At 37.2% G+C, this 72,089-nt stretch overlaps 2 protein-coding genes across 2 annotated transcripts; both read left to right on the top strand.

Moving 5' to 3' along the window:
- Positions 1-15,446: 15,446 nt before the first annotated feature.
- LOC127578553 (ankyrin repeat, SAM and basic leucine zipper domain-containing protein 1-like) lies at positions 15,447-41,022 on the top strand. Its single transcript, XM_052030703.1, has 4 exons — positions 15,447-15,549; positions 26,208-26,349; positions 30,645-30,767; positions 40,892-41,022. Exons 1-4 carry the CDS (start codon positions 15,451-15,453, stop codon positions 41,020-41,022), a joined length of 495 nt encoding a protein of 164 aa, XP_051886663.1. The 5' UTR covers positions 15,447-15,450.
- A 1,869-nt stretch (positions 41,023-42,891) lies between these two features.
- asz1 (ankyrin repeat, SAM and basic leucine zipper domain containing 1) lies at positions 42,892-70,564 on the top strand. The gene is made up of 9 exons (XM_052030610.1): positions 42,892-43,000; positions 43,365-43,499; positions 44,303-44,430; positions 45,344-45,419; positions 46,235-46,291; positions 54,205-54,317; positions 65,971-66,073; positions 67,137-67,250; positions 70,374-70,564. The coding sequence occupies exons 1-9, from the start codon at positions 42,896-42,898 to the stop codon at positions 70,521-70,523; spliced, it is 981 nt and encodes a 326-aa protein (XP_051886570.1). The 5' UTR covers positions 42,892-42,895; the 3' UTR covers positions 70,524-70,564.
- The last annotated feature ends 1,525 nt before the right edge of the window (positions 70,565-72,089 follow it).

Here is a 72,089-nt window from a genome sequence, read left to right as displayed (position 1 = left end):
TGGTGGGTCATTATCCCATGAGCCTCAGGTTTTAGTGGCCATTTGCTTTCTTTTCTTTTTCAATCTTTTTATTAGTTTTCAAATGAATACAGATTAATATATCAATGTTTATACATGTAATACAAAGAGATCAGGAGAACAGGCTGTTTGCTTTCAATGGTGAAACAATTTCCCTAGGTTTTAAAATAATCAGCAGCTGAAGGGAAGCAAGAAGTATGAAGAGAATTCATCCTGGCCACAAAACGAATCCCCAACGAACCCCATCCTTCCCTGATGTGATTCACCTTGTAACCTGATGGCAACCATCACCATCTACTTGGTAGCCACCAGTCACTTGAATTGACGTGCTGCTGGGTGGGAGACAGAGAAAGTAACTTACCAATATTCTCTGCTTTTCCAGAAAACTCACTCCTGGACTCTCTGTACAACCCTATGACAAGATTTTTTTAATGAATTCTAAAGACATTGTGCAGCACAGAAATGGGCCCTCCAGCCCACCACATGCATGCCAACCTTTTCCCCATCTACACTAATCAGATTTATTGGTATTGGTATTGGTTTATTATTGTCACTTGTACCGAGGTACAGTGAAAAACTTGTCTTGTATACTGATCGTATAGGTCAATTCATTACACAGTGCGGTCACATTGGGTTAGTACAGAGTGCATTGATGTAGTACAGGTAAAAACAACAACAATACAGAGTAAACTGTCACAGCTACAGAGAAAGTGCAGTGCAGTAAGGTGCAAGGTCACAACAAGGTAGATTGTGAGGTCAAGAGTCCATCTCATCATATAAGGGAACCGTTCAATAGTCTTATCACAGTGGGATAGAAGCTGTCCTTAAGTCTAGTGGTACGTGCCCTCAGGCTACTGTATCTTCTACTTGATGGAAGACGAGAGAAGAGAGAATGATTTGGGTGGGTGGGGTCTTTGATTATGCTGGCTGATTTTACCTGCATTAGGTCCCTATCCTACTATGCCTTACCTCTTCAAGTGCTTGTCTAAAAGCCTCTTAAATGTAGTGATTATAACAGATTCCACCACCTTCTCTGGCAATGAGTTCCAGATATCAACCACTCTCTGTGTACAAGACTTTCCCTTCAGATCCCTTCTAAAATTCTTTCCTCTCACCTTAAACTTATGCTTTCTAGTTTTTGATACATTTACTGTGTCATCAGATTATATTCTGGTGGTGGTGTTTCCTTGCAGCTGCTTCCCTTTTCCTTCATAGTGGCGGAGCTCTTGGGTTTGGGAGGTGCTGTTGGAGTAGATTGGGTCAGTCAACTGAAGTGCATTTTGTAGATGATACACACTGCAGCCACTGTGTGCCATAGTAGGGAGAATGAATGTTAAGGTGGGAGCTCAGGTGCCAGTCAACCAAGCCACTTTGTCAAGTTTCCTGTGAGTCATTAGCTCTGTACTCAAGAGGACAGTGGAGAAGATTCCATCACATTCATGACTTTTATACTGTAGGTAGTGGAAAGGCCACAGTAAGTCAGGAGATGAGTCAATGGCTCCACGATTCCCAGTATCTCATTTGCTCTTGTAGCCACAGTATTTATGTGGCTGGTTCAGTTGAGTTTCTGGTCAAAGGTGATCCCTAGGATAGTCATGGTTGGGGGACTTATTACAACACAGAAGAAGGCTAATCAGCCCATCAGATCCATACTAAACAGCTGGCTGCAGTGATGGTAATTATTATGTAGGTGTAGAGAGACCATATTTGCCATTTGTATTTTTATTTTATCTATCCTTCAATTTGGGATTCCAACATGTACGTCAGAAATTGTAAGATTCATCACAGTTACGATGGAGAATTTGTTAAATTATTCAGCACCAGATTTGGCACAGGGAGTTCTTTTCCATTAATTTTTGTTGAGAATGGCTGCAAGGGACTAAGAAAAGATGTTTATAGATGTTTAAATATTATTAATGTGTTTTATGTGTTTTTGAGTGTTATAAGCTTTTGTCTATCTTACTTATGCAAATGATTTTTAAAACGTTTAAGAAGTTTCAATAGTTTCCACCATTTTAATAGATTTTGATTGTTTTTGGATGTTAGAAACATTAAATGGTTTTGATTGCTTTATTAACTAGCTAAGCTGGGTGGCATGGCTTAGCTGGCAGTCAGGAGTTTTTCAGCTATTTTAAAGGTGGACCTTATTCTGGAGGCTGACAGCAAAATTAAATCTTCTTGGGATTCTGCAGGAAACTGACTCCATTGATTTCAATGGGAATTGTAGGGCAATGGATAGATAATAAAGCTAAGGAGAAGGTAATTCTTGTATTTTGTTTCATTTTAAAGTTTTTAAATATTGTGTTCTTGTTTTTATGTTTTTTAATGTTCAACATTTTTAAAAATTATTTGCTCCATTTATAAAGCTTTGGATATTTCTAGATATCAAAGGGATTTAAGGTCCTTCATTGCTTTCACAACAGGGCTTCACCAGCAGCCAAAGGTTTCGTGGTGTTTTGGGATCTGCCATATTCATGTCCCACTGATCCTTTCCGCCATTCAGCTACCTCTCCACTGTTCAGGGTTCTTCAGAGCCGCAGGCTGATCCCTCCAAATCCGAATCTGGTAGGTACAGTCAAAGTCAAGGTTGAGTTTATTGTCAAATGCACAAGTACATGTATGCACAGGTGCAATGAAAAACTTGCAGCAGTATCACCAGCACCTAACATTATATAAGCAGCATTCACAAGAAAAACATAAATTAAACAAAAATTGCAGTATTTTTTTACAAGAAAGAACACAATTAGGAAAAAAAATCCATTTTAGTGCAAAATGCTCAAAGTAATCATAGTGTTGCTAAACTGTATTGATTAGGGTTTTACCAGTTGGCTCTGGGTGATAGGCTGAAGCCAATAAGATTTGCCGCACAGTTTTATATTGTCAGCCAAATAAACTTTTTTAGGTATTGTAATTCCACTATGAATTTGTGTTCCTGCCATTGGAGGCAGCTTATTCAATAAGTCAGTGCCAGAAAGAAGACAGGTGCCATATCGAGTAAGTCAGCATATAATGAGAGATCATTAAACTGATGTTCAAGTTAGTATCATTCCCAGGTCAAGCTACATGGGCAGAAATAATTAAATGTTATTACAAGGTCAGCCAAGTTAAGATTCCAGAAACTACCCTGGAATAACTATAGTTTCCCCTTAGCACTTCCTTCCTCCCTACTTCAGAAGACTGTCGCAATCACAAAGGGACATTTCACTAGAACTTCCTTTATTAAACTTGTAAATTCAATACCTTCTGCTATTTTAAAAACAGCACAAACAATGCTTTAGCTTTGGCTTTTAATTAATATTGCTACTTCAATATTTTAGTGCAACATGTTCAGTATCTTGCATTCAGATTCTGCTGTTTTCTCTTATCATGAGCTGCTAACCTGTCTCATGCATGTTCAAAGCTCTTTCACAATACTCATATTAGTCTACCCCTATACTTATTGCAGGATGTGTCTGTGCACAATAGAAGACTGGAAGAATACAAGTCTGGGAGAACTGAGGCAAGTAGAGCACCATTACAAACTCTCACATCACTCTTGTTAATGCCACTGCCAAAGTGAGGACAAGCAGAATTGGAGATGGTGAGACTGGAGATCACACACAGCAGAATGTTTTGCCACTTTCTAAAACTTCGTCTTTGAGTTTTATGTTAGTAGACAAAAGTTGTTGAACATTTGAGTCCTACACTGAAAGATATGAATGAAGCTTTCTACAAAGCTCATATAAAGGCAACAAGTTTACTTTTGTAAAAGTAGATGGTCGTTAAGATGAAGAATATTTACAATTGATAGTTCTGCTTGCGTGTGGAATAAAACTTGAAGACTGTGGGGAGACTCGTTGAACCTGAAATCGGGATTGGAGAAGATGTTGGTTCATTCTCCATTTTGTACGATTGAGCTTTGGAACATTTCCCTACATTTAAGTTGCTAAATAAATGTATCATTATATTTTTATCGATGCTGATGCATTCCACCCCTTAGAATCTACAAAACTATTACTATGGTAGTAACCATTATAGATTAGAATGTTTGTTTTAACATATAACATGATATTGGTGTCTTGTTTAGAAGAAACAAATAGAAGAAATTATATTTGATATAAGCATTCTCCAAATGTAATTTCTGACAAAAATGCAAACACACGCCAACACACACAGCGTGAAACAGGAAGTCATGGGTTTGAAAAAATAATGGTCAAGCTGAAATGAAACAATGAGTTGATGAATAGTGTCAGAGGGTCAAGTGGAACAGAATCTCTCAGTGTCTAAGAACTGACTTCCACAAAATGTGCTCAAAGACCACTGAATTCACTTGTAGTTTGGTGGTTCCTAATATAACTAGCTTTTTTCCTAAATGGATTCAAACTGTTGAATAAAGACTTTACCTTTAATGAACTGAATATTGATTCAATTTTGCAAGAAACTGGAACCTGCTCGGGCTGTCAGCCAGAGGTAAGTGAAATATTTTTGTCCTTTAAAATGTTTTGTTCCCAAGCACCAAATAGAATTGTGGAAGGAACACAGCACTTTTTCTTCCAAAGGATGTACCTGCATTTCTGCTTTAATATATAGACATCAGCCATGTAAATGTACTCATCCACATCAACTCAAAAATATTTCTCTAGAACCTGGTCAGGATGTTGAAGAAGGTTCTGACAATATTAGATGGAATCAAAAAAGCTTTCATAGTTACATTGCAAAGGATAATTGAAATCTTTATGCCCTGCTAAACTTCACAGAGGGTATCCAAAAAGAAAAGTATTAGGGATTGAAAGAGAAGATATGGAAAAATTAAAATTTAACATGGGCAGATGCAAGATAATTATCACAACATTCTCCAAAGTGGGTGAAAGTTCCCTCAATCTTTTACTGCATTAACACACAAGCTTCTAATTAAGAAAAAAAAGTATTGCTGCCAACATCACAATAAAAAAAGGTGCAGATAGGCTGGCATCATTCTTAAAAGTTCAGCATACCTTCCCTGCTTTCATATTATATGAATGTATACATTTTTTATTTTATACATTTCTTCACTGGAAGTCATCCCCAATTGCTGTTGATAATTTAGTGGTGAGATTCCTTCTTGGATTTCTGCAGTGTTTTTAGAAGGGGAGTCCCAGGACTTTGATCGAGCAATGATGAAGTAATGGGAATATATTTCTGAAGTCAAAGTCAAAGTTGAGTTGTTGTCATGTGCACGAGTACATGTATGCACAGGGGCAATGAAAAACTTACTTGCAGCAGCATCACAGGAACACAACATCAGATAAGCAGCATTCACAAGAAAAACATAAATTATATACAACTTTTACTAGAAAAAAACACAATTAGAACAAAATGAAACAAAGTCCAATTTTGTGCAAAGTGGTCATAGTGTTGCTAAACTGTAGTGATTAGGGTTGTACCAGTTTGTTCAAGAACCGAATGTTTGAAGGGAAGTAGCTGTTCTTGAACCCGGTGGTGTAGGACTTCAGGCTTCTGTACGTCCTGCCTTATGGTAGCTGTAAGGAGATGGCATGGCCCAGATGGTGGGGATCTTTGATGATAGATGTTGCCTTCTTGAAACAGCACCTCATGTAGATACTACTGATGGTGGGAAGGGATGCGCCCGTGATGTATTGGGCTGAGGTAGTTTCTTACGTTCCATCCAGATTGTATGTGAGAAGAACTTAGAGGCAGTGGTGTTCCCATGTGCATATTATCTTCGTCCTTCTAGGAGGTTCAGGTCATAAGATCTGGAGATGCTGTTGAAAAAACGTTAAATCCAAGAATATAAAGCCAGGAACTCCAATTAATCCTCTTTATTATTTTATCAATTAGCTCAACCAAATTTGGCAGACAAGATTTGTTTTTGAGGGCTCCTTGTTGGCAATCGTTTATTAATCCTTGCCTTTCCAAATGACAATTAATTTCATGCCAGATTATTGTCTGCAGTAAATAAAACAGAACGTGTATCAAAACATGTTTCCTAACTCTGCCTTGTTCTGATAAAATGGCATTGACCTGAAAGATTAACTCTGTTTCTCTCCACTGATGCTACCTGACCTACTCATTATTTCCAGTATCAATTTTTATTTTAGATTTCCAGCATCTGCAGTTTTCACCCCATATTAATGCTAGTAATAAGAGTAAATGAATGTTTAACATTTTTGAGTGGCACTTCACTTTCAGAGGGGTGAATTTATGCAGATCATTATCTGATTCAGCTCTTCCAAAAAAAGTGGTTGTCCATGAAAGTGAGAAAGGTGCAAGTTGTGAGAACTGTGTTTGGAAGCCAAAAAATATACAATGATACACAGCAATTGCAGGAGAGTAGAATGAAGTCATAGAATCATCAATCGTATCATTATGACGAAGAAGTAGGCAAAGGAAGGGGCTGTGGATGACACCACCACTCAGGTAACTCTCATCCAGGTTGCATACAATAATACAGCACAAAGGGAGCCATCTGGTACATCATGCCTATATTAGCACTTTGGGAGAATTATCTAATTAAAGGCACTCCTCTGTTCTTTCCAGAGTTATTTAAATGTTTACCAGTCAAGTACATAGGATGGCACAATGGCACAGCTAGTGGAGCCACTGCCTTTTAGTGCCAGAGACCCAGACTTAACCTTGACCTCGGATGCTATATGTGTGGAATTTGTACATTCTCCCTGATGCAAGGGCTTGACATGAAATGTCAGCTTACAACCTTTGCCTCCTTTGCTTTGACCTGCTGAGTTCTTCCAAAATTCTGTTTTTTTGATCTGAGGAGTTAGTGGACTCCTGTAACTTCCCTGGTCTTGATTTGGATAACGGCCAAGTTGGTGGAGTGGTTTGCCAATCACTGAGCCAGTCACCTTCCGAACAATCGTTCGCCAACAAAGCAGATAGTCTGCCATACTGACGGGAATAGACACTCTGGGACTTTGTATCAGCAGGTGGCCACTGACATTTATCGACTCAAATTCGGCTAGGTGGCAGAATGGCAAGAGGCCTCAAGCTGTGTGAGATCTTACTCTTCCCAGGGTCTCTGGTTCAGTTTGGGACTCTGTGGTGGGTTGGGGAAGAAGGATGAATTTGATTTACTTTGCCTTTGTAATTGTTTGTCCAAAATAGCAGCTAACAAGGCAGAGATATTTTGAGTAAACAATAAAGGCAAATGTGGCTCTAATTTTTGAATTTTTCATACACATGCTTCCTCCAAGATAACTGACAGAAAGACCAAAGAACATCACCAAGGGTTTTCTATGTCAATCACCTGTGAAACATATGACATCATCACAAGGGAGAGCTAGTCACATGACTTCCTTCATGCACTAATGAACTCCTGAACTCCAAGTGGCATGGATTGCACCGTGGGATCAGGCAGGCAACTTCAATCTGGCATTCAACATACTCATCAAAGAACACTGAACAACATGCATTGTAGCTGTAACTTACTGGTAAGTGAGGGAGAGACAGGAGGTTGAATGGTCCAGTTCAATACTCCTGATGAGGTCTAACCAATATTAATGGCTTAGCTCCTTTGCTTTACAATTTATCCTGCCACCTTTTAAAGCTTTGGATCTGTATATTCTTGTATCTTTCTGTTCCTGTAGCTCCCTTTAACATTACATCAGTTAGCTTATATCTCCTTTCTTCATTCTTCCTACCAAAATATATCACTGCATCAATTTGTATTTCAAATTTCATCTACTGCCTGCCAGACCATGTTATCAGGATAGGTAATCTCATGACCGTTCCCTACATTTTTGAGTCTGGTACAATTACAAACTTTGATATTATACCCTTTCCATCAGTTTGGGTGATTATATATATTTATAATATAGCTTAAAATGATATCAATAATGTTCCATTATACTGATGTTTGTCTGTGATAAGCATTTTTATTTGAACCTTAGCGGATGGTTGAACATTTTTCACAAGAACACAGTGATAAAATTACTATTTTTAACAATAATCAGTAGAAGGCTATTTTTCTCCATAATTGACTAACTGAAATTGGCAAAGCATGTAAATTTGAAATTAATAGTTTTGAAGAATGCAATATTGTTAACATGTCATTTATCAAGACAATAAGAATACTATTCTTTCTTAAGCAAGAATTTTACCCTATAAATTCATCATGAAGAATTCAAGTTTGTACTGCACGTGCCTGTAATATATGCCATTTTCTTCTGCTACTAGCTTGAATGAAGTGAAAAAGCTTGTTGCATAGGTGAAATGGCTTACATGCAATTGTAAGGGGAGTGAAAGTCAAGTCTGGATCAACTGCCTTAAGTTTTGTGTCAATATGGCGAAACGTCTTCACATTTTTGCAATGTCACAGTGGCCAATGCATTGCAGGTTATAAACAGCTTCTTTCCATCTTGAAAACTAGTTACAGTAAATGAGCACCTAAAGTGACCACATAACCACCCTTAGAATGCTAAATGCTTGCTGAGTTTTGGATCTCAACTAAAAAATGGACCTCAATGACATGGAAAGGCACAGGGCAGCGATCAGGTGCCTTCATGCAACTACACAAAAGATACAGTAGTGCAAACCAAGTGCTCAATTTGAAAGACCTTAATTTGAGCCTTGCCATTAGGCCACCTGCTTTTCAGGTGGGAACGGCAGATGGAGGTAGAAAATTCAAACAACGTTTGGAAAGCATACAAACTTATTCACCCATTACAATGTACTGATTAGAACAACCCCAAACCAATTGCACCTGCCAATGAGCCTTGTATACCATCTCGCCTTTCTTCACTTCTGAATTGAGTGTCAAGCTTGACAGTGTATGAGCTGGAAATTTAAAAAATAAATAGTCTTAATAAATTTCTAATATTATACTTGCAAGACTTCTCCTGGTGCATAAACATGAAGTTCCTATCCTATGGCTATGATTTGCAGAGCCTCCATCTCTGTGATCTTTGGTTGGGCTTAATAATTAATTGTGTGCAAGTAGGGGCATGATCTAATAGCATAATGTCAGTTCTAGCTGCCAGTAGTCCAGGCACCAGAATTGTTTTCAAAATTGTTGATAAGAATCACGTACTTACATAAGAATCCAAAATCACTCCCCTTGGGGTATGCATTTCTCAACAATGTAGAGCTATAAGATGATAGAATCTGCAATAAGAGCTTGGCTCAGAATACCTATTAGGGGTTATATGTCACTTTATACCAAGTATTATTCCTTTCTTCTGAAAATTCCATTCTAAAAGCCTCCAATAATCAATGATTAAATGAAAATACATTTCCTCACAACTCCAGGAGACCAGTATTATGAAATCTACTGCTCTTGTTTAGAATGCGGATAGCAAAGTGTAAGCTCAATATCTTGTATCTGTTAACCCAGTTATTTTTAAATATTTTCAGACATGAGGTACAAAGATTCCTTTAAAGTTTCATTAATAACCCTAAAGGATAGAGGTTAGGTCATTTTTTTAAAACCTCATCAATGCTTTTTTAACATTCAGACCAAAATCTAAACAATAATACAACGTTGCTCCTTTTCTTTTCATCATGACAATTTTTCTTAATTATTTTATTTTTCATATTTTTGACTATGTTCATTCTAAGAGTTGGCATTATGTGATTTTAAATCAATGGGAATTGTCTACTGTTTTACATCGCTTGGGGTGACCTATCTGCCTCCGTCCCACCACAGTTGTTTGCCAGGGGATCTTACCATTCTTTGGCCAATATCCCATACTTTCCATTCTTCCCTGTAAATAAGCATGTATTCCTTCTCTGAGCCCATTGTTCATTTCCACACTGTTCTCATTATCACCTCCTTTTATCTTGAACCTGTAACCCTATCAAAGACCAACCTTAGCCCCATTCCATAGCCCCATTGTGATTTAAAAGCTCTCCATTTCTGACAAATTCTAGTTCTGATTTAGACATTAACCTGAAATTATTTTTATCCCTATTCCAATGCAGAATGAAATGTCATGATCTGAATCATTAACTCTTTTTCTCTCTTCACAGGTACTCTCTTACCTGCTGTGTATTTTCAAGTTCACTTGTTCTTAATTCGGATTTTCAGAATTTTGGTCTGAAATATTCACTATGTTCCTGTCTCCACAGATCCTGTTTGGCATACTGGGTGTTTTTATTAAATTTACAATCAACATTCTAATCAGCTTAAAAATGTTTTCAATTAATCAGCATTAAATGAACTGGATGTTAAATGAATATGAAGCGCATCAGCAAAATGATAATTCAATAATAAAAGCTTACTGATGAGAATGCATTTAATGAATTTGAATCTGAGGCATCAAGGAATTGAAAGCCAATGTAGATAAGCAAGGATGATAAATGACTGAGGATTGGTGCAGGACAAGATATAGTGACGAGAGTTTTGGTTAAGATGAATCTTAGAGAATATGGAAGATAGAAAACTGGCCAGTTAGTGGTAGTCTAGTCTGGAGGTGACAAATGTGGGTGAAAATTATGACAGCAGTGATGTTGAGGAAGGGCATTGTAGGGCACAGAAAAAGACATATGCCTTTATAGTGGTGAGAACATGAAATTAAAATTCTTATCTGGAGTTGAATGGAGTTCTGAAGTTGTGAACAGTCTGGTTCAAGCTGGGACAGTAGCCAAAGAGGAGAAAGGACTTATTGGCAAAGGCAGAGTTTGTGGTAGGTCCAGTGGCAAAATAAATGGCTACATTACTTCCAAGTTGCTATTCATTACTTCAATTATGCTTTTCCTAACTTCTAAATCACGTGAAAAGTTAAAATAATAAATGAAAGAAAGAAATCTATTGAAGTCTTTGACACCAAGTGTTGCTTTATATAAACGTATGTTGACAAAATCTAAGCAAATCTAAGCCATTCCCTTTATCAATCTTTTATTGCTCCACATTGGTTAGAAAAATGTACTTACGTCTTAGGTTAAAATATAACAGAACTTTGGGACAACTGACCTATTTACACTGAATTATGACTGGAGGTTCTGGTCAAGCATATGTCATGAGCCAGCTGTTCCTTTGAAGAGAAAACAAAAACATACACAGCACGCCTTGCTGTGTGGGTCGAAGAAAAAATATGTTCATCAGAGGACCAACAGACATTTTATTTACATTACAATTTAAACTACTATATAAAAAATGTTCTGATGAATTATACATTTATACTAATGATGAAACATCAAATTGATTGCTCAGTATTATTAAAAAAATCCAAAAAAATTAGCATATAGATCATCTTTATGTAATATATAATGTTTATTTGTAATGAATCCTTGATGTTGAATTGAGCCTCCTTCAGCGGGATGGTTCCAGATTTAATGTCTTTTCTGCACAGAGCCAGATGATGCCTTATGGATGATTACTGCCACACCCCTACCAAACAATGTTATGGATGACCATATGCCAAAACATAACAAGGACCTTCTCAAAATGCACATTGAAGTCCATAAAAATTACAACAAAAGTTTTAGGGGTTAACTTATTTGGCTGTGCGACTAATTTCCTAAAGAAATCCCATTAAAATCATTCACTCGCCACAATCTCTAAAACTAATATATTTCACTTCACCTTCATACCTGAGCATTGCTGCAAGCTTCACAAGCATATTCACATCTTAAATGAAACTCAATGGCACAATTATCCTTCTCTTGCATGAACAATACTAGCAGAAACTAACACAGGGGTTCAGATGTGTATCCATAGTCTTATTTCAATGAAAGAACAAGCTTGTGTGATTATAGCCACAACCACTCTTAAAGTTTCATCCAGCAGGGATAAAAATTTAGGTGAAGATGGTATTCTCATACCTAATCCTCCTTCCCATATCTCAAGTCTCCCTCACCCTACACTTATAAGCTGAAGATGATGTCAGTATGTGGCTTTCTCTTCTGCCTGGCTCTCCCCTTATCAAAACCAAACTCTGACACCTTTCATTTTTCAGATAGCCAAGAACTGCAACTTGTGCAGGCTCTGGGGAGAGTGCCTGAAGGCAATGGAAAAAAAATACCTTAATTCACTTTAACATTCTCACCCGCCAGTTTAGAACATGACACTGCAGATATTTTACGGGATAGTTTACAGAGAGAGTCTGCACATGGTGAGTCACTGGACATGGATGGCCCACAGCCAGGATGGTGAAAGGATAATGCTGGTGCCAGCTCCTAGTACCATGCATCAAATTTTGCTGCCTAGGAGTCAGAGGTGCATACTGATTGAACTGGATACAGAACATTGATGGGTATATGCAGTAATGCATAGGCAGACTTGATAGAAAGCTGTGTTCAATATCAAGCAGAATGGAAGAGCCTTATATTAACTTGGCATCCGTTTTGTACCGAGTTTGTAGCCAATCCATTTCAGCTTCAACATTTTGAGCAACTTCATCAAGCAGAAATTGACTCAACCTTGATGCAGGTTCTGACAGCTGGCACACAACTTTCAAAGAGCCGTATGCTACTGGTATGTGCTACAGGGAACCTCAGCTTGCTTCCAAGTGAGCTCAGACTGTCGCCTTCATGGCAAAAAGATTGCAGGCTGTCACAAAAACTTAGTAGACTTACCTAAAACAGATTACAGGATGGAGCCCTGTGGAAATGGTAGTTACTCCTCTCTCAAAATGCCAGCAGTTGTCCTTCCTCCAGTACAAATCCACCAGTATTATTGTGGAACAACAATCTGCTGGAGGAACTCAGTGAGTCAAGCAGCAGGTGTAGGGGGAAAAGAATTGGCGACCAGCTATCCATCAGATTGTTTGCTGCTCCAGGTTCTAGCATCTGCAGTCTCTTGTGATTTCATTATTCTTGCAGAATCCTGTCAGCCAACCAAGTGAGATTGCTGCTGTCTATTTCAAAGTTGCAGTCTACCAGTGCCTTGAGATGACTGTTGTAAGTAATCCAGGTCTCAGAAGCATATAGGAGGGTAGGCCCTACTGCCATTTTGACGAATAAGTTGGGTTTTGCACTTCCCAGCCTTAAGAAAGGCTGACAAGATTTATAATATATTTCAAGCCTTTATAAGGCCAACAATAGCCTTCTAACCTTCTGTTGCCAAGAAGAAACATCCCTTTGAATGTGAGTTGCTGGTCTGATCTGGCACCTTCCCCATTAGGCTATCTTCCATTGCATGTCCATAGCTGCACCATACAATTTATTAAAATGTGCAGACCATGAAAATTTTCTGCATAGTGAACTCTTGGCCTGCTTTACACTAACAACTTGCAGTATTTTTGTACACTTTGAAATGATTGCAAAATTGACCCCAGCATACTGCAACATATCGCAGATTTTTATGACATTCACTTTTCTTTCTCATAAGTGTATTAATATTAGCATCTAAGAAATATACTGTGATTCAGTAGGTAATTATAACTTAATTTATAATTTAATATTCTACAATTAAGATAAGATAATATATCTTTATTAGTCACATGTACATCAAAACACAGAGTGAAATACATCTTTTGCGTAGAGTGTTCTGGGGGCAGCCTGCAAGTGTCACTATGCTTCCGGCGCCAACATGGCATGCCTACAACTTCCTAACTCGTACATCTTTGGAATGTGGGAGGAAACCAGTACCCGGAGGAAACCCATGCAGACACGGGGAGAACGTACAAACTCCTTACGGACAGCGGTGGGAATTGAACCTTCTGTCACTGGCGCTGTAATAGTGTTATTTTAACCACCACACTCCTGTGCCTGCCCCAATTACAATTAATTTAATACTATACATTTCTAGCATCTGGTTAATGATTCAGATATATTGGGCATTCTTAAGGGCCTTACTTAAATAACAATATTGCAGAAATAGCAGATTCTGCCATAAAAAGTGTCCATTTCAATGGGCAGGATCATGCAAAATGTTCTCCAGAAACTCCACAACAGTCTCTATCTCCATCTCAGCCCCTCCCAGAATCTCTGACTGTTTTAGCCACTCACAAGGCTTACCATCTTTATACTCAAACCCAAATCCCCAACACAACAGACTCTGGCAACCAAACTAATCATACCTCTAGATCGGCCCAATGAACTGCAGTACACCAAGGGATGTATTGAATAAAAGAATATAGTTTTTAAGTTAAAACAATCCAGACATGATTTAATTATCTTAAGAATTATAGTGTTTGTGTAGTTTAAGCAAAAGAGAATGCACATGTTGAAATTTATTAATTCCTGCATTGAAGAAAATTATTACTTTTCCACGTCTTTATCTGTCGTGTCCACCATAGTTTTTTGAAGTTCACCCAAAAATTTATGTGGGGCTTTTAAAATATGTTGCTAAATGAAATGGTTGAAAGGAAGGCACCCTATCAACTGAGAACAGAAATTTATTTTGTTTAATTGTAATTGGCAACTGGATACAATATCTCCAAGAAAAGCTGGAAAAACTGCACGCTTTTAAGGAATGTGCCAAGACTTTATTTAAATACTCACTAGGTCAAGTGTCCAAGAATCAACTTATGGTTATTGACTTGTTCCATATTAATTGGCATCTTTCATTGAACTTCACAGCTTCTTCATTGTTGTTCATGCATAGCTATACCTCAGAACGACACACATTATCAATAGCCTTGTCACACTTTTCCAAAACATGTTTCCTTCAATAGTAGTAACACTGCTCATCTGTAACATCATATATTGACGTAAAGGGTGTGCATTTTGGCACCAGGGAAGGATATGAAGGTGAGCCTGGAGGGAGCTTATAAAACTAGGCCCATGGAAAAGGGGCAAGAAACTGTCCCAGAGGAAGGGACTCAAAAGTGGGAATGGGATAAGGGGAGGGGTCTAGGTCCAGATAGGAGAGAAGTTTATGGTTTTAGTGGGTGGGCCAGAAACGCGGCTGATGGTAAAATCTGGCTGAGGAACTGACGGTGAGTCCATTGAGCACAAGAGCAGGAGGGGAGGTTGTAGGGCAGGGTCTGCCGGATGAGGATGAGTAGCCTAAGGATGGACCTGTAAGGAGAAGGAGCCCAAGGGTGGTCTGGCATAAGGAGGAGGGATATAGGCCTGAGGGTGGTTTTGCACAAAGCAGCAGGAGCCTGAGAGAGGTCTGCCTACAGGAGGATAGAAAGGGGAGGGAAAAGGGCCTGAGAACAGGCCTGGCTGGAGGAGGAGGAACCTGAGGGCAGGTCTGCACAAAGGAGGAGGTGCCTGAGGGCAGGGCTGGCTGGAGGAGGAGGAGGAGCCTGAGGGCAGCCCTGCTTGAGGAGAAGGAGGAGGAGGAACCTGAGGGCAGGGCCGGCTGGAGGAGGAGGAGCCTGAGGGTGGGCAGGGCTGGAGGAGGAGGAGCCTGGGGTCGGGCCGGGCTGGAGGAGGAGGAGCCTGGGGGCGGGCCGGGCTGGAGGACGAGGAGGAGGAGGAGCCTGAGGGCGGGCCGGGCTGGAGGACGAGGAGGAGGAGGAGCCTGAGGGCGGGCCGGGCTGGAGGACGAGGAGGAGGAGGAGCCTGAGGGCGGGCTGGGCTGGAGGAGGAGGCGTTGTCGGAGCCGAGATGGCGGTGGTGGAATGTGTGGCTGCCGGTGCCGAGCTGGAGGATTCGGACGACGACTGGTACCTGGGCTGTGACGGCCTTGAGGACATGAATATAACGGTGAGGTTACAGCAGGGAGGGACCCCCAACTCCCGGAGGAGAGGGAGAAGCCGCCACCTCGGTGGGAGAGAGTGAGAGACCCCACCCACCACTGACGGGGGAGGTGGGACCACCCCAGAGGCGAGGGAATACCCACTTCCCGGGAGAAATTAGAGACCCCACCCCTGGGGGACGGTGAGAGAAGTGAGGGACTCCACCTCCCTCCCTCCACACACACACACACACACACACACACACAAAACCCTAGGGGGTTAGAAAGACAGACCCCCCCACCACCTCTCTTGGGGAGGGGAGGACAGATGGATGCCCCCTTACCTGCATCCTTGGAAAGAGGAAGAGACCCCAGAGGGATGTGTGAAAGGAGGCTTCAATTCTAGGCATAGGGATAATCCAAATTGAGCAAAGAGCTTGTGCATCCAAGGGACACTGCAGAGTATTAATATCTTAACTAGTCAAAGTTATTTCTCGATAGTGACTGGGTTTTGAGGTGGGAGAAATGTAAATGTTCTGATCAACCTTTCCCTTGCCCAACTAAAAGATTATAAAAAAAATGAAATTGTTCAACACCCTCCTCCTCAATGTGCAACAATACGTAGAAACAAAGTAAAGTTTCATATTTGTGTACACAGTGAGAATAATAACATATGAAGACCTCTCACAAATTTCTGACAATGTAAATAAAATAGCACATACCGTAGTAAAACAAAACAGTAAAACTCCAACAATTTGGCACTTTTGGAACTCTGGTGGTGCCTGACTAATAGACTTTCCGAGCAATTGGATATTACTCATATTATCACAAAACACTTTTATTTCACTTATTTTTTTTACAATGTTACACAGTAGTATAATAACTTTATCAGTGAAACCAGTAAATTTAAAGGAGTGAGAAACTGAGCCCTTGGAGTTTAAAGCGAGTGTGGGATATAGATCCTGGTGAGTTTCAGCTTGTAAGTTCCAGTTTACATTTTTCAGCTTGTCAAACAAGATGAAACATACAACCATTTCTGACCTTGGCCCGCACTCCAGATCCCGGGTCCAGCTGCATACCTATCTTACATTATAGGGCTCAGCTCAGGCCGCAAACCTATCCACACTCCTAGCTTCGGCTCCACACTCCAAGCAAAACGAGGCTGACCTCATTCCGTCAATGATATTCCAGGCATGTGTAAGCTATTGACTGCAAGCTTTACCTTGTAACTTGAATTTTGTGATCAGTACCCTGACATTGTAATCTTATGGCTGGGTCAAATGTTCTCTAACTGACTATCAGAGACCAAGGCAATAGTACACATTCTCAGTGAAGAATCTATTCTTGACTGCATTGCATCCTTCCCAGTATTTGTCTGGATGTCGCCAGCTGCTGAAACATTTGGTCATAATGTTGTCACCTTTAAATTTAATTTCTCCTGTGTTTCTTTGTTGGCTTCTATCCTGTTCTTAAGATTAAACGTGGGTAATGTATCTGCATATGTAATATGAAACAGGTCTGGAAGTGGAATTCATTTCTGGTAGACTGTTTCAGCAGGTGGCAGTGATGTACAGAAAAGATGACTAATGTTCATGTGTGAGTGTGAAATAGTTTGTTTTTGTTATTTATTAAAGCTCTACAGAATATGGTTTATATCCTACAAATGGCAAGATTATTGCCACAAATTAAATATACATAATATATTTCTGTAAAGTAGTCATGAAATGCCCTTGGGGATGATACAAAAAGTAAAAGTGAAAGACATGGGTGCAGAATCATAGTATTGTTATGGAACAGGCAAAGGCCAATTGGCCTATCAAGTCTGTGTCCTGGGATTTCCCTTTAACATGAAAATTATTTTCTGTCAGTTGCCTATCCATTTTTCTTTTGAATTCCTTAACTGGGTCAAAACAGCCTCAAAATGAATATCAGAGATCACCATCATTCATAGCCTCAACATAAAATCCACTGCTGACATTGCCTGCTGCTGAAACTTTTGTTCATGATTTTGACATAATTAAATGTAATTTCTTCTGTTTCTGAAAACCTTCAAGCATTGAATTCCAAATCATAACTACTCTCTCCATTTTCCTCACATCCTCCTTGCATGCTTTGAATTAAACATTAGATTTATGTCCCCTGCAGTATGGAGAAACCTGGAAACTACAGGCTAGTGAGCCTTACAACAGTGGAAGGAAGTTGTTGGAGAAGATTCTGAGGGATAGGATTTATATTTGCTTGGAAAAGCAGGGACTGATTAGGAGGAGTCAGTATGGCTTTGTGCAGGGGGATCATGTCTCCCAAATCTGACTGAGTTTTTTGAGAAGGTAGCAAAGAAAATTGTTGAAGGCAGAGTAGTAGATGTGGTTTTCATGGACTTTAGTAAGGCTTTTGAGAAGGTCCTGCATGGTAGACTGGTCCAGAAAGTTAAGGCATAAGCTACCTGGGGCATGTTAGCAAACTGGATCCAAAATTGGCTCGGTGATGGGAGGCAGAGGGTAGTGGTGGATTGGTGGAAATCTGTAACAACTGGTGTACCACAGGGATCAGCACTGGGACCTTTGTAAATTATATAAATGACCTGAATGAGAAGGTAGGTGATTTGATCAGTAAGTTTGTAGTCAACACAAAAATTGGTGGAGTTGTATTTAGTAAAGAAGGTTGTCAAAGATACTGCAGGACATGGATCAGTTGGTAAGTAGGGCAGAGTGGTGGCATATGGAATTTATATGGTCAAGTTATGGTAGGACCGATAGAGTGAATGACAGGGACCTTAGGAGCATTAATGTACAGAAAGACCTTGGAGTGCAAGTCCACCACTCCCTGAAAGTGGCAACATAGGTGGATAGAGTAGTGAAAAAGGCATTTGGCGTGCTTGCCTTCATAGGTGGAGGCATTGAGTATTAGAGTTGGGACATCATGTTGCAGTTGCACAAAACATTAGTGAGACTGCACTTGGAGTATTGTATACAGTTCTGGTCGCCACACTACAGGAATGAAGTGCTAGCAACAGAGAGAATGCAGAAGAGATTCACCAGGAATGCAGGGCTATAGTTATAAGAAAAGATTGGTTAGGCTGGGTTTATTCTCACTGGAATGTGGGAGGCTGAGGAGTGACCTTATAGGATATATAAAATTGAGGGGCATAAATAGGATAGATAGTCAAAATCTTTATTCCAGGGCAGGGGAGTCTAGAGTGAGAGGGCACAGGTTCAAGGTGAGGGGGAGAAATAAATTTTTCAGAGTGGTGAATATCTGGAATGAGCTGCCAGAGGTGGTGGTGAAGGCAGATACATTTACAACATTGAATAGGGATTTGGACAGGTACTTCGTGAGGACAGGCATAATGTGGGCAAATGTGATTAGCATAGACAGGCATCACAGTTGGCATTGGCGAGGTGGGGTGAAAGAGCTCATTTCTATGCTGTACATTTTTTTCTAGTTTTTGAACCACCTGCTAATGGGGACAGCTTCCTCTATTTACCCTTGAACCAGCCATAATCTTGTGCATCTTCCTTCAACCTAATTCTTTCTGTCATTCCTGTTCAGGCCCTCTAGTCAATATCTTTGGGCACTCTTTATGCTATTTAGCTGAAAATGTACTTACTGACGAGTTAATATTTTTCTGTTTTGAAGGAAGCTCCTATGAGATATATTTTATGCTTGTGTTAATAAAACACAAAGCCATTGGTTACTTTAAGTCAGTGGCAAGAGATCAATGAATCAACAGTGATAGCATGTGGTTGCTGTGTATGTAACCAATTTTCAAATGAAGAAATAATATTTATGTGCTGACATTTACTTGACTAATAAAATTCCATTGAAATTGCATAGATATTGGAGATCTGGTTTTTACTATCCAAGGATATTTAACTTCTGCTTGAATTGATGTATATGATGTACATTCTTAAGGTTCATGCTTATTTAATTTCATATGTATGTAAATGAGTATTTTTTTAATTAGCATTGCCAGCTATCTATTGAGCTTAGTATTATTTCTGCCAAACTTTACTGCTTTAATAATTCTCTGGCTCTTAATCTGTTTCTGGATGAAATAATTGACATGTTCAAGATAGCAAAAACTGTTACTGCCATTCTGTTGGCAGTATTACCATACTGCCAACTGTTACTCCTCTCCAATTCTAGGAGAGCAGTATCAAATATTTATCAGTTCTGGAAATGGGCATCTCGTAATTTTGTGAAATTTGTTGCAGCTCTAGTTCATCCAGTCTGCAATTGAGAATCATTTATCTGATTAAAGTCTATGTAAATTTAACTGCAGTACAAACAACTTGCTGCAGATCAAGATGTATTGTAAGAGAACTACATGTTTTGCAGCCCAACATTTTGTTGTACACTCATTTTTGATGGCTCCTATATTCATAATCTAACTCAGTTTAAAAGCTATATATGCAATACTCTTTTTGAAATGTGAAAGTTCACCCCAATCCATGTGCAGCTCCTTGAATTGCAATAATCCTCTATTGATTAGTGGACAGTTGATACTTAAGTGTACTGATGTATAATAAGCAACTTTATTGCCTTTTTGAACTTCTGCAAGCAATCAATTGGTGGCTGAGAAATAGCTGCTTCAGATTTCAAGTTTGATTTTGCTTTGGTTAGTTAACTGAATGAGTAATCCAGACTAACAATCTCTGTCATGAGTTCAAATCCCACCATCGTGATATCTAGGGAATTTAAATTTAGTTATTAAAAATATATGATAAAAGTGACCAGAAAATTGCCATATTGTCATTAAAACACATTGGGTTCACTTTATGAATATAAATATGCTGTGCTCATCAAGTCTGCCTTATTTATGGCTTCACGCCAATATAGGTGAATTTTAACTGCCTTGGAAATAGCCCAACAAGTCATACAATGATTACGTACCATAAAAATGACTGTGTATCATACATGGCTGTGCACCATAATGACAGCAGTGGTTGAAGAAGGCAGCTTCTTTTCACTGGCAAATTGGGGATGGGCAATAAATGGTGGCCACATCGCATAGATGTATAACATAAAATGTTGTGCACCATCAGTGTGAAGAAATAGTCAATGTTAAGTGGACAGTTTTTAAATATTATGTAATGGTAGTGCTAAATTTATCCAATTCTCTCATCTCATCAAGGAGAGTTAAAATCATGATAACATGAATTTTTCATCCAAAGTTATGCCAAAGCTGTTTGGATCTTTTCAGTGGCTTGTAAATCTATCTGATCATCATTTAATTACTCAAAGAGCAGAGATTCTATGACATTTATATTGCTAAATACGAGGAAAGCACTCTTTTTTCCCCGACAACTGATAGCTCATTTATAGCTGTAGACTTAGGAGATTTTTAACTGTAGAATGTGAAGTATGTGAGGTTTTGAAATGGGGTTGAATTATATTAGTAGGCTCTCAAATAACTTAATCTTCTAACCTCATTTCTCTTGAATATTCCACTTGACCTTGAATTCTTCATTGTGGCATCTTTCCCAATCCAGCACAATTATGGAAAAGATTCTTAATTTTATAAAATTTAAGATTGAATTATATATAAACATGCATATGAATTAAGAGCAGGAGTAGGCAACTTGCTCCTCCTCGAAGGTCTTCAATATTTTTTTGAAATTCATTGTTTTTAAAATTCAGTGCTCTGGCATTCAATAAGATCATGGCTGATCTGATTGTAATCTCAACTCCACATTCCCACCAAACCCTGGTAACTTTTCACTGCTTACTTATCAAGAATCTTTCTACCCCAGCTTTAAAAATGTTCAGACTCTGCTTCCAGCACCCTTTGAGGAAGAGTGTTCCAAAGACACTCAATCCTCTGAGAGGAAAAAAAGATTGCCTCAATTTCATCTTAAATGGGTAGTGCCTTATTTTTAAATAGTGACCCCCTAGTTCTATATTCTCTCACAAGAGGAAACGTCCTCATTACATCCATCCTGTTAAGTCCTCTATTCCATACTTATCCAAACTTTCCTCGTAAGACAATCTAACTTTTCCAGGTATCAGTATAGCAAATGAAAATTTAAAAAAAGCTGCAGATGCTGGAAATCTGAAATAAAAGCTGGAAATGCTGGAAATATTCAGCAGATAGATCTCTTTCCACAGATGCTGAGTGTTTCCAGCATTTTCTGTTTTTATATTAGTCTGAGAAACCTTCTCTGAACTGTTTCCAAAATATTTGAATTCTTCCTTAAATAGACCAGTACTGTACAGAATATTCCACATGTGGTCTCATCAAAGCCAGGTGTATTTGAAACATAATCTTCCAACTTTTATATTCCATACCTTGCTGCCTTCATCCAAGTATTTTGTATAAATTGTAAAAATTTGATACCCCGCGCCAATCCCTGTGGCACATCACTTGTCAACCCAAAAAAGACAAATTTATGCCTATTTCTATTTCCCATTAACCAGCCATTCTCTTCTGCCAATATGTTACCTCCTGCACCGTAGGTTTTCATTTTCCACAATAACTTTTGACATGGCACCTTAATAAATCTCTTCTAGAAAGCTAAGTACAGTACATCAGCCAGTTTCCCTTTGTCCACGACACATTTAACTTCTTCAAGATCTCCAATAAATTGGTCAGACATAATTTCCTTTCACAAAACCATGTCAACTTTGCCTGATTACTTTCAACTTTTTGAAGTGCCCTGCTATGACGTCTTTATTAATAGTTTCTAACATGTTCTCTGTGACAGATGTTAAGCTAACTGGCCTGTTGTTTCCTGCTTTCCATCTCCTTCCCATTTTGAATAAAGAAGTTACTTTTGCTACTTTCCAATCTAATGGAACCTTCCTCTAATCTAGGAATTAAGGAAAGAATCCTAATTAACTGTTCAACCACATAAATGTAAAACACACAACTCATGAACGTGTTTTACATTCCATGTGGTTGAACATGGAACCACATGTGGCGGAATGTAACACATATTCCAGCCACATGGAATATAATGTGGTTACATTCCATGTTAATATAACCACAACAATGGATATTTTATTATATTCACATGGACTAGTTCATGTGATTTTAGTCCATGTGAATAAAATTATGTGGAATTAAATTGCAATTGACAAAACAAGTTGCAGCTTCTTTAAAACTGAATTTCAATGAAAACCAGCAGAATACTATTCAATCTGTGCAATCAGAACTGACCAAAAATATTACATTGATTTAATTGTTCTTTGGCCATTGATGGATCAGAACAACAGCAGTGTATGCAATTACCTTAACTTGCAATCAGGCCTCTACATATGTTATTTGAAGGCATTGTATAAGTGTGTTCCAAGGTCAGATTATTCTTTGCCCTTTTCAAAAGGGGTGTCCATTTATCTGTATTTTTTTTAAACATCCTGGATAAAGTAGGGACATTAGAACAGAAATGTGAAGAATGAATTTGTTTTGTTATTTCTTTGTTACATTTGTTGGCATTCCTGTGCATTTCTCAACTTAAAGTTTTTCTTCCTTCTTTTCCCCTCGCTATTGCTTTCTCCTAAAAAGGAGTTGGGGTGGGGGGGCAGTTGGTAAAGGAAGGGAGGGAAACTCTACTTTTGCTCAATTTGAGGAAAGAATAAGAAGATTGGTGATCTGGTGAAATGTAAAATTGAATGCAAGGATAGGCTTAGTATATCAAAGTCAGTTTTTATTGTTCTGCATCAGAGCTACTGATGCAAGATCAGAAGAATTATTCAGAGCAATATTAAATAAGCAGAAGGAATATTCTATTTACTTGTATACCCTCCTCAGGCTTACACCTCAAGTAGTGTCGTACTTCACCATAATGTGGCTACCTTGTCTTGATGTCAAGACTTTGTTATTTATTTTAATTATGTGGTAGGACCGAAAACATATGTGCATTTTACATATGTTATTAACTTATTTTGGTTTAATTGAAGTCAATTTAGGCAACTCGTCAACAAAGAATAAAGATGGCAGCACAGCACAAATTCTATAGTCAAAAAACCTATTATCTCTCATATTTGTAAAGTAAAATAATAGACAATTTATTTAAAAATTTCAAAAATTTCTCTGGTTTGGATAGCTAAGCCAACAATTAACTGAACTAATAAGCTGGAAGGGAGATGTTTGATCTTCATGTGTTCTGAAGAAGGCCATTCCAATCAACTACGTTTAGATCAGCGAGAAGTTAAATCAGCTGGTTTCTTGCTGGGAAATGCACAAGTGAAGAGTAATTGCCTGTTAGTCTATTGACACTTACTACTTCAGTATACCTGAAAACTCTCTTTAGACAAGAGCCTTGTAGTGTCTGCCACTGTAACCATGTGTTAGCAAGAACCATAGTTTTAAGAGAGAACAGAGCTAATGGTAAAAAATAAAAAATGGAAAATATTGAAGTGATGAAAAAATTGTCATTTCAGTGTTTCAATTGGGGCTGTGGAGGCTGCCAGTTATTCGAGGCTAACCTTGTATTTATTTCATTAGCTGCCATAATAAATCACCACTCTGGAATGTGCTGCTTGCTGTTTGCTAAGTATACTGCTTTATTAGTGGAGTGCTAAAATTTATAGGCTGAATAGATGTGAACCAATGAAGATCACATCTTTCTTCCCTCCAACAAAGATTATGCTTATTGTTCTGAAAAGTACTATTGGTTCAAAGATCTGAATTGCTAATATTTCATCTCTGGTCCATGAATTGATTTCATCCATCAGGCCATCCTTAAATGACCATTTACTTCAGATTACAGATCTATAGAACTGGTAAACCAGCTTCTTGTGTCATGCTAAGTCTAACTTTCTAAGTTTGGAACAGACTTTTTAGCTCTTAAGGGAATTAATATTCTTCAATATTCCCCTACCAGAATAAGGGAGCTAGGGATTGTAACTGTAAACTTATCAGGTTTTAATTTTACGTTTATTTAAGATTCTATCTTATTGTAAAATCAAGCTTTGTTACTTGTTCAAACCCTAGTTTATTTTTGTTGGTAATGATACATCAGTGCTAGAAAATATTGAAGCAGGAAAGTTCCAGGTGGGAATGAGGTTTATAAAGTGTATTCCAAACCTTCATTTATTATGCATACACCCATGTTTCAACCTTCAGAGCTCTAAGGGAAATATTTATATACACAGTAGTACATGCAGTTCACTTACTCCTATTCAGTGAACTGGCATATTATACTACCATCAGTACTGGATTTATGTTTGCTTTATTTCTTACAGGTGCATGTTTCACCTCATTCTTGTACACAAGAGTTAAGATCAAAGTAGACAGCTAATGCTGTCTTTCCAGTTTCTGGTGTTTAATGCCAAACTGCAGAGGATCAGCTCTCTTCCATTAGCAATTTTATAAAGAGCACTCCTATTTATCATCTCTGTGCACAAATGTGATCACAGTGTTCATAAGCATATAAAGTGCCAAGTATTAGCAAAACTTATGAATAATTGATTGTACATTTTGTTTTTGAATTATAGCTCATATACAGTTGATAACATCCAAACTTTTATTTTACTTATTCTAGATTTTAGTTTTCCTTTGGTTTACTTGTTCCATATATGTACTCATGCCAAATATTATAGAAGGAAAAAAACAAAAGTTTTATTAATTTGTGTTGGTGTAATTATTTTAAAAAAGTGATTACAATGGTCTTGTGATCTTTCAGCTAAAGATGTGGTTGGTATAACATAGCAAGTAGTACAACATTGGTTGAATTTGCCAATCATGTGCCCTGGCATGATTTTGGCATTTGGCCATGTGTTATAAAACAAAAAACTAAATCATTTCATGGAGTTTTGTTTGACAGTATGTTGCATGGTAGCCATTTTACATCAAGCTTTCAAGCTTTGCCTAACTTTCCAATTAAGCAAATGCTTACTCCCCCTCAAATTTCCTACAGCACAGGCATTCACGAAGCATTAAAATTACATTGCCAAGTTTTTTTTCTGCAAGCCATAACTTTAACTTTAACTTATGCTTGGCATTGCAGAGCAACATTTCTGGGAGCAGTGGGAGGGTATTTTACAATACTGGTGGGGCTGGCATGTCTCCAGTTTTATGTGAATTAGGTCAAATCTGTAAAACTAAATCTGAAGGTATTGCAAGCAATCTTAGGTCATCATGATCATTCAAGATGAAATTCCTAGGCTTTGAAGGAAACCTTTGTCTCAAGTTAGCTTGTAAAACTATATTTCTAATTTGTAATCTGGTAAGTTCTTTGCTAATATTAAAGATTCTGAAAAAATTAAGGTAGAAATTGGTTAGCAGAATAAATGGGCATTGTACTTTTTTCTGTGATTCACATAGAAGTTGGCAGAATGATAATAAATGAAGGCATTTATAAATGTCAGCAAGTGAGAAATTCATTGGACCATTGTTATCTAAGAATGAAGAATAAAGGTCAATACCTTCAGTTTGAAGATTCGGAAATGTGGATCTTAACTTGTAAATTAGGTCTATAAAAACACTTTTTCATTTCTATATCTACTGTATAACTTTAATGTCACTGTTACACTAATAAATTTACAGGATCCAAAAGTAACATACTTGGTGAGTCAAATTCTCCCTCTCTCTCCCCCATTCCCCTTTCCAGTACTCCATTTACTCCCACTTACACGTTAAACAAGGCAATGATTTTTAAATATATAAATGAGCAATATTGTTGACTCCTTAATACTGCTTTCTTCTACAATCTATTCAATAGTTTTAATTTGCTTTTTTTTCCAGCCGGTGAAGGCATATGAAATGAAAAATAGCTCAAGGGACAAGTTGTTAGTGTTTGAACCAAAAAACAATAAAGAGGCAAGCACATTGAAAGAAGCTTTATCATCACAAGATACATGTTTGGTTGAACAAATTCTGAACTCTGGTAAGGAAAATGCCATGTATTTTGGATTCATTTGTTTTCCATGCTCTTTTCCCCTCCTCTGCATGCAAGCCTTTTTGACTGAGTCCTGGATATTAATGTTATTAGTTTACTCTTGCAAAACTGACGTAGCATTATTGAATTAGTGCTAAGTAAGAACACAAAAATTTATTCTAGAGCTAATAATCAAGAAAAATATGAATTGCATTTAAAGAGCATCTTCTACATCCCTTTAGTATATCCTGAAGTACTTAACTAATTATGTTATTTTGAACTGTGATCATTGTAGTATAGCAAATGTGAAAACCAATTTGAGTGCAGTAAGCTCCCAAAATAGCAAAATGTTAATGCCCAGATAACCTGTTTATAGGGGTAAATGATGGCCAGGTCATAGAGGATAATTCATTTGCACTTCAAAATAGTCCCATAGGATTTTGTATATCTATTTGAGAGGGCAGACAAGACTATGGTTTAATATTTTATCCAAAAAAAAAGTGTAGCTGACAGTATAACAGTCCATCAGTACCGCACTGGAGTGCCATACTTGATCAACCACACGGGTTCAGGACAGCCTTAACTCAGACTGCTCTTTTCAATCATTCCTCCCACGTAATCTGTAATAGGCCTTTATAAGTGCAGTATTGTAGATGAGAGTCCATTTTGCCCTAGACTTGATGAGGGCATGAAATTAAGTGGGAAAGTAAGAGGTCATGAGGATGCAAAGTGGGTTTAAGGGGATATGAACAAGCTAAGTGAGTGGACAGCAAACAGCAGATTGAATACAATATGGAAAAATGTCAGGTCATCCACTTCAGTGGAAGAAACAGAAATGCTGAGTATTTTTAAATGGTAAGGGATTTGCTTCTCAAAAGGAAAAGTGGAACTTCAGAGTTAAAGAACTGTTAGTGTTGACATTTTTAATATTCCAGTTAATTACAGTTTGACTGAGGCGCAATGGTGTAGAGCAAGAAATAAGTTATATTATTGAGAATTAGTATAATGACTTAGTTTTCTATGTATTTTTACATAAAGTAAAAGTTGCATTTATGTTTGTTTTTCTTGTGAATGCTGCTTGTGATGCTATGTGCCTGTGATGCTGCTGCAAGTGAGTTTTTCATTGCACTTGTACATACATGTACTTGCATATGTGACAATAAACTCAACTTTGACCTAAACAACTACAGCTATTTGGCATTTGTATAAAGACTACTTTTACTGATGATCTGCATCGAAAAAAAAAGTAATTCAAAGAAATTACTTGAGAAGCGTTTAAAAAAAGAGCAGGAACAGGCCATTCAGCCCCTTGAACCCATTCTGCCATTCAACAAACTTCATCTACCTCAAACACCATTTTTATGCCATATCTCCATGTCTCTTGATTCCTTTAATGTCAAGAAATCTTTTGACTTCTGTTTTGAATGACTCTGCTTCCACAACCCTCCGGGATGAAGAATTCCAAAGGGTCACTACCCTCTGAGTGAAGAAATTCCTCCTTGTTTTAGTCCTAAATAACCAACTCTATTATGAGACTGTGACCCCTAGTTCTAGATTCCAGGAGAAACTTCCAAACCTGTGTCTACCCTGGTGAGTTCTCTAGGAATTCTGTATTTTTCAATTAGATCACCTCTCATTCTTCTAAACTTGTAGGAATAAAAGCCTGCCTACCAGTCTCTTCTTGTGAGATACCTGCCTTCCCTGAAAACAGTCTAACGAATCTTCACCTCAATCTCTCAATAGCAAGTATATCCCTTTTTTTGGTAAGACCAAAATTCTACGCAGTATTCCAGCTGTGATCTCACCAACATCTTGTGCATCATTTCTCTTGTACTCAAAGACAGCAATAAAGAATTTTTTGCCTTCCTGACTGCCTGCTGCATCTGCATGTAACTTTCAGTGACTTGTGTACAGGAATACCCCGGTCCCTTTGAACATCAACATTTCCCATTCTTTCACCATTTAAAAATACTCAGCATTTCATTTTCTTTCACTGAAGTGAATCACCTCACATTTTTCCATATTGTAAGAGGTGATGAGGATGCAAAGGGGACATGAACAAGCTAAGTGAGTACTGTTTCTTGTCCACTCACTTAGCTTGTTCATGTCCCCTTTAAGGCACTTTGCAACCTCATCACCTCTTGCATTCTTTCATACCATCAACAGACTTGGAAATATTACGTTATCACCTCAGCTGCATTGGTGGTGATTGTGAACAACTGGGGCCAAATACTGATCCCTGCTGTATCCCACTAGTTGCAGCCTGCCAATCCAAGAAAGACTTGTTTATTCCTACTCTTAAATTTTCTACCTGTTAACCCAACTCTCTATCCGTGCTATATATCACCCCAATTTCATGCACTCTAACCTTGTTCACCAACTTCCTGTGTGGGACCTTAGTTGCATGAGATGTCCTTTGTAACTTTGAGAACTGTTGTGGTAAGAGGAGAAATATGATTGGATGTGTTCAACCATGGAATTCTGAGAGGACTGTAACACAGTATTCTATATTCTGTTATCGTTTTCCTTTTGTCCTGCCTCGATGTACTTGTGTATGGAATGATCTCTCTGGATGGCATGCAAACAAAAGCTTTTCACTGTATCTTGGTAATGTGACCAGTTAGATTTGGGAGGGGACAAATGTACAAGAAATTTTATAGAGGAATCATTGCAAAATATTTGTTAAATTTAAATGTATGTGATTTACACCCAAAACTGCTTGTTTTCTGTGCTTTCTTTTACATTAGTTCAAAATTCACTACATCCAAGCGATGCTTTGCCATTAACTGCGTTTGGGTTGTGTCATCCATTCTCTCAGGCATACAGTTTAGAAGTTTTTCAACATCTAAATCAAATATTTAATATGTGAATAAATTAGTTCAGTATTTTTTTAGTTGTCACTAATTTGTAATCAAGTAACTCACAGGTGCAGGACTGGATACTGCTATTAATGCTTATTTTTGATGGTAAACTCACTTTGGTGGCATTTTCTGCTGTATTAATAAAACTGCATGAGGGTGTCACATAAAATTTTCAAAGAATACTTCTGAACGTCAAAAATTAGAAATCTGAAATGAAAACAAAACGCTAGAGGTACTCAGGTCAGGCAGCATCTGTGGGGGAAAAAAGAGACCGTTACCATTTCAGGTTGATCAGAAATTCAGAGAAAATTTTAAACCCAGAAAGCATCTTAGAACTTGATCAGAAGTGGAAAAGTAAGTAAGCATACAAAGAAGAGGCAGGAGTAGAGAGAACAGCAGTGATGTGATAGAATGGGGACCAAGAGAATACAAATGATACACATGCTGTTGATGCCACCTAAGAGGGCGAATGAAGGAGGTGTCGGTAGAGAGAAATGAGTGAGGAGCAAGTACAGGAAAAAAGAAACAATGCTGGATCTGAGATGCAGAATGAAGCAGATGCTGGAAATACTATTCAAGGAAGAATCAAAGGGCCGTCAGGCCTTCCTGGCACAGAGGTGAAAAAGGGATTGGATGTCCATGGTAAAGATGAGTTGACTGGGGTCAGGAAACTGCAATGTTAACACAGAACATCTGAGGTGTCATGGATGTAACTGTGTATGGAATGGATGATGGGAGAAAGAATAGAATCAAGATGAGAAGATGCAAGTTTTGTAGGACAAAGTTGGGTGCCTAGGCCTTGAAAGAAGTAATTGAGAGCTTCTCCCTCCAAAATGCCCTCAACACGTTTGACAGCTAGCAACTCCCAGCACCCAATTTTTCCAGCTGTTGATGCTTTCTAGGTTTAAAATATTTCTGAATTTCTCTGATGTTCAGAAAATCTAAAAGTGGAATAAGTTAAATGTTCCTGAGCTATTTTAAATCAACAAAAAGCTGCTTTCAAATTATTACAGAATGTTAAAACAATTTCTAAATCTACCCTTACTGGTTTTCCCAACAATTCCCATTGATATCAGTGGGATTTCAGATTCTTTGACAACTCTAATCTAGCATAATATCCAAGAGGGGATTTCCCAGTGCAAATACTAAGGGATCTTGGTTAGATGGAGCTCAGCCACTAGTCTCAATGGAGAGTAGGACAGTGGAGTGTATTAAAATCGTACAGTGCCAAGTAAGGTTAGTGCTTCAGAACTGTTGATTTGACTAAACATGGACAGACATCCAAAGCTGCTGCTGTTTAGATGCTAGCAGTTCCATTTGGCATTTGCCATCACCATCAAGACCATTGGCTTTGCAGGGTAATAAAATTATTTTGAGCTTATTTTGCATTATAATCCAACCCATTCTTAAACATGATGCCCCAACCTGCATCTTTTACTACAGGTGTTGACGTGGAGACACGTTTTAGTTTTGGATGGACTCCTTTGATGTATGCTGCAAGCATTGCTAACTTTGAAATTTGTCGCTGCCTTCTCGATAGAGGTGCTAATGCAAGTTTTGTGAAAGGTGAGGTGTTTTGTTCTGGATTTTAGATTGTACAAGTAATCAATTAATTTGTCCAAAATAATTATTTGCAGTTTAAATGTATATAATAGTAGATGCCCATATGCAGAAAATAGAACTAACTTTTCAGCTCAATATCAACTGTTTTTGTGTGTGAGGGGTAAGTTGCTAATATCATGGCATCGTTGTGTATGAAGCACAGTCGGGCAAAATCCAAAAAGTTGAATTTCTGAGCATATACTTGTGTTATGATAGTGTGTATCGACCAAGACGTTGATACAGAAATACAAGTGATCAGTGAAATAATGCTCTCTTCAAACAAACCATGAAAGAAACAGACTTTTGTAATTTTGTCATTGCCATTGAAAGTACGCTGATGTACATTTGGTTGTGCTGGTAACATTAGATTAAATCAAAAACTGTTAAGATCCTATGAGGTTATGTTAAAGGCTACGCAGGGAAATGGAAAGGGGTTGACTGAGAGGAAAATGGGAAAATGCTTTTCTTTTGGGATCCTGCTTCAAACAAAAGCCAATGTTAACTTTTTATGCAATAAAACTTGCCTATATTGAATAGAAGAATTATCAGTGGTTCATTTATGAAAAATAAATTGACTACAATCAGGTTATAGACCTAATCTCCTTTCTCGATCATGTCCTGTTTTAGTATTATCAGATACTTGGTAATATACAAGAAGGAAGAGAAAGCCTCAGATCATTAAGTTAAATAATGTAGAACAATTTAAGAGAAACTGCTTAATTCTGTTCTATTCTGACAGCTTCAGGAACCTGACAGGTGCAGAGATAGAATAAATTCATAGAAAAAAAAGAAATTGCAAACGAGCAATAATTGGATATTGTGAAGGCAGAGGGAAAAAGAATTTATGGGGTGAGGAGTTGTAGTCAATTAGAAATCTAAGGCCTTTGTTACAAAAATATAATGGGATTGTATTAAGATTGACTTCAGTCCTTTGGATCATAAAACTTTGAACAAGTGCAGTGTGTCATCCATTTTTCCTGCAGCTGGAATTAACATACACAGAAAAACACTGAAAATAAAGCAATAAGGTTGATAGAAGCAGTCCAACTGAGGTACAAAATATAGTAGAGCATACATGTAGTGAATTGTCTTTGAAAGATTTCTTGCAAAGGAACAGCTCAGTCCTTTATCTGGAGCCTAAGAAATTTGTCCTTTCTTTTTCAATCTTTTTATTAGTTTTCAAATTAATACAGATTAATATATAACATCAATGTTTGTACATGTAATACAAAGAGATCAGGAGAACAATCATGGCATGAATAATCATAAAGAACAATAAAGTATTAAAAAAATCTGTAGATCCAACGATCTCTTAGTAAATGAATATAATATAAAAGAAAGGAAAGAAAAAGATTCGTTATATAAATATAAAAGAAAGAAAAAAATACCCAAATCAATAAGAAAAACTATAAACAATATATCAAACTAAACTAAGCTAAACAAAAAAAAATTTCAAAAAAAAACAAACGAAAAAAAAAATGGATTAAAGTTTCTCAGTCGAAACAGAGCAATATTATGTCGTCAACTCCATTCCTCTAAGTTGAAAGGTTATTACAAGGGGATCTATATCATGTGACAATATTGAATAAATGGACTCCAAATATCTTCAAATTTAAGCGAAGGATCAACAGTACCACTCCTAATTTTTTCCAAGTTTAAACATGATATAGTTTGAGAGAACCATTGAAAAGTAGTAGGGGGTATTGGATCCTTCCATTTAAGCAAAATGGATCGTTTGGCCATTAATGTAACAAAGGCAATCATACGGTTAGCAGAAGCAGATAGATGGCCAGACTCTATTGTTACGGACTCAGTGAATGTCCCTTTTAGATAGAGTGTGTGGGTGTGTGTGGCGTGCTTACGTCAACAGAAGATAAAGGACGTAATGACGTTGTTGAAGAGGTCAGAAGAAGGGGGAGGGAGAGAGAGAGAGAAGGGAGAGAGACACCAGCCTGCTAGTGTTCTCTATCGATGGATGAGAAACGATAACTGTGTCTGCCACAGAAATCCATGTATGGAAATTGGAAGTAATCCGGTGGAGTTCACTTTGTTGCTGACCTGTAGAAGGAAACAGGTATTTGTGTGTGGACGACCACGATCCGGATGCTTTTCGGGGTGAGGAAGTCACTACCGAGTAAACACTTAAGTGTCGTTTGGGTTCCATCGTGGAACATTTGGATTTCGTATTTACTCTCTCTATGTTTCTCTACGTCTACGTCTTATCTTCAGACAACGGTGGTTGTTGAAGAAGCCCTTGCTCATGTTTCACCTTATGGCTTGCGGAACTGAACTTTAAGAACCATTCCTGAACTTGGAGTTTGGGACTTTGTCACACACACACAAAGAGTTTAGTTTTGGGGTTAACGTTCAGGGTTTAACATTTTTGAATTCTAACATACTAACATTTTTACTTTTATTTTACGTATGGTCATAAGTAGTGATTAATAAAATAGTTTTTAACACTGAATCATGCTCAGTGTGTTTCTTTTGTTGCTGGTTCGTGACACTATCCTTGGTAATCCAAAAATTGCAGTGATAGGGTGAGGTTGTAAATCAATCTTCAATACATTTGAAATAATGTTAAAAATATTTTTCCAATATTTTTCCAAAAGAGGACAGGACCAAAACATGTGTCAAAGAAGCCACATTTGATTTACATCTATCACATAAAGGATCTATATATTGATAAAAACGAGCTAGCTTATCTTTTGACATATGGGTCCTGTGAACTACCTTAAACTGTATCAAAGAGTGCCTGGCACACATTGAAGATGCATTAACTAAATGAAGAACTTTCTTCCAAGTTTCTGTAGGTATAGATGTCTGGAGTTCGCTTTCCCATTCATTCTTAATTTTGTCCAGTGGTTCTGGACATATTTTCATAATTAGATCATAGATTATTGCTGTCAAGCCCTTCTGTCAAGGATTAAAACCTAAAATTTTTTCCGTAATTTCAGTTTTGTAAGGTGTCGGAAAAGAGGGTATAGTAGCTTTTAAAAAAATTTCTAATCTGCAAATATCAAAAAAAGTATAATCTAGGCAAATTGTGTTTGTTAGACAATTGTTCAAAAGATGAAAAACTGTTATCAATGAATAAATCACAAAAACATACTATTCCCTTCCTTTTCCATATGGAAAAAGCTGAGTCAACTCTGGATGGATGAAAGAAAAAATTAGATTGAATGGGACTTGACAGATTAAATTTATTCAGTCCAAAAAATTTACGAAATTGAAACCATATTCGTATTGTATGTTTAATAATTGGGTTAATCATATGTTTACTTAATTTGGTAAGTGCAAAAGGGAGTGAAGCTCCTAAAATAGTAACTAATGAAAATTCAGGTACTGATTGGAACTCAAGGTGCACCCATTTGGGGCATTGAATTACATCTGAATCTTGTATCCAAAAAATTAAATATCTAATATTGATTGCCCAATAATATAATCTAAAGTTAGGCAAGGCCATACCACCATCCTGAAATTTGTGAAATGAATTTGATTTCTGGGTGTTTTGGTGACATTGAATATTAAGTTAATGTCATGGCAAAGCAATGTGAGAAAATCTTAGAAATCTAAGTATTATACTATCACCACACTGTCCAGCTTTTCAAGCCATTTCTGAAAGTTCTTGAAATTGTGCCTAAGAGATCATCAGCACCCTTTCTTTAAAATGTCCTCACGCCCCAAGGCCAATGTGGTATTTTTCATTTCACACAACTATGGTTCCTTTGGGCTCCCTTGTTCATCATTTTAGACCCAAGTTTTTCCACCACAGATACTGGGGAAACAGGATCAAAATTACCTGAAAAATATAAAGTAGCTTGAAGCACCTGGTTGCCCACTCCTGCTACTATATTCTTGTGTATGCTGTTGGTCTTGATTAGGTTTTTACTTCAGATTCCAGGATTGTAAAAATCACTTGGTAGTATCGGAGCAAATATTTCTGATTGGATTCCGCTGTTCTGCTAGGAACTGCCAGTGTTCCTGTATTTAAGCTTTAACTCTCAGACTTTCAGTCCATGCCCTGTCAAATGCGGTAGTCAAAGACTTATAACAAGGTGGATCAACATTTGTCACTATTGCAAAGCCCCACTATGAAAGGAAATTTCTAAAATTATTTTAGCTTAATATCTTTAATTATTTCTAAGTTTTGAATTAATTTAATGTTTGACCTTTTAAATGTGTAACTTATTTGTTGTAGTACTCAATTGCAGTAATGTTTAAGTCTGAATGTCAGACACCTTTTAAAAACTATCAGGCTGGTTCATGGCTTTGACAGAGGTCAAAGCCTGCCAGGTGCACTCTGTGGTTAGGACCTCTGCATTGCAGAGATCTAAGGTCTAGCCACTGTCTGGACCTTGAGGGCTGCCATACGGGCATGGAAGGCCAGTGAGAATGTCCCTCCCAGTCCAGCCTGGGTAAGCGCGTGTGTGCAGGAGCCATTGACAGCAGTTGTAGGCAGAGAGCCAAGTCAGCATGATCCAGGCCAACCTCTTTCAAGGTAATGTGATTGCTACCAAATCTACAAAGCATTAGTTTATTGTCAAGCCGTGCATTTAATTTCCCCCAGAATGACTATTCATTTCAAAATGGGAAAAAGTGAATGCAGATGACAACAAATGTGGGGATAATCACTCCAATGGTCTTCATGGTTCATTTGTTTTTTTTTGTGGTTTGAAATGATGTTATAAGCAATGGAACAGACGTCATTCAAGTATATTAGAAACAGCTGTGTAAACTAAGCAAGCAAATGACATCTGAGAAGAAACTTTGAAGGAAATAATTCATGGACGTTTATTTTTGCATATTAATAGCCATACCAAACAGAACCTCAGGAGCATCCCCACTGTACAGAAACCAGGAATTCAAGAAGGCAGCTCACCACCACCTACTCCAGGGCACTTAGGAATGCCCAATGTTTTGTTTGTTCTTCCCAATGCTGTCCTGTTTAATGCCAATTTTCCTTTCAATGTGTGTACACTTTCTTCAGGTTTTGTTCAGAATAAAGTTTGGATTTAAATACTGCTCAGGGATGTTGCCTTTGACAACAATTGGCCAGTAGGCATGCACTGTTCAGTGCTGGCACTTGTCCTTCATGAGGAAGGATGCAACTCTTGTGTTCAAACCTCATCATTCAAGTTGCTTTTCCAAGTTTTAACTACTGAAGAGCCTATAGCTTGTGATATCCTATTGCCTTACAACAGATATTCCATCATTCTCTCTCCAATACCTACTCTAATTGAAAATCTAGCGTCTTCTATCTTTGATTTTCACCTGTCTTGATAGCTCTTCTCCTGTTGGCCAATGCCCAAAATTACTCAACATCTCATATTCTTGGTATACCATTTAAGATCTTCATGTACCTGTCCACGACTGTCTCACTTTGCAGTTTTGGCTTGACAATTTAATCACTACTGAGGTATCCTTTTTCCCTAACGAACCACTTCTTCAAACCTGTTACAGTCATAGAGTTGTAGAGCACGGAAACAGGCCCTTTGGCCCAACTGATCCGTGCCAACCAAGATGTCCATCCAAGCTAGTCCCATTTGCCAACATTTGGCCCATAACCTTCTAATCCTTTCCTATCCAAGTACCTGTCTAACTGTCTTTTAAAAGTTGTTATTGTTCCTGCCTTAACCACTTCTTCTGGCAGCTCATTCCACATATGCACCACCCTCTGTTTAAAAAAAAAGTTGCCCCTCAAGTTTCTATTAAGTCATTCCCCTCTCACCTTGAAACTATGCCTTCAAGTTCTTGATTCCTCAACCTTGGGGGAAAAAAACTGAGTGCATTCACCCTGTCTATGCCCCTCATGATTTTATACACCTCTATAAGATCACCTCTCAGTCTCCTACACTCCAAAGAAAAAAGTCCCAGCTTGTCCAGTCTCCCCCTATAACTCTGCCCCTCGAGTCCTGGCAACATCCTTGTAAATCTTTTCTGCACTCTTTCCAGTTTAATAACATCTTTCCTACAGCAAGGTGACAAAACTGAACACAATACTCCAAGTGTGGCCTCAACAGCATCTTGTACAACATTACGACCTCCTATACTCAAATGCCCTGACTGATGAAGGCCAGTGTGCCAAAAGTCTTCTTCACCAACCAGTCTACTTGTGACTCCACTTTCAAGGAACCATGTACCTGAACTCCAAGATCCCTCTGTTCTACAACACTCTCCAGGGCCCAGCCATTCACTGCGTAAGTCCTACCTGGATTTGACTTTTCAAAATGCAAAACCTCGCACTTAACTGAATTAAACTCCATTCCTCGGCCCACTTACTCAGCTGATCAAGATCCCCCTGTAATTTTTGATATTTTTTTCACTGTCCATTGTACCACCTGTTCTGATGTCATATGCAAACCTGCTAATCATGCCTTGTACATTCTCCTCCAAATCATTGATACAGATGACAAACAACAATGGGCCCAGCACCGACCCCTAAGGCACACCACTGGTCATGGGCCTCTAGTCTGAGAAACAACCTTACACTGTTACCCTCTACTTCCTACTATTAAGCCAATTGTGTATCCAGTTAGCCAGCTCTCCCTGGATTCCATGCAATCTAACCTTCTAGATCTGTCTACCATGTGGAACTTTATCAAAAGCCATACATCTTCTGCCCTGTCCTCATCAACCTTCTTGGTCACTTTGTCAAAAAACTCAATCAAGTTCATAAGACATGATCTCCCACGTGTAAGGCTGTGCTGACTATGCCTAATGAACCCCTGTCTTTCCAGATGCATGTATATTTATCCCTCAGAATCCTCTCCAGTAACTTACCTACCACGGATGTTAGACTTACTGGTCGATAGTTCCCTGGTCTTACTGGTCAATACTTCTGTTCCTTCACACAAGCTCCAGTTTCACATCCACCAAATTTGCACAGCTGAATCAGGTGGTGGAACCTGCTCATTCTAAGACATAGCTTCAATTTCTACCTGCTGATCCTCATTAAGAATGCTTAGCTTCACCTTTTCAACATTGTCATCTGTGGCCTGCACTTCCATTCCTGCTGCTGCTTACTCCAGGCTTGATTATTTTCAGCATTTCATTTGTTGGTTTTATTTTTCACTCTGGATAAGCTCCCCAGGACCCAGATGTTTCCATTGCCCCACATGCACTTAATTTACCATCCTCATTGACTTCTTCCATAGCCTTGCTACTTCACCAGTTTCCTTCAGCCGTAAATACTCTGCTGCATTATGGTCAGTTCTAATCCCTGCATGTCCTATTCCCTTTACACAGTTTCTATGCATACAAACCTTTCTTGAAGTTAAGCACATATGTGAGTTTTATGTACAGCCTTTCAGCATAAAAAACAACCCAAGTTACTTACAAAAAGAAAACAGATGAGCAAACAAACAAATGAGGCAGGCTACTTAAGAGCTATACAAATATTCCTGCATTCAAATTGATACATAATGGAAATCTAGTGTAAATTTGAGAACATTGTGTTTTTGCGAGGAAAGGTGACTGTTAATACAGACTATATAATCTAAGATATGTCTTTGTGAACCTTCCTCCTTCTACGTTTTAAGCAGTTCCTCAGGTCTGAGGATGATTTGCTTCCATTCATGTTTTGTGTGTCTAAATTGACTGATGAGGCCAATCTGGGAACCACGGAATCTTCCATAGGTAAGGAAGAAGGTGCCTGACAGGATGAGTGGATGGGTAGTTTGTGAGGTAGTGTGCTCCTTACACAGGGCTTCTGTGTGCTTCCAATACATGAACTCAATACTATTCCAAATGTTGTTTCTCTACTTTGAATGGTCATAGGGCAGGGATCCCCAAGTGTCAGGAGGGATGTTGCATTTCTTCAAGGAATCTTTAAGCATATCCTCGAATCTTTTCAGTCTGATAGTCTCTTCCTATGACAGAGCTCAGAATGGATACCTGTTTCAAGGGTCTGTTGTTAGACTTGTGAATGATGTGGCCTGCTTAACGTAGCCAACTGAATGTAATTAACGACTCGATGTTGAGCATTGATTTGCTTGTCCTTCCAGTGAAATTGGAGGATTTTGCAGAGAAAGCATTGGTGGTATCTTTCCAATCATCTGAGGTGCCTGCAATACAGCATGAGTTATGTGCTTAGTCAGGCACCCTTTTCCCCAGTCAGCTGTAAACAGTACTGGCACATTGAAGGTCATGATGAATTTCATCATCGTTGTCTGCTTTTGCCAGGAAATGGCTACTGGGATATGGAAAGTAGTCTACCTTGTTCACGAGCCTTTATTTTCAGACAGCAGTGTTATGCAGCAAAGGATGGAGGTCTTGCAAATGTTGAGACTAAGGCTCATCCTCGCGTGTGCTTCAGTGAAGAATCAGCTTTGGCTTGGAGTTCAGCCTCTGTGCATGGGCAAACACAAACATTATCTGCACACTGCAGCTCAACCATTGAGGTTTGGGTGACATTGCTTCTGATGTGCAATCATCATAGAATTGAACAGACCCCCCCATTAGTTCTAAAGATTGGCTTCAGTCCAGCAGGATCATGGTCCTCTCTCTGAAAAGTAGTTGTAACCTACATGAAGGATCTTATCAATGTTGAACTTGGCTCTTTCAGACCATGAACTTAAACTTCATTTGGGTGTAAGATATGTTTCAGTTGGTGGGAAACTTATTATTCATCTAGTAAACAATTATTCTCTACTCTCTTATGGAGGTCTCAATGCATATAATAGCTTCTGTTTCTGTAAGCTTGTCATCTCCCAGTGGATTGTGTGTATGACAAAGAATTGTGGACTCAGTTCTGCTTATAGCCTTGTCTTATTATTCCATCTGTTGCCCTGGGAGAAAGGAGAATTCCTGTCTTTCTTACTACATACAGTTGTTCAGATTTATCATTTGGATGAAACTATTTTACAATGTCATCCATTACTGAAAATTTACTTAATGGCCAGCTAGTAATTTTTAAAAATTCGATTTTTAATTATTTAAAGATGAAAATCTGTTAGAAATCTGGATATTTAAAACTATTGCAAGATCTCAAAGTTAATTATATTTCAGTGCTTTGGTTATTGGTAGTCATGAAATGTGATGATAATGATGATTGGAAGAATTGGACCCCCATTTCTCATTTCTTTTTTCCCTTTTCTTTGGAGCAGACTTGATGGGCCGAATGGCCTACTTCTGCTCCCTTGTCTTGTGATCTTCTGACAAGATTTCCTTAAGTAGAAAAGAAAAACAAACAGAGTTAGAAACAGACCTTGACCAAGGGTCCACGAAACTTTTACCTATTTAATTTCTGAATGGGCGTGACGTAGGTTGATGTAAAATCTCTGATCTACTTTGTTCCATTGTATATGTTTTTACTTGTAAATCCTACTTTTTAAATTAGCCACATCTTTGAACACAAGTGGACTGAGCTAAGATATTCATTCATATTGCTTTCAGTTACAGAACAGATGGTTAAGAGTATGCTTAGAGGGTAATTTATGCTTGAGGCTTCAAAAGGAAGCAATTAACATGCATGAGTCAAAATTCTAACTTGGATATTTTATAAAATAAATTGTGCATTTATTGAGATTAATGGAGTGTTTATCTTGTATAGCAGAAAACTCAAAGTAGATGTTTTACACAGTGAAACAACACATTCAACCTTAAATGACAACCTGTTGTGTAATTTTGCACTTTTTTTCATTTAGCTGAATCACTAATTTTCTGTTGCCAAATTTATTGATTGGTTTTGTGAGAATTTGGTAAATTATGTAGTAAATAGTATCATTGTGTTTATCCATAAATTATTTTTGATCTGACAAAGAAATTTGCCAATTATATAGATTTGTAATTTAAATAATGACAACAAAAATGATACTGATTTTTTTGATACCTAAAACACTTCATTTTATCACACATAAGCAGTTTTATTTTTGCAGCACTTCAAAATTGTATTTAATCGATAAAGTGCAGCTTTAGGTAATGAATTCACTAAATAAAACTGAATGATTAATTTGTATTGATGGAAGCAGTTGTTGGAGCTGTTTCAATTGTTGACTGCATAGGTAATTACATACTTGTGTCTATTATTTCATATATTCTCAATGATTTTTCACATTTATCTGTCATAAATTGTTTTTAAAATCTAGATCAGTATACGGTGTTGATGGCTGCCTGTGCTAGCAGTGAGTCAGAAGAAAAAGTGGTGAAGTGTGTAGAGTTGCTATTATCTAGAAATGCAATCCAAACACTACAGCAGGTACGAGCACTTACTCTATAATTAAATGCTATGTCTCAAAAAAAAACCTGCTCACAAGATTAATTTCCTTTCCGAAAAACAAAACTCAAAATGGTATTGTCTTCAGGCCTAGAAACAAGTTTTAAAATGGCTACAGCAGAAAAAATTAAAGACAACAAAAATGGGGAATGCAGTATAATTCTACATTTGTACAATATTTTTCATAACAGCTCTTGTAAAATTCTGTAATTGGAACAAATAATATACTCAAGATTCAACTTCAAGACCCAGGTTTCAACATATGCTCTCAGCTCATCTTTGTTCTGTTTGCAAGATAAAAATTGCTGGGTGTTTTTGTACTCTTTCCCCCTCCCTGCAACAAATCTAGATCTTGAGCCTGATGAGACCCACCTATATGTGTAGGAGTTGGAAATCAAAATGTCCTTGGGTTTGAGTGAGCCATATTTCAGTCCAGACCCATGTAAATCCTCACTCTTATCTGGGCTGTTGGCCAGAGTGCATTATTCAGGTGCCACTGAAAAGGAATTTGCTCCTTCTGGTCAAAGGTACATAGCAAGGACAGGAAAATCTCTCTTGCTGAGAAATGAGGGGTTGGGAACAGGTTTGGAACAGTAGCTAACACACAGGAGCTTTTAAAACATTGCATTAAGTCTAACCAATGTGTTTTTTAATGTTTAATATATCTATTTAAATAATTAAATTTGATCAGAAATTATCCTACATAGTTGTTGTTTGGAAGTAGGGTAAGTTGGAAATGGCTGAGTCCATGGCATTCGGCACCTTTTGGAACTGCAAAGTTACAAAAATTAGCCTCCTGCTATATTGTAATTTAATGTTGTTCATGCACAGCTGTTAACCAGTTCCTTTATATTGGTGATCTATCCAGAATCATTATATTCTAGTCTCTTGTTTTTGCAAACTGAAACTCCTCTCAAACTGCTCTCCTCTCAGTTAAACATTTATCTAAAGCTTTTTAAAGAAGTAAATGGCTTTAATTGTGTGATTATATGGGAGCTACAAATTCTTCAGTGTATCATTTAACTATTTGTCATCTTCATTTCTATGTTCTTTGACCTTGTTTTCAGAAATCAACTTTATTATTATAATGCCTTGTCATTTGTTATCAACCTATCATCCTTTTTGCAATGTTTTCTATGCCCCTGCAGCAACAAAGTATCCCATTTACAGTTTGTCTTCATGAACTTTTAAAGCTCTGGATGGACCTCTGGTGGTAGAAATGTTTAATACATTTCAGCATTTATGACACATTAAGCCAAAACAGTTTTGGACCATTATTCCCTATATCTTACAAAGAAAACGGTTTGCCACTTTGAATCTGATGTGTCCATGGTGTTATTTGCCTGTGAGCTAGTTCTGTTTATGCACAAACAAAATCAAATCTGACAGTATCCCTACCATTGTAGTTAACCTGGTCACGTTTTTGTAAACCTTTTGGATACCCATTTAGTTTTTTAATCTTCAGAACCAGTTCAGATTGAATTGCCTGAAGTTCTTCTACTAGTGTGTAATGGAAGGTCATTAAAATCAATCTTTGTTATGCAGATTACAAGGATATAATTTAAAAGACCATGATAAAGGAAACAGAATTGAAAAATGCTATTCTTTTATATTATATAGAGCTTCAGTATCCAACTGCACTACTGCAGTTTTTCACAATAGGTAAATTTTTGCATGCACAACTTCTCCAGGAAGTAATATGGTTGAATTAATTGTTAAACTGTGCAATTAAACATCGAGTTTTATATGATTCACATAAAAGATTATTTATGCTCTTGCAATTCGGTATTAAATTCACATTTTTATGAGAAGCATTTATGTTGATTTTTATTTCAATCATAATTTTAACCTTTTCCCTCCCCTTTTCAGTAGTCAGATGACCCCACTGATGTATGCGGCCAGAGAAGGACATACTCAGACTGTTATAATACTGTTGGCTCATGGAGCAGAAATAAATATCCAGGATGACAAAGGCTACACAGTATGCAACTTTGGTCAAGTTTTATTAATTGGAATAAAATGTCCACATTATTTTCTCTTTGAAAGTAGCTCAGTTGTTTAGGTACATGATTGTGTTGAAGCAAAAGCTACTTTTCAGTAAATAAGTTCTGCTTAGGGAGGAGACGATGTTGCTAAGTTATGAATAGAGCATTACCAACATTTAAAAAAAAATACTCTGTAGCTTGATTTTGCAGAGTCATGAAAATTTGGTACATGTTGATTTATTCCTTGATATGTCTTTTTAGTTAATTTTGGAACTATATGGATATATCTGCTGTGATCTTACCTGAAGATTATTGCACTTCACAAATTTTATAAGCCTGTGATTAGATTTTCTTTCATAGGCACTAATATGGGCATCAAGTCAAGGCCACAAAACTACAGCACTAAAGTTAATTGACTTCGGAGCTGATAACACACTGAAGACCAAATGTGGAGAAACGGCAGCTGAAATTGCTGGGAAAAAACATCATTCACAGGTAAACACCAAAAACCAAAGAGGCAAAATTTGGTTAACTTTATAGTTTTTTTAGAACAAATTATGATATCAAGATTGCGTTAACTAATCAGTGAGGTGGTTGTACTTTTAACATTAATGAAATGTTTCACAATGGGTTAAAGCATTAATTGAACATTGAAGGTTTTAAAAGGACAATAATCAATCTTTACACTGCCTGCAAGTCACAATGCACTACTAAATATTACAATTGAATGCAGTCCTTCAATATAAATCTTTCAGGTAGTCCACTGTCTGACCAGTTGAGCCAGTGATCTTGAGTCCTCTATGCTCAGTGTCAAAATTTAAAATCCGTAGTTGGTGATTCTCTAATATTGCTGTATGTCAAAATGGATAAGATGATGAAACTATATCTAAAGCTAACAAGCAAAACAAATTGACTGGGTCCTTGAGAGAATAATTTGCAGAGCTATGTGGAAAGAGTGGGATAATGAAACTGACAGGATTGCTCTACAAGGAGCTTGCACTGAGTTAATGGGCCAAATGACCACCTGTGCTGTAACAATTCTGTGATTCAATGATTTATGTCCTTTAGCAAAATATTTTACCTTATTTTGTAATTAGTCCATGTTTAACAGTGGGCATGTAAGCAAGTAAATTTTATTAAAAGATACATACTTAGTATAATTTGAAACACAATTCCTTTACAGTTTTAAAATTAGTGGTCTGGTAATGCATGTGTGGACTACTCATGATAAATGTCATGTAAAAGGATCACTTTTCTGATTCCCAGCAATTAAAAAGGTCCTTTTTCTCTCCTTCCAGTTGGCAATGTTACTCAAAGTGACTTCAAATTTGTCAGTAACAGAAAAACTCCAGAACGTACCTAAAGATGAAGCAATCTTAAAATATTCCGTAAATAGTTCTAATACAGGAAAAAATAACAATGTAAGGTAATTAACATTGTTCATTTTTTGTAAAGCATTAAGTGATCTATTTTGATGTTTCATAAGTTTTCATCAAATTTTATATTTTCAGATCATCCTTGGAGTAATAATTTTAACAATTATATCTGATTAACTATTGTTCAATTTAAAATTTAGCAAGGAAATTGTTGCACAGAATTACAACTAAGTAATTACTTAATATAAGGATACATAATATCTTATTTCACTTCATTTTCATGGAATAATGAATGATGAGGAAATATTACATGCAAGGACATTTATTCATTGATTCTGAATTAATTCATCTTACAAAATTCATGTGGGGAAAAAAGCATCAACAGAAAAAAGTTTACAGAGAACTGAACTAGTTACCAAGAACAATGATCGCAGGCTGACGGCTCACAGTGGGAGGCACTTAAGGGATTTATTTTGGAAACTGACAAGACAATCTCTTCTATTGATACTTGTGCAACAATATTTTATCAAACGATGTAACGTCCACTGTTAGTTAAAACAACAGGCCTTTCTCTTATTGCCTGTAATACAACCAGAATTTCGCTTGCCTATAGACTGTGCACCCATGGGGGCAATACTGTTGAGAGAAATGTATCTCCACTTATACATGGATTCAATGTGGGGGGGGGGGGGGGGGGGGGGGGGGGAAGGGTTGCGTTATGGAAAATCAAGACGAAGACAGTTTTCTAGGAATGCAACCCTTCTGTAATGCAGCGGAATACTCTATTTGTCTATGGTCATTTGTAGTATCTTCTGTTAGAATTTTGTCGTCATCTATATTTACATAGAACCCCAAGTTAACTTTGGAAAATGAATTCAGAAATATATTTGATGGAAATATTAAAATTGTCTTACAAAGAAGAATTAATATGTTATCCACATTCTTTTTCATCAATTTTCATAGTTTGATTTCAACTTTTGGTGAAGTGGAACTATTTCTGTACGGACTTGAACTTGAACATCTTCAGGAGTTATTTAAGGTGTGTTTATTTTCTTGATAATGGAAAATATCATTAACAATGTAATTGCATAGTCCTCAAGCTAATTACTAAAATGTCTTATATCAGTGGCTTGCTTGCTTTATTTTACTGTTTTTGAAGATCTTAAATGAATGTACACTATTTGTAAACTCTTAAACAGAGGCTACCATCTTCTAAAATGCAGGACAGAAAAGTACAACCCAGTCCTTGTTTTCTGCTGAGTTGTTCTATGTGAATATGTGTACTTGCAAGATCAGCTGGTCCCAGGCACATCAAACTTTTTGAATATTTATATACATGTACATGTTGAGGAACCAGAAGTTATCTGTATAAATGTGATCAGTTTCAAGATCCCTACTGTGCACTGTTATAATAGGGAGCAGTCTTTGTAGTGTATTGGGTACAAAAGGAGAGTGCCATAATGGTATCTTAGATTTTGTTACAAGTGGGAAGTCTGTGCCCCTATCCCTCGTGGATAATGAGGACTTAATATAGTTTTGTTATGAGGGCCATCTTTCAAAGCTAAGTTACACAAAAAATACCATCTGAGACCAATGAGAAATTGATTCCTAAAAGATAAGCAATCAATAATATGGAAATGTTTAACTTTATGTGGATTATTATTAGAGGTTAACCTCTGGTTTAATTAGTTATGGACAAGTTAACAACAAATATTTCTAAGAGTTGCTGAACTGTTATTTTATAATGTAGTTGTATATCAATACATCTCAAATGGGGTAACTCTGTGCTAGTTAAAGGGAGTACCTGTAAAAATATACTGATTTTAAAATGTTTTCTATTGTTGTTTTTCGAAGAAGAATGATATATCTTTCGGAGAACTTCTGACAATGGGGAAAGAAGAGCTTGAAAAGGTTGGCTCTTTTTTTTAATTGTTTTTCATTTATGATATGTAGTCAGAAATGTTCACAAGCGCAGACCCAAAGAAAATGTTGATCTCTCTTTACATCCATTGCAATTATATTTATTTTACTTTGAACATAAATCACTCACAACTGAGCTCTGTGTTCTTTTAAGTATACTTCCAAAAATAGCAACATTTGCTAACACACAGACCATACTATAACCTCTGTGCTGAGAGGACATATTCCTCATTAACTTCAAAATGATTGATGTCTGTGTCACTATGGGCAAATCTAGGAGGCCATCATAGCATTTAGAAGTTCAGACACTGTTCCATGGTTCTGGTTCCTGACAATTTGTGTGCCAGAGCATGTAGATTGCTCAGAGATCACAAACATGTACACGTAATCTGTTTGCGGGTACTTTGGTGGTCGTTCACAGTCACTGATTGGAAAACTTGCCCTGCTATATCAATGATGGGCTTTTGCCACTGTAACAAAAACATAGCCTTTTTAGCAAAATTTCCTTACTTGCATCCCCTTCATTATGCTCAGGTAGAAGTAGGTTATTAGTTTATATACATCAGTAATCTTTATATAACTGTCCATCTCAAACTTTACAAACTCAAGGCTTAATTTGTGTTGCTGGATTTCTAAGCGGTGAACACAGGTTCATCTCATAACCTGACTCATCACATTTGATACACCCCACTTCATTGCCTTCAAATCTCTCACTGCTGCTTGGCTGCCTTCTCTGGTCTTGCCTGAGGCAGAGAAATAGCCTGCTGCAATACTACCACAAATTCACCTGTCACAAAGAATTACTGGTTGTTTAAATATTTGTTCTAAAATAGCAACATTAGTATTACTTTTAAGTCTCAGATCAATATGTCAACACATATAATTCATGTGATTGCTTCCCTTCTTAAAAGTTTTTTTTTGAGCATTATTACTTGGATGTTCCTCAATCTTTACTCAACTGAAATTTTCCAGCAACAGACTTAACTATATAGGTGTAAAAGGTAAGGCTTGGTTGTGCAAACAAAGAAGATACTACTTTTAATCTCCAGTCTGGTCCAAGTTATTTCACTTCTGTATCGTTGCTTCAGTTAATCTTGGTTTAGGAAGAGGGAACAGCTGCTGCTTGCATTCCTTATAAGAGCCTGGCTATCGAGACCCTAGCCTATAAGTGTGAGGTTGAGGTTGGATATCAAAAAAAAAATCAGTCCTTGAGTCTGGGTCAGATCAGGCCAGGTGTGAACCCTTTATAATTAAATGCACTGATCTTGGATACCTGACTGGAGATTCTCAGAACCCAAGTGTGTTGGGGTGGGGGAATCAAACCTAATCAACAATTAGTGAACTAATTCATTTTAAAAATCGGTTTTATATTAAAACAAATAAAATGTTTGTGAGACCTTGTTTGTTTGATTAATTCAGTGCCCTTCGTAACATGGCAAAAACGGGTCAACCGTGGAACTAGACAGTTAGGATAGAATATAATTGTTTCAATGCTGCTGTTTAAAAAAAAAACCTGATGACACGCATGTTTCAAACGACTTCCTGGGCACTAATTAGCCTATCTCTTGGCTCAAGCCATCAAAGAAATTTTGTCCTGATAACATGCTCGACTGTTTACCCAGTCATCAAACAAACAGATGGTAAGTATAATGCTTTTAACTATTTGTATTGAATGGACAGAATTTGTCTAGTTCACATGATTTTTCAGGACACACAGGAATGATATGTGTATTAGCATGGACTGAGGCTTAGTTTGCAAACTGAAATCAGAAAGTAGAAATAAATGGCCATTTCCAGTAAAATAGGTTGTAACTGTTGAAGTGCCTCAGGGATTAGAACTTGGGCCTCAGATGTTTACAATAAATACCAGTGGTTTAGATGAAGGGAACAAGGAACGTGTTTCCAAATTTGTGGAGTGGGAAAGAAAGGCCAGGAAGGGATATAGACTGGCTAAATGATTAGGCAATAAGGTAACGTGTATAATATGGGGAAATATCAAGTTTTCCACTTTGGGCAGGAAGATGAATAAAGTCCTACTCAAATATGTGGCACTTTAAAATGATGTTTATGTATAATATAGAACACAGGAACAGGCCCTTTATCCGTGATATCTACACCAACCATGATGCCAGTCTAAACTAATCCCATCTGCCCGTTCATGTGTCTCTATAAACGCTTCTTAAACTTTGCTATCATCTCTGCAAACGTGCATACATAAGTATTTAATGTGAATAATTACAAATCCTCCCCAGGTTACAAATGCCTGACTTATGGACACCCTGTCCATACGAACAAGTGTTTGGGAGGACCAGTGGGATGGATGGGGGTGGATTTGCCGGCTGCTGTGAGGCTGCAGGCATCTTCGTCCTGGGTCGGAACAGGGCAGTTCTGCGTGCCTTCTATCACCCTCACCCCCCAACCCGAGCCGCAACAGTCGAGGGCTGGGTTGATCCAAACAGAGAGAGTTGGGAGCGCTGAGCAGACTCACTCACTCACCAAGTCAGTGGGCTGGCTGGCAGCCACTCTTACCGTTCCTGCTCAGTCTCCCATCACGGATGTTTCTGTGATCCTCTCCACACATTTTGTTCATTTCCGACTTACGAACAGTTCTCAGGGAGGGAGCTCTGTAATAACCTGAGGACTGGAGGAGGGATAGTATCTCCCTGTTGGCCTTTCCCAGTTACACACCTGTTTCCTTAGGTACAGTAGCATGCACTTAAATGAGATGAAGCTTGACGTGACTCATTCATTGTTTTCATTTCACATCATGTGAATATACAGAACAACAACTATGATCAAATTGCTTCTTTTAAAATGATCTTTCTTTGTTTTCAATGCACTTACCAATGACTGGTTTGAATTCTGCTTGAGAACAGGAGTCCTAGAGAACATTGTTTAGTTCACTGGGAGTATTTTTAACAAATACTTTGGTCCAGAATTTACATCAAAAGGCCATCAATTTTCATGGTGTTTAATTCTGTAGCTAAGCTGAACTTCAGGATCCCCTTGTATACATACTCAAATGCAAAGGGCCCAACCTTCCATATAGCTGAGCACCAGCTTATTTTTCAACAGAGGTTCATTGCTGAATTCCTCATGAAGTTCATCAGTTGAACATCGGTTTCTGAATTTTCCCAGGTTAAACTTGGCACAAGTTCAGTGACTTGATTCATTTGAATGGAAAGAACATACAAGTTAGGAACAGATATAAGCCAGTCAGCCCATCAAGTATACTCAGGCAGTTAATAAGATCATGGCAGATATGATCATAACCTCAACTTACCATTTCCATCTACCCTGTAAATCTTTCACCCATTTTCTTATTATCTATCCACCCACCTCTACCTTGAAAGTACTTAAAAACTCTCTTCCCCAGGGGCTGATGGAGCAGAGTTTCAAAGACTCATGACCCTCTGAGAGAAAATATTTTGCCTGATTTTTGTCTTAATTGATCAATCCCTTATTTTAAACAATGACCACCCATTTTTGGATGCTACCACAGATTAAAAAACCTCTTCATATCCACCCTGTCAAAATCCTTCAAGATCTCATGCTTCAATCAAGTCCCCTCTCACCCTTCTAAACTCCAGTGGATATAACCCTAGCCTGTCCAACATTTCCTCATGAGGCAGCCCACCCATTGCAAGCATCAAATTAGTAAATCTTCTCTGAAAAACTTCCAATACACTTACATCCTTCCTTAAGTAGAGAGGTCACTAATGTACAAGATACTTCAGGTAGGATCTCACCAGTACCTTGAACAACTGAAACATAACCTCCCTACTTTTGTATTCAACTCCCCTTAGGATAAACGATAACATGAATTTAGCTTTCCTAAATACTAGCTCTACCTGCATTACTAGCTTTTAGCAAATTATACACTGGGACATCAAGATCTCTCTGCATCTCAGATGTCTGCAATCTCTCACCATTTAGATAAAATAAGTTTTTTTATGTCCTGTGGACAATTTCATATTGTCTTACGTTATACTCTATTTACCGGATCTTTACCCACTCACTTCACCTATCACCCCACTTGTTACAACGCATTACAATGAAAAAGACCAGTTTATACCTATTCTTTATTTTCTTCTAGCCAACCAATCTTCTATCCATGTCAATATGTTACCTCCTGCATTTTGAAATGTTATTTCCCACAATAACCTTAATTGCAGCACCTTATCAAATATCTTTTGGAAATCTATATATAGAGCACCCATAGGTTCCCCTTTATCCACAGTACCCATTCAAAGTACTTCTGTAAATTGGTCAAATATGATTTTCTTTTCTCAAAACTACGTCAGCTTTGCCTAACTGCCTTAAATTCTTCTAAGTGTTCTGTTATAATACCCTTAATAATAGCTTCTAAGATTTTCCCTGAGACAGTTATTCAGATAACTGGCCTATAGTTTCCTACTTTGTCTCCCTTTTTGAATAAATGAGTAACATTTGCTTGTTTTCCAATTTAGTAAGTTACATATAATTTGCCTTTTTATATAACTGAAATAAATCAAACCTTTTTTTTAATGTTATGTTTAATTCTTCACCATTTTGAATATCAGAGATACAAATGTTCAAGGTATTTGACAATTTTCACAGCCAATTCAACTACAGGTATGACTTAACCAACTTTCGAAACATTTAATTGAGGATTTGTGATAAGTTCATGAATTACTCAATGCCTCACCCATCAGTGGAAGTAGTTTCCTTGCAGAAATTTGCACGTGGCACCTCGGTCAGGAAGAGCGGATAGGTGACCGAGTGCAAGAGGCAAGCACCTTAGTGGATATTCAGGCTGATACATTGAGATCCAATCACAACCCAATCCCTCCCCATTGCTGTATCGTAAAGCTGTGCATTCAGATACCTCCAGAGCATAAAATCTACGCTGACAGTTGCTGTCCTTCAGATGAGATGTTAAACTCAGACCCTGTTTGTTCTCTCTGGCAGCCATTGGAGATCCAGTGGGAGTGTTTATGAAGAGAAGTAAGGGAGTTCTTCCAGTGTGCTGGCTAATATTTATTCCACAATAAGCTTTGCTGAAAAACCTTAAATGTGGTCATATCCTGTTGCTATTTGTCAGCTTACTTTGCACAAACTGGCTGATGTTTTCTACATTATAGCAATGACCAAATTTCATAAGAACCACTTTGTACAAAGTTTATTGGGATATTCAGAAAGAATGGTGTTGCATATCTGCAAGACTTCCTTATTATCTTTTAGTCAGTACCACAAAAAGTTTGGTTTAATCCTTATTTTTAAGGAGTTGAACCTTGTACCTTGTCAAATCTTCATGTACAAAGGGCTTTTTAACAAGAGTGGAATGTTCTCCTGTATGCTAAATGCTCACTGCAATTAATTTTGGGGGATAGAAAGGGGAATTTTATGTTTTGACGATGTCTGCATGTTTATCTGTGAATGGTAACTTGTCACTCAATAACTTTAAATGCCATATTGGATTTTAAATAAACATAAGTAATTTCCTGTCATTATATACACTGTTCAACAGAAATTGTGTTAGAAACTACATGTATCTATACTTGGGACGTAAAACACTGCCTTCCACTGTGCTAAAGTCACTTAAGCTGTCTGATTGTGGCAAACAGTCCATAAACCAGTCAGGACTTCACGGTTCATGGTTTGACACAGAATTGACTCATTAAGTTCACAAGATAACTTGATGCTGTTTCTATTACCACAAATAATGTTCATTCAACTAATGGACAAAATTATTCATTTCAGTATACATTCTAAATGTCAGACGAAAAACAAAACTTTCAGCACACTTTGACTTAGTATATTTCATTCTATGTTTGAGTGTTTCTTGTCACATTTCAACTGCACTTTATCCTTTCAACATTCCTACCAAGCAGGATTTAAGAGACATGGACAGTGGGCTGAACATATACCTTACAAAAATCTACCATGAACAGTATACAACCAGTTCAATCATTAACAGGAAATTTCTCTTTATTTTCCCTGTTCTTCCTAAGGGGAATAAGATGACTGTTTATGGTACAAATAATTTGGATTTATATACCATCTTCATGTTCAGTTCTGACAGATTGCTTTACATGGGGATAAATGGTTTAGCCATCTACCTCCAATTCTGGTTAGACTGTCCCATTACTCCAAGATCATCCAAGTCAGCTAACTAAACCACCTGCTTTTTTCCATCTACTCTCTCCTTAAACTACCTTCTTCTGTCTTTTTGTCTAGCCTCACCACTGATAAGAAATAGGAGTGATTCATGGCTTTGTTTTATTATCCCTGAAATTGAGACTTGTTCAGTTGCTGCTTTAATTCACCATTCATTCCCCATCAAAACAGTGGTAAAGGAATAAGACAGCCTCAAGGAGAGGGAGCCAGATGCAAGTGAGTTAATGCGAGGATTGGAAAAGGAAGCTTGGTTGTCAGCTATTTAATGAGAATGGGGTTGCAGAGAGATTAAGTTGGAAAGAACGAGGCTACTTATGAGAGAAAAATTTGAAAGAGCTATGAGTTCCAACCATGGGCAGAGGGAGGATGTTAGTATTATCTTGGAAGACAAGGGAGAAAAGCAACTGAAAAGATGGTCTTAATTGAGATAACAAGCTATGACCACCTTGTACTTGGTGAAGGAAAGGGTTGGTAGAGGAGTAAAGAATTGTGGGTTTTCTTGAAAGGGAGGATGGTTTTGTAGAGGAGAGTGGGTCCTGAACATTCTTGATATGGTCTGGCCATAACTTGAGTTTGACAATTAAGCAGGTTGTGCAGCAGACATGTTGAAAGTTGCAGAATTGACTTGAAGGAGTAAGGTTGGGGACCATCCTAGGTAAGTGACTTGGAAGAAAAATACAGATTTTTCTGCCGAAAAGCATCAAGGTTAGAGTTGGTGAGTGAATCAGTGTTAATAGAAATACTTTTGAGATGGATAGGCAGAAGTTCAACAGTTCAAAGTTTGTCTGTGCATTGGCAGATAACAGAATTATTTTGTCAAATGAACATGTAGACTTAGTTAGAAAGTCTCAAAACGGTGCTTTTATTTTGCATTTGACCAAACAGAAGGCTAATGAGTTTGCATGGCCAATACTTGGATCACACAACTGAGCCACTATGCGACCATACTTGTAGATTACAAATCGGATTTGCATGGCAATATAGTGTTTTCAGATAAATAAGATCTATGGTGTCAGTGGTTCAGTCATGGTTAGGAGGATGTGGCTGATGAATAACAAAGAAAGTGGTGGCTACTGGTAACGCCAGGATTTACTGCCAGTCTGCAGTTGCCCATGATCCAGTTAACAATCTTTTTGAACTGGTATAATCATGTTGAGATTACTCCCATGGTCTTGTTGGGTAGGACACGCAAGGATTTTGCCAAAGCAATAATGAAGGAAGGGTGAAATGTATCCACGTCAGGATAGTCTGCAGGTTGTTCAGATAATTGGAAGTTATGGTGTGCTGTAACCAGGGGTGAGGTTAGAATTGAAGAGATTGTCTTGAATATAGGTAGAAGAGTCTAAAAGTGAAAGATTTAGAATATAGGACAACAGTGATTTCAGAGAAGAGAGGAGAAAGGAGATCTGAGATAGAGATTTAAAATCATCTGACAGATTCCCTATGTAGACACTGCAGGAGAAAAGGAGATAGTGAGAGACCAGAATAAAAATCAGGATCCCTAACAATTTAAAGTGGAAATTGAAGATTTGTTTCTGCTACCATTCAGAATCAATAAGTATCTGCAAAATGTTAAAGAATTATATTTCTGAATGAAAGTAAGTACAAGAATGTACTTGCACAAATTGAAGCATTCACCATTGCCCTGAGATTAAATTTGTAGAGAATTTTGACAGCATGGATAGTTGTTCCCTGACCATGTCCTGGTTTGATCATCAATTGTAGCAATTTTAATTTTTATGCAGATTGGAATCACTGATCCTAATGACCAGCAGAAAATTTCAGATGCAGTTTGTGAAATGCAACCTGAAGATCTGCAAGTTGCCCAGTTGCCAACTCTGAACAATATTGATTCCAGGTAATAGAAAATAAAAGGACCAACCACTTTAAACAGGTAAATCAAGTGCTCGTCAAAGTGACAGTTGGAAAAGTGCAAGAACACTCAAATTTCTTTATATTTTGGAGCCAACTTGAAATTTTTATTCATTTGAAGATGAGTCTTTAAATCTTTTAATAATGTGTTATATTTTGTGAGATACACAGCTTTACAAAATCCTTTGAAATTAATATTCCTTTTGAACAGTGCCCTGGCAAATAGCCTGAAAGGGCTTTAAAGTAACATGGTGCAAAAAGAAGAGTGTGCTATACTTTGAGATAATTGGGTAGAAATGTGTCCTCCGTAGTCTGCACTGACCGCATGTCCATGTTGCAGCAGTTCCTTGTTGAAGGCTGCTTCTGAAATCTGGTTCCATATCCAACGCAAGCCATTGAGGTCAGGTTTCTATCCTAATGTTAAAGTTAAAATGCTGAACTTTCTATGTAGATGAACAGGTTTAGCACACTTTTAGAAAAGGAAAATCATTACTCCAGTAAACTAGAAGAACAATATTGCGGAAAAAAAAGAGATTTCTGTTTATGGGACATTTCATTTGGAGTGTGACTAACTGATTTGAACCTGATGATGTATTGGGGTTAGACTGGGCTGACTCAGTACTTTATAGTTTGGCACGGGGTATTCTGTCACCCTGCAGGTGCAGTGAAGTAGTTTATCTTTGGTCAAAGGATTGCTATTGGTGTGCATGTATCCAGACAGACGCTGGGCAAAGATACTGCTGAAATGGGGAGAGAGATTGGAACAGACATGACTCAGGCTTAGGAAGTCTACCGCATGCATCACCAGGAGTTTAACTGGAAGAGGAAAGAAGGCACCTCACAAAGGGTTTCGCCTGGGGATAATATTTTAGATGCATGTGAGGACCTGTAACTGCAGGACAAATGGGCCTGGGGCAGGGTTCTAAATAAAGCTGTGTTTTGCCTTATTGTTTTTATGATATTGCTGGGGTTGGGTAGGAAGTAAATATGTCCTTAGACTTGAGTGAAGTTTGGATTGGCCGTGATCAGGTTGAGTTTTAACTTTGTATCAAAGTAGATCACAGATTTGATCACCATAGTTTGCTGTGTAGTGTGTATTGCAAAAGTAATTCATCATCTGAGAAACCCTTTGAGACATCCCAGGGACATGATACCATACATTTTTTAAATGAAGGGAATAATAGTGATGGTGTTATTTGCAGCAGTGCAATATCTTCCATTAACATTTTTGTTTGGAGCTTGCTTCAGAATATACTTTTCCTTTTTACCAGAGAGTTAGGAGATAAGAGTCCCCTTGAATGAAGCATTATGTGATATCTAGGGATGTGAAAGACACTCCTTTGGTTTTATTTTTCTTTCTTGAACCACCAGCCTTGCCTTTCCTACAGGAACACAGCTTGACTAGAACACAATTCTATTTGGAAGTGTTTTAAATGATAATTACCTACCACCTCCCAGATAAATCTCACCTGTACATCCTGAACCTCCATGCTCCTTTTTGTTCTCTGATCTTTTCTTGACTGAGCACAATATTAATGTTTTTGAGCCCTACATTAATGGAAAAGCATTTTTAAGAGTTAAATTGTACTGTTTTTTTCCCTTAAACAATTGCAAAGATTTTCTGCACAGAATACTTTGTGTTGCAGACCAATGTTAATATTAACAATGTATTATTATAAAGTGACCGCTATTGATAGCAAAATGCTAATATTTTAAGTTTTTGGATAGTTATTGGTAATGGGTTAAGGCAGTGCACGTTGTAACTATGCAAATTATTTTGCAATAAAAACTTTTGTCTCTGTTCACACTATATCTTTAAGAGATCTCAAAATTGTTCAGAGTCATTTATCAGTCACAGATTATTGTCAGAGAATAGATGTAGTTTGTAGAATGTTCACATTATTGATGCTCTTCAAGCAAATATCACAATTAATTATGTGCCATGGAAGACCTTGCAGTAAGCAGACAGGCGTTGAAACCTTTAATTCCCTTCGCCTCTCTGCAAATATGCCTTGGTTCACAGAATGTCCCTGAGATTGTCAGAAAGTTTGGATTTAGGTTATGGATGACAGAAGGAATGAGATCAACTATTATCCTGTCTCCCAAAATAAGCTGTGATTTAATTAATCCAATGTGAGTGTCTTAACTACCTCCTCACCTTTGACAAATGCTTCTGAAAATAATGTTTTGAATGAAAACATTTTGCTAAGATTTTTGTGTAATTATTTGCAGAGTAAATTGTAGGCATAAAACCCAGTTTGTTACATTTTTGCCTGTAATGTGTGCTTGAAATCCAGTATTTTGTTTACTGGAAGTGTTCCTAAGGAGGTATTGATGTTCAGATTTCTTAACTTTCAATTATCCTCTACATTCAATAACAGTTACAAATAAGATTATAGCAAAATTAATCCTGATCTTTGAAAGGAGATAGAAACCATTTTATATGAATTTTAAATGCAAACTGTATTAACAAACTCTGACCTTTCTAATGTTAAACTAGGTGTTAGAATAAAACAGTCCAAACAAATCCAGCTGGAGCTGGTGTATGAGTTACTAAGTACATCAAATACACTAAAGCATGGGACTGATTGTTGATGTTTTATGGGGGAAATGGTTAGACACACTTGTTGCTGACCTTGAAGTCCCTTTCTGGCAGGTATTTTATACATTTTTCGAGTAAGATCTGGACTTCCATCTATTGATGGATGTATCTGAAGTGATTGTTCAGTGGTAGAAAGGCATAATTTTTTTCATTTGTTGAATGGGAGGTTTTTCAAGAGGGATTTTATTCTGACAGGTTGACGCACAAGTCATGTAACTTCAAACATAGATGTTAATTTTCACATCAGTTCAGTGGCTTACACATGTCACCTGATGTCACTGTCACAAAGTTAATACATGGAAATTAAAAAAAACAAATTTATCTGCAAGTTTATCATTATTTGTAACTAATTTTAGAAATGGTCTTTAATAGTGAAAACAGTCCTATTAAGATTATTTCCACCTTTTATAGTTCCTCACTTTTGTCTATATATGGAAGGGATTTTGTAACAAAAATGCTAGTATTTCACTTTATCAAATAGTTGACCCTTGTCGTACATGTAGTCTCTTAATTTTAGATGATTGAAATCTTTGAATTCAACAGAGTCTAATAAATTCTTCAAACAGTCCAAAATTTTACATTTTTAAGGTTTAAAGCTGAAGATATTTTGGGAAGAGTACATTGGCCCTGATTTTTGCAATTGTAATGACAGCAACATTATCAATGGTTATCATACTTCTTTATGTAGTTTAATGCAGAAGTCAGTGATTCAGTCATATTCAATGCTGTTTTTCAGTTTTTTACCAAAATCAAGAACAATGGTTGAGTAAATAAAGAATTTAACAGTTACAACTAATCCCATTGTAAAATATCTTGAAACAGTTGCACCATCATTTTAATGTCATACAGTATTTAATGCTTAGCAGATCTTTTTCATAAAACTAATTCATGTATGTACAATAATTTTACATGGATCACTTCCCATAAATATTCCTTTAAAGTGGATTTTAATTGTTTTATGTTAAGTTTACTTGTGATATTTCAGCTTTGACCTCAATCTTTATCAAGCCAATGTAAAATGTTTAAAATATTAACTAAATTTTTGCCTTGTCCTTCCTGGTTTTGAGAATCGATTGATGTGATCAGCTGCTCAGCCAGCTTGATAACATTCCTGCCTCAGGATGCCAGGGATCCCAATGAGTTTAAGGCTTTTGGCAACGAAAGTCAGAAAAGAGGAGATCTGTAGGCTTTGTTGATATCTTCCTTCAAGGTCAGTGGCAAACACTGTCACCATTCTAACTAACAGTGAAATCCAGGCCAATGTTATTCTTTGAAAAACAAAAGAGAAAACTGCAGCATGAAGCCACCGGAGAACCTCATATTAAAAGCAAATCCTGCTGGAAATACTCCACAGGACCTGCAGAAACTATGAAGAGAGAAACAGTTTCGGGTCAGTATCTGATGAATGGTCATTGACCTGAAATATTAAACTATTTCTCTAAAGATGAGTAATTGTGCAATTTTTAGTTGGAATTTGAGATTTCCATCTGGCATTTCAGATTTCTAGTTAATTTTGAATCAAGTAAACTGAGCAAACATTAATCAGAGCAAATTTATTTATGTTTAAATTGATCTTTTCCATTGAACGAATATTTCTGCAGGTAGAATTTTGTATATATGGTATACAGTTCTGTAGGTATTGCATTTGTTTATGCAGACTGAATAATTTATTGTGTTCATCTCCAGTTAAGTGTTTTCTTTCTCCAATATCACTTCATGTCAACAGTTTTAGTTGACACAACACACACACTACACACACAACTTATACAAGACAGTGAAGAGAAAAAAAAACACTGTGCAAAACAAGACACTAGAGCAAAAAAAGCACAGTCAGAGACTCGTCCATGGTAGTGCAAGAGGTGGTCTGTAGCGTTCCATTGCTGAGGTGGCATTAGGGTTGTGCAGGTCGGTTCAAGAACCTGATGGTTGTAGGAAAGTCACTGTGCCTGAACCTGGTGGTGTGAGACTTAAGCCCTCTGTACCTCCTGCCTGACAGTAGCAGCGAGAAGAGGGCATGACCCAGATGAGGGGATCCTTGATGATGCCACCTTCTTGAGGCATTGCATCCTTTAGATGATGTCAGTGGTGGGGAGGGGTGTGCCCGTGATGGACTGGGATGTGTCCCCTACTCTCTGCAGCCTCTTCAGCATTGGAATTGACATACCAGGCCATGATACAACCAGTCAAGATATTTTCATCAGTGCATCTGTAGAAGTTTATTGGAGTATTTGGTGACGTGCCAGATCTCCTTAAGCTTCTAAGAAAGTAGAGGCACTGGTCTGCCTTCTTCATGATTGCTTCAATGTGCTGGGCCCAGGACAAGTCATCTGAAATGTTAACTGCCAGGAATTTGAAACTGCTTACTCTCTCCATCTCTGACCCACCAATGAGAACTGGCACTTGGTCTATAATCTGTCACCTGCCTTTTATTTTTAAATTAAAGAAATACAGCTTGCAGTGGTCTTCATTTCAAAAAGTTTTCCATTTCAATTAAAATAAGCATTGAATTCATATTGGGGTTTTCTAATAATTTGCTGAAATGAGTAAAACTATGAAAAATATTTATATGTAAAATCTATATGATTGCCATTGCAAAACCTATTTTCATAATGCCAGATAAATTATTTTCAGTGATATTTTAGGAAATTACACTATGAACAGCCATATCATAAATCTCCCTTATGTTATTGAATTAATATTTCCCTTTGGATTTTTTTATTTGCATTTCCCCCTGTTTTTTTTTTTCCCTTCCTCATTAACAGACCTTGTTGCATCTTGTTATGGTATCATGGCTGTAATCATTCTGTGACATCTCTATCAGGGCCATTTTTGTACAATCCTGCATATGGGATTTGAAAAGACACAAATCATAGACAGGTCATACTATGTCACACACAGAGACAGGTCATACCAGGTCATACACATTTTTTTGAGCAGAGCACCAAATACTGGATAATAATGATTAGTCATCCAAAATCCAGCTGTTTGAAAACTGGAATTATCCAAAAAGGAGAAATTTTTCAAAATATTCCATTTCTTACTCATTATCCAAGTATTGTGACTGCTCAGCTGGGCACTATTTCTTGGTGATGTGTTGGACTAATTATCGGCTGTGCTGCTTAGTTATATTGATCTTCTGATTTAGTTCTGAGAAGCTTCAATCACCCTCAACACCACCTGACCCAGCCCGATCTACCCAACTACCACCACCTCTGATTTCCTGTTTGCTCCCATCATAATCATGTCAAAAGACCAGTAGATACCTCAGCAGATAGCATCACAAGAAGGAAGCATAATTCATTGTCTATTTGGTAAATACAAAAAAAACTATTTTCTAAATTTCATGAATGCGTTGTGTAAAATCTGTGATAACCAAACATCTAATGTGTTCTCAGTCCCAATGCTGCAGATTTTGATCATGGGGCTTGTAACAGGAACCCTGCACTATATTTTCTTTATTGGACATATCTCTGGTGAGTTGTGATGTCCCTCCCCCCATTCCAACATTACAACTAATGGAACAAGCCAGCAAATTTGATCTTTATGGCACATTTTGTTTGCCCACAAACCTCTGGGAAGGTGAAACTTATTGTATTATATTTTCAGCTGTCTGGAAACAAAGATCTTCCTATGATGAAGACCTTCATTAGCTTCACATTGTCATGTCTGCAAATTCTGGGTAAAATTCCATGCAGATATTGTATATCTCGAACAAAATGTATTTAACAATTGAGTGACAGTAATGTGAATAGCAGTAAACAGAGCAGTATTTCTTCTATTGTTTCCCTTTCTTCTCTGTGTTTTGACTTAGATACTTGCCATTTTACTCCAAGGGTGGGATGGAGTTTAGTGAGGAAAATCACAACCTCCCAGAATCCAATTTCTAAGGATCATTGCATTTCTCCCTGATGTTGTGTCTGTAAAGGAGACATCAATATCTTGCGATCTTCAAATATATGGACATATTTAAGATCAAATCACTTTATATTCACAAAATATTCCAATGTATCTGATCTGAGGTGACCACAGTTCTGAGATAGCTCATTGTAGATCTAAAGTCACCTCTATAGTTTTTGACCCTAAACTAATCACTGGCATTAAACATTTTGGCAAAAAGATATTTATAAATATAAAGGAAGTGATGAAGAAAAATGAATGCATGTTAAAAAATAAATGCAGGCAAAGCATTATCGAACAATAAGGAATTAGCTGAGTTTTTAAATAAGTTTTCTATCTTTTCGTGATTTAAAACAAAAACAGTGGTACAAGGAAATTTAAAAATGTTTCAAAGGCAGAAACCTAGAGGATGTAATTTATACAAAAAACAAAGTAATGAAGAAAGAATTGGAAAATTGTAGAGGAAGCTGCAGGACCTGTTAGTATCTACACAATGTATCAAAAGAAATAGGTGAAGGCATTGCAAATGTTTGCCATAATCATCCAAGAAGCTTATCCTGATAACTACTTTAGCTTGTATTTGAAGAAGTTAGTAAGTATAAAAGACAATCTCTGTTCCTGTAGGCTATACAGTGACCATTAACTCCAGAGTTAATGAGTTTTGAAGCCTGTCATATATGTTAACACTTTATATCGCTGTTAACATCTCTGCCCCCATAGCCAGTCATTAGCAGATTTGTTTCTTTTTATAAGGAACAAGTATCCACTCATGATTGGATATGGAATTCTAATGTGACAGATCTGATAAGAGTATATTCTGCTTGCTTCCTTTCTATGAAATATTTTTGGCAAAATATAAATAATAAAAAGTGCTGGGTGGTTATTTCTCCTTACTAACTAAAGTTACCTGTTTGGAAGTAATTTTTGAAGACCCATATAAGAGCAAGTGATAAAAGGTGAAGCTGACACTAGGTGTTCCTCAAAACAAAACTCAGAAGTATTGATATGCATGTAGAAGTGCTTTGCTTCATTATTACTGCACGTAACTATACACAGTCATCAAATTCAACACCTTTTCTTTCTTCCTCTCTGCACTTCTTGCCAGAGGTCACTTAAATTTTCCTGCTGAGAGGAAGAGTTAAACAGCAGTTGAAAACAGCCACTGATGATGGTCTAAATGATGTACAAATCCAAGGATGGAACTGTTGGCTTGTCCTTCTGACTGAGAAGCAAGGCTGAGCCAAGCTGACACATGGTCAGTGAATGGATAACATGGCATGCAAACTCATATGAGCATTAAAAGGAACCTCTGCACAAGTATGGAACATTTTGCCATAATCATTGAACGGAGAAGGAAATAAGGACTTGAATAAAAATAGTAATGTGTAAATACCAAATGGAGAAAGAGCATAGAAATAGTATTAGCACAAATATGACATGCTGAATGGCCTGTGTGTGAATTTCTGTGATTCTGTAATCTAGGATGTCTGGCAGTTTTGTGTTTTTAAGTCAGTGGTACTAATTTATCTTCACCACTAGGTGGGCACATTTACTCGGGTATTGCCAAGAAGATGTACCCACACTATATGTTCAGTTCACTAATAAGAATTTAAGCAATTGTGAAAGCTAGAAATCATATAGAAACAAATAAACTACATCAGTAATAAAATAATACTTAATTTTTTTACAGTTTTACTTCTAACACCATGTGCTGTGGATGTGATTTAGAAATCCATTAGATATATTTTAATTCTGTGTATGAGTTTGACTTACAAATAAAGGGGTGGGAATTATTATCTCAAAATGGAACTGGAATATCCAATCCACAGAGATGGAAAAGTATGGTCAGATTGGTTTATGTGTGCCCTACTCATTATTACACAGCCCACTATCTAGAGTTTAACAAGAATGAGTGTACAAAAAGCAAAGCTAAAAAACTGATTTGGGCAATATTCTTTATGTAACCCACTACCCTTTATATTAGTGGTGGTTATTTATCTGATTAAAGTTACAATAGAACATCTGTATATTTACTTAATTACACTTCAATGTTTTCCATATGCTAATAAAATAGAAGATAATTATCTCTAGAATCTTGCTTTAGAAGTTATCTAGTTCTTATAAATGAATCAGTTTATATAGGACATTAATTTGTTGTAGATAAATTGCTCGATTTGCTGCTTATTGTGTTATTTCACCTAGTGAATATTAGCATCAGCTTATCCCTTGGGCAAACATTGTGTTCTTGGTTAGCCTAAAGAATACCGAAGCTCATTGCATTTAAATCTTTTAGGAGTGATGGATTGCCGTTTGCTGTCACAGATACTTTTTCCTAAAACCATTAGAATGATTAGTCTACAAAATAGCTCCCCAAACAATGTGTTAAAATTCTGAGTGGCATTAATCCCTTCGTGTGAAAGTTATTTAATGATTTGGTAAAAAAAATATATACTGTTGTACTCATAAATTAGAAAAAAAATTGTTTGCTTTGTCACTGGTGAATTGTATTTTTTTCATTGCTTAAGTTTTGCCGGGTGCTCCTGTCCCAATTTCTCAACAGTGTGATTTTAAAAAAACAAAAGAGAATGCAGCCAAGGCTTTAACACAAAATACTTTTAAATGTCTTTTGTCAAGTTGCATCTCATTTTTCATCTTCAAAACTTAAAATAAGAGATATGTATATTGTTTCAGTGCAATCCTCAAATTCTCTCCAGAATAGGTATATTATAGATAAAGATATCTGAAGTTCAGTGCATCGGAAGACTTCGGCAGAATGAGTTGAAAGCTGCATAATGTTGCTCTCTATATAGTTTATATCGGTAATGTGGCAATATGTTAAATAATAGACATGCTGATAACTAATACAGCTAACCAGAACTTGCTGAAACTTTTAGATGGACATTTCAGAAACCGCATATTAAATGTTGTTGTCATTAGTAGTTGTTTTACTTTAGTACTCTGAATAGAAGCTCTAACACATCTCTTGAACTTTGTCATTTGTGAGCACTATTTAACGACTTAGAAGTGTCACACTGGGGGAAAAAATGAAATGTTGATTGACTTTCCACCTTCTGCAAATGTTGCTAAATCAGAAGTTTCCCTATCTTAGAAATGGCTGATTGAGCATTATAAACTGACAATGTGGTGAAAAAGTGGTAGTTCAAATTACGGTAAACAATCAGTCTCTGGATCACAGCCTTTTGATGGAGTATGCAGTCAGTTTCAGGTCAAGAATCTGATGTAAAATTGACTGCATGTATCCTCAAAAGACTGCAGTTCCTGTGCATAAATAAATTGGTGTAGTCCGGATAAATAAGGTATACTTTCACCATTTATAAGTTAAGTATTGTAGGTTAGTACCCAAATTTCTACTCAATAATGTTTAATTTAGTTATGTGGCACATCGTAGTGTTTTATTGCAAATGAATTTAACTAATTTAAGTGAACTAACAGCATTTTATGCCACAACGCCAAAGATCCATTTTTTTCTCCACTGTTTATTTACATTAATTATTTTTTATCTTTTTCAAAATTGAGGGAAAGATCATAAGCATATGATTTTAAAAGTTCCCTCATCAAGAATAAAATGAGGAGACAAGATCAAATGAATTAAGAAGGCTTGGTCAGGTGATGACAAGCTTGGACTTTAGAGGGGAGCAGACTGTTGGTGGAAGGGGAGACAAAGAGATAGCAATTTAAGTCCTTGGAAAAGAAGTAGAAATGATTATCTGATAATATTGATTTCAAAGCAATTATTTTCAAACATGTTTTTCGTCTTGTGCATAATTGTCTTTATTTGCTTTTCAAAGTGTTTTAGAATATCTGAGAAAATCACTGGGTGAGACTTGGTTGTCACAACCTGTCAGAACTGCAGTTTGGCTTTTTATCCTTGTTTAGAGAAATATCTTTGAACCCTGAACGGTAATGTGTTTCTTTAAAATGCCAGTATATTCAAAGAGAAACGATATTTTCACTGAGCCATTTAGCTTCATATTAAGCCTTCTGTTCATATATTGTGATCTGAAACATGACGTATTGAAATAATGGTTGGATAAAGTAGTTTTAAAGCCATTATTATTAACCCTGCCCACACAAAAGCAGTTAACACGTGAACAATAGATCTGACCAGGATGACTGCCAATAGAGGTGTTCTCACTGGTGATCATGAAGACTGATCTTGCCTGAATGTGAGAAAGCAACACCACATAAAGGGTCAACAATAGCTATTGTCTAAATAAATCAAGATTAGTCATGCCATCAAGCCAACACCAAAAGAGGTGTAAATGTGTATTTTTTCCCTACGGTAGAGAAAGAGGCCATTTGGTCCATTGACTCTCGCTTCCAGAGCATTTCCTTTAGATCATTCCCCTACTTATTTCCCTGTAACCTGTACTCTCTCACATGCCCATTAACTCCCCCGATACTCCTCCACCCACCTACACAGGGGTAATTTACAACGGCCAATTAATCTACCAAAGTCTTTGGGATGTGGGAGGAAACCAGAGCACCCAAGGGAAGCCCATATGGTCACAGAGAAACTGTACAAACTCTAGACAGACAGCAGCTGAGGTCAAGATTGAACTTGGATTGTCGGAGCTGTGAGGCAGCAGCACTGACTACTGAGCCACCATTCCAACTGGTTCAGCATCACACACCAAACATTGTGATTGCTGAGTAAAAGCAGCTTTAGACAAATCTGGTTAACAGTTTGGATGGATATTGATGATGCTGTGCGATTGCACCCTTCTTCTTCTCTTGTTATCTGTACGATAATCAATGATAGGTAAAGTGTATAATTAGTAATTCAATTTTAATGAAAATAATATTTATTGAACCTATGTTTATTCTGAGAACTGCCAAAGTTGAAAACTAAATGGTGCAGCTTTATTTAAATACAGGTGCATTGCTCACTAACAGTTCAACATCTCCAGAACTTGACTCTTATGTGAATTGTTTTGTGGCTGGTTAATGCCATTTCTTTTTGTTATAAACAAAGAACTGTGAGGCTGCACAAGGCCACAGCAATAACATCGTAACTGCAAAGACCAATTATTCATTATTGCCTCAAATGGATGCTTGCTTGGGTTATGTTTTAGATACATTATTGTCATTAATTTTATTATTCTTTTTCCACTTGCAGTGAAGAACTTGCAATTTTTTTAATAAAACTGAAGAAGCACTGTGGTCACCTGATGGCAACGATTCAGAATGTAGTGAACCAACTAGGAAGCAACTCAGAACTGGTATGCTTCAGAGTAAATATTCTCTTCTCTGTTCATCCTGCAAAGTTCACCCTAGATAATTCATAAAAATGAACTGCCCTCCTTCCTCATATAGACACATCTTTAACTTAACAGTAACATATAATTTTTAAATGCTTAAATGTTTAATTTTTTTTAGGAAACATCTCAGACTATAATAACATTAATACTGAAAAAGCAGATGTTCTGCACCCATATCATAATTTGTTTTCATCAAATTCCGTCCCAACAGCCCTCTTAAAATTTTAAGAAAATCACTCCGTTATAACTCCATGAGCATCTGATGCCCTTGGTACCCTGCTAAAGTAATCATGCTTCATATATGAATTTAGATATTCAGCATCAGCAGGAAATTCCTCCAAAGGGACCATTATTGCTGACTAATCTTATCCTAGTCCACCACTTGCAGAAAACTTCCATCAAAGATTGCTGAAAAGGATTACTGGTTATTTTCTCCCTTTACCCCTTATTCCAGTCCCCATCTTACCTCATTGAAATCAACATTTTACAAAGAGGTATTACTAGTAAACCTTGCTGGTATGTGTGGCTTGTGTTGTTCATACTTAGCTCTTATGTGGTGGGCTTTCTATTTCTAATTCTCCTCCCTGCGCTCCCAGCCCAATCTCTTGCATGCGTTCCTTCGCAACATATGGCATTCTCCAACTAATGTGATGGCGCAGCAACTAAGTGGATATAAAAACCACTGATGTAACTTACAGTTATTTGTTTGTCTTTCTAGGGAAGCTCTTTTATAAGCCAGATTGAATTTTTTTTGGTGTTTACTCTGATAAACCATTTTTTAATCTCCCAGCTCATCATATAACTAACACCTGGCAGCTTGCAGCAAGTTTATCTAGAGAGATCAGTACGAAAAAATCAAAATAATCGTAGAGATGTTGTTGCAGAGTAGTTCTGAGGAAAGCTTCCGTTGTATTAGAGGATATCAAGCTGGTTGACATTCAACCCAAAGGATAATAGATATAGATTTGATATTTTTTTCTTGAGTGGTTATCTTTTTACTGATGTCTTCAATTCACCTGTTCAGAGAGTATTGGATTTGGACCCTGACAGAAAATCTGCTTTGATCTGTGATGACTTGGTTAAGTCTATTCAAGATCTGAATAAAGAAGTGGAGAGTTTGAGGAATCTTCTGCTGAAGGTAAATGAAGGTGAACAGGTACTATTGTACAGCCTTAAGTACTTAGATTTTAGTATAATTGAATACAAACATTTTTTGCTTACGCAGCAGCTTCCCTATGGCCCTGTATAAAACTAGATGAATCAGATGTATCCTGGATAACACTGGTGTGGTGACAAAGAGATAGTGAGGGTGGGAGAGGTCAAGGCTGTATGTTAACACCACATCTGTCATTTGGAAACTAACAACATAACGACAGGCACTTGTCAGAAAGTGTCACTTGAAGTAATTGACTGCAAGAGTGGAAATAAATTTAGTTGGTTCTGTAAATGGAGTATTAGTGTCAGCAAAGAATCTGTTACTGAATGAAGCCATGTGGAAAATCTAGTAATGAATATGTGAAAGGAGCCTAGTAAAGCCTGACCTACTTAACATAAAATCTTGGATGTGAGAAACAGCAAGTCACTTAATGGAGCAATACCTGATAAAACAGAGTGTTCTCTGAAATCAGTGCGTTTTCTCTACTTTTGGAGAGTGTCTCTGAAATGGTTTATTAAGCATGTCTCCCCTGATCTAGAAGTTAATTGATTTGTGTGAAAATTTAATTGATTTAACAGTACAAGCTCTTATTTTTAGCTTTTATTACGATACTTAGAAGAAAAGAAATGTTGGCCATGCCATGCCAAATAAAAAGCTCATATTTAGTGAGCAGGAGTGGGTCACTCAGCCCTTTGTGCCTCCCCCACCAAATGATAAGATCACAGTGGATCTTTTACTTCAGCGCCACTCTCCTACACTAATCCTATCCCCCTGATTCCCTTCATATCTAAATATCTAACAATCTTTGCCTTGAATGTACTCAGCAACTATGCCTCCATAGCCCTAATGGACAGAGAATTCCAATGATTCACTGCCCTTTGACTAAAGAAAGTTCTTCTCATCTGCGACCTCATATTTTGAGACTGTGACCCTTGGTTTTCAACACCCCAGCCAGGGGAAACATCAACTCTGCATCTACTTTGTTAAGCCTCTTAATACTGTGTATTATCTTTCACAACTTAAGGACTTTGATATAGCACTTTGCAACGATGATATACTTTTGAAGTGCAGTCACCATCGTAGGATAGGAAAAATAAGCTTCTACAAATGGAATGCTGCTGGTTAATAAAGATTGGCAGGATTTTCAGGGATATAACTGATCTTCAAAAGTCCACTGTAAAGTTTTTTATGTCTGCCTGAGAGAACAGATGAACCCTCATTTAACGAATCTGAAATACAGAATATCTTTAGGGCCCTGCACCTTTAGTAGTGACTGGAAAATCAGCCTAGATTTTTTGCACTCAAGTCTCTAGTGGGACTTGAACCCACGATATGCTAACTGAAAACATAAGAGCAACTATAGAAAGATAGGTGGAAAATGCATGCCACTTGTTGATCATGCTAAAGTTGCAGCTTAAGATTAATTAATTAATTGTACTGAGTGGTGCAGGGTAATAAATTGAGAACTTTTTTTTAAACTATAATTATTAGCAGTTGCTTTCAACTCTTAGTGAGTTCCCTGGGATCGAGGATGATTTGCTTCCACTCCAGTTTTGTGAGTTCTGAGATGGTGGATGATGCCAATGTGGGAACTACAGACTTTTTTTTAGAAATGTTACAGGAGGGTTCTTTTGAGCAGATGCTTGAGTAGTTGGTGATCTTCACCACATGGGAACTCCCAAGAAAAACGCAGGGAGTAACTTCACTAATTACACATGAGCTCCTTTACCCTCGCTTAAAGTTGATGATGCCATTAATTGGGAGGGGCTGTGGAACACCCTCCTCAAATTCTCCTGCTGACAGAAATTCATCTCCATTTTAACATTTGCTTCATGATGGCAAGCAAAGCTATGATTCTAACCAGTGGGGCCTACAAAACAGCCAATCTCGGTGAAGACTGCCTTCGCCATTGCCCCAACTCTTTTCTTAATCTTTCTTACTACAATGTTTCGCCTCACTCCAACAATCCTCCCATGGGAGAGGAACTAATCTTCATAAAAATGGAAAACTATTCAACAGATTCTCCACGGACACTGCCTGGCCTGCTGAGTTCCTCCAGCATCATAGTGTTTTTCATCTAGATTCCAGTCCTTCGTTTCTCCACTATTCAACCTGCGGTCACTACACTCCAAACCAAGGTCATCTGAATCTCATCAGTCGAGCTGAAGTATATAAACAACTCTTGTGTTTGTATGTACTTGGAAGACAAATTTTCAACTGTAAAATCTAGCTCAGTCAGTAAATATCCTATCAGTCCTCATATATAAGTATGGATCGCCATCAGATTGGAGATGGCTGCAATATTTTAGAAATGATCCGAGGTTGAACTGTGGATGCCCCATTCTTTAATTCTGAAATTGATGACAATACCATGATTAAGCATTTAAGTCCACTTAATAGTAATAATGACAAAAATCCTCATCCTATTTTAAACTACTTTGCTATACATGAAAAATATAATTGTCAGCAAGGATATCGATCTCATGCTGGAAAGCATGAAACCCAATAGAACAAATGGCCACCCATGTGGGAAATTTTTATGACACTAATCTGTTAATATAAGATATCTTTATTAGTTTACATGTACATCGAAGCACACAGTGAAATGCCACCTTTGCGTAGAATGTTTGGGGGGCAGCTCGCAAGTGTTGCCACGCTTCCGGTGCCAACATAGCCTGCCCACAGCTCCTAAACTCGTACATCTTTGGAATGTAGGAGGAAACTGAGCACCTGAGGAAACCCACACAGTCACGGAGAACGTACAAACTCCTTACAGACAATGGCGGGAATTGAACCCAGGTCGCTGGTGCTGCCAATAGCGTTATGCTAACCGCTACACTACCATATAGTATGATATGTTGCAACCAACTGCTGTACTTTAAAATAACATGATTTTTACTTATTATGACTATATAGACCAAGTAACTACATCGAATGTTTATATCAGTTACACTCATGAATTGAAAGCATAGGAGAAAAATCTATGGATTGGTCTGCAATATACCTTGTGCTAATTTAATGAAAAATCTAAGCATTTGAGATTTTAAGAAATGTTGCATCTCAGCTCTTTTCAAAAATACCACATAACACAGTTTTCTCTATTAGGTGCAGAATAAACAAGAGAGGGCTCCCAATCGCATGCCACCATCGCAAAATTGCTTTCATCACAATCGATTCTTAAAGAAGATGGCAATTGGCCTGTTTGGAACTGGATTTGTCTTTCTCCTCATGAAAGTACATAATATGAGAAATTAGCTAGAAATTAGATTTTTTTTATGTATTTGGTTTTTGTTAGCTTGTTGACAAAAATAGAGCAATACTTGTAATTTTCAATTGCATTATATGTTAAGTAAGCATCTTAGTTTAAGAAAGCATCTTAGTAATTACTGTAAATGTCACCAATAATCTGTTTACCAAATCAATCTTGAATAAAACATTTGCTGAATTTACATAATTGATTTTGTTGTTTTGGATGTTTTCAATTTTTTCCTTATGTGAACCAACACAGCCTCGAAAATAATAAATACTCCTTGGACTTGCAGTCCCAACTCCCAGAGAGAAAGTCACTTCAGCAATCCAGAGGAAAACTTTTATCAAACACAAAAATAATTTTCTTGGTGTTCAGCAACAGAAATTATGATCCGGTAAGTCTGGGTTTAATCACCATGAAGACGTACTAGAATCTAGGAACAGTTTGAAGACTGATGAGAAGAAAATAGACATTGCTCTGATAGTTTGGAATACAGACAATGAATAACTGAGGCACACCTGGCAAATTTAAAGCATAATGTTAATGAAGATCATTTAGGTTGTAAAAATATTCACCCCGCATCTAATAGGGTAGAAAATACTGTTCTTTTTTCTACTGTTTGAGATTAAATAATATAAAAATTATTTTTAGAAAGCTTGCATTGAATGTATAAGAGAAAATTGAAATTATTGGTCCACTTGAAATTATTTTCATTTGGTCATGAAAGATGTCTTATTACAAAATAATGTCTTATTTCAAATACTTGGCTTTAGAATATTTCACAAAAACATTACTAATATTGATATAAATAAATCATTGAAGACATGTTCAAATCATCATTGACTCCATGATTTATTGTGTTTTAGATTTTATGCATCTCAGCCTACACTAAATTTTGCAATGGCTACATATTCTTCAGTGTTTTTCAGAGTCTGTTGGAGCCTGATCCTCGTAGAATCTCTGCTGCCACAGCAACTGAGACCACCCAACACAGGAGAGACCAAAGATGAATCCTGGAATCCCATTCGGTATTATTCAGCTACACACTGCGTGTACCATTTGTGCCACAAAGGAGCTGATATGGCTTCACATAATAGGAAACTGTATATATCATAATATTTTTGGATTGACGAGATCATCATCATGCTCTTGTGAATCCTATGGCAATTGCTATATGTGTTTGATGATCAAAATGAACTAATTTGACTTTTTGGCAGAACATAGTTTACCCTAAAATTGTAGCAATATGATTATATATTTACACATTCCATACTTCTTGTTAAATTACTACTTTTTAAAAATCTAAATTCCAAATAGCTGGTATTTCGCTGCTTCCACAGGAACTTTGCACTATTTGTTTCTTTCTATCACATTCTGAAAGGCAAACCAAACAACTGGACTGTGAAGCAGACAAATCTGCAGCAATGTCAGTATCTACATTAGTGACTGCAGTTTCATACAAATTTCTGTAGCACTACGGAAATGGAAAAGAAGGAACTTCAGTTAAGAAGCTTTTAAGGTAACTTGGGGACTGGACCTGATGTATTTCAGAATCAAAAGATAAAGCTTAG

The sequence above is a fragment of the Pristis pectinata genome, chromosome 15 (assembly GCF_009764475.1).
Source record: "Pristis pectinata isolate sPriPec2 chromosome 15, sPriPec2.1.pri, whole genome shotgun sequence".
Lineage (NCBI taxonomy): Eukaryota > Metazoa > Chordata > Chondrichthyes > Rhinopristiformes > Pristidae > Pristis > Pristis pectinata.
This window is presented reverse-complemented; position numbering and strand designations above follow the sequence as displayed.

Excerpts from the sequence above, each read along its gene's own strand:
- LOC127578553 (XM_052030703.1), top strand. The coding sequence starts at position 15,451 with ATGGCGGTGGTGGAATGTGTGGCTGCCGGTGCCGAGCTGGAGGATTCG. Across the intron at positions 15,550-26,207 it reads TTGAGGACATGAATATAACG|CCGGTGAAGGCATATGAAAT; the intron begins GTGAGGTTACAG and ends TTTTTTTTCCAG. Across the intron at positions 26,350-30,644 it reads TGAACAAATTCTGAACTCTG|GTGTTGACGTGGAGACACGT; the intron begins GTAAGGAAAATG and ends CTTTTACTACAG.
- asz1 (XM_052030610.1), top strand. The coding sequence starts at position 42,896 with ATGACCCCACTGATGTATGCGGCCAGAGAAGGACATACTCAGACTGTT. Across the intron at positions 45,420-46,234 it reads ATCTTCAGGAGTTATTTAAG|AAGAATGATATATCTTTCGG; the intron begins GTGTGTTTATTT and ends TGTTTTTCGAAG. Across the intron at positions 54,318-65,970 it reads CTGAACAATATTGATTCCAG|TGAAGAACTTGCAATTTTTT; the intron begins GTAATAGAAAAT and ends TTCCACTTGCAG.